Raw genomic sequence first — 72,089 nt, forward strand, 5'->3', positions numbered from 1 at the left:
AGAGCTTAGGGATGTTTTTCCTCAGCTTCCAGTGATCATCCAGCAGGGTGATTATTGCATAAGAGATGGAGATGAACAAATAATAGATAGAGGACAAGCAGAAACGACGATAAAGATGAATCCAAAACTCCAGAAGGAAGAAAATGAGATGTCTGGAAGAGAAGAGTGAGGTTAAAGAAGACGAGGATGATGAAGATGAGAGTGATTGAGAAGAGGTCATGGGTGGATATGACTCTGTGATCAGAAGGAAGTTGGCAAGAGAGGAAAGAAGAAGGATACTAGAGATTTGATCTCTGATGGAAGTTGAAGGAAGAAGGATACAAGAGATTCGAGTTCAGATGAAGACAGCGATAAAGAGGGGACTAAAGGTGCTGTGTATTCAAAAGGAGTTTGTCCTAAAAGGACTGGCACAGAAGAAATAGAAGGAGATATAGACCGATGCTTATCAGGCCTGGAGGAAGCGAGGACTTTGGGAGAGGTAAGAGAGCTAGAGGAACAGCTCGAGACGCTGAAGAGACAAGGAGAAAACCTGCTGAGAAAATAATCCCAAGAATTGGAGGAGAAGAAGAATACATTGAGGCCAAGCAGCTGAAGAAAAGTAAGAAGATGATGGAAGATGATATTTCGAGGACAGAACTTAGAATATAAGCTTTTGAAGAATACTGATATGTCAACAAGAAAGAACAGGACGAAGAAACTCTCAAGAAACTCAATCATACAACTGGTGGAGAAGAGAAGCTTTGGTTAGGAAGAATCAGAGTGAACCAAAGCAACAATCACTGTTACAGCTTCAACTGAACAATATCAAATGCAATTGTACCAGCCAAGGGGGGTACCAGGTGTTTCCTACCCACAGACAGTTTCTGGACAGACACAGAATTGGAGAAGAGGGAGTTGAGGGAGTCATTGAGGGAGTTCAGGAAGAGTAGATTACAGTAGTCACTCCAACAGTAGATAATACACAGAGGATAACGGGAACTTTCGCACTAGAAGTAGTTAACAGTGTTGATACATCAACTAAATCAACTACTTTAATGGTAACTTTGAAAGGGATTAATGATACGATGGCAATAGCAGATGTAGGAAGTATGACACCGACAACAACTTTTCTGAAATTAAAGGGGGTAGCAAGAAGGACAAAGGGGTGCTGTCAATGATAGTACGAATAGGGTTAAAATAGGATAACAGATAGTAGTAGAGAACAATATAGATTCATCATGGAGGTACAGGATGAGGTCTTTGATTTTAATGACAGACAAGGAGAGGTATCTGATCAGTACCGCTCGTTAGGGAAGAGAGAAACTAAATGGAGTGGTTTGATTCTTCTGTTGTGAAGATTAGAGATAGATGGGCAGGTTCCAGCAGCTCATTCTGTAATATCAGTGTGGAATCTTGAGTGTCCATGTCTGGTGAGAATTCCAGCACCAAACATTTTAGAGACGGTCGCTCGACCTCTATCAAGTATGTGTCAATCTTATGCTTTGTCATGACTGTGGTATCAGCAACAGTCAGTAACAGTATTGCACTGACACGTGACTTCCGTCTCGCTTCCGCATTGTCTCCGTGCTGCTGTGCTGTTTGTTGCTACTTGGCTACCTGCCAAACTATTCACGTTTTACTTTTAATAAACGTTTAATCAATCTCTGTGTTCAACAAATTTACCAACTTTTTAGTTTTGTCCTCACTCATCTTTTTTCGTTAAACTTTTTCACCCCGGACGTTTTATCCCGAGACAGAAGAGTCATTTTCCTGTGCGTTTTAGCTGCCAATTTTACTTTATTTTCCATTTTTCCATCGCAACTTTTTTCCCTTATTCAACTTTTTCACTCCGGACGCTTTATCTGGACATGGTTCGTCAACATCTTCAACAGCCGAAGCTAAGTAGTAACATTAACATGATGTCTTCTAATTGCAGTCGCTGTACTCATAATATACAGGAGAACGATCGCCTTACGGCGAGAATAGCTGTGCTACAAGCCCAGCTTCAGACGCAATCGTTAGGCAAGGGTAATTTCAGTGTAGGAAAGGAAGAAACAGCGTCTGTGCCACCAGTAAGTACAGACAGTAACGTTAGTATAAATCCCCCCGCACAGTCCCCGCAGCCGGACAACTTTCTCATGGCTTCTGGAGGGAAATACTGTTGGAATGCTCAACCGGTGTCGCTCATTCAGCCGACAGAAACCTTCAACCGGTTTTCCCCATTATGTAGCGAGTCGGAGTCTGAGTCTGAGTCTTCTCTTGTCTCTACTCCTCCCGTTACGGGGTCTGAGACGCCGAAGGCTCCCACCATTAGCTCTGACAAATTGAAAACCCTAGTCATTGGCGACTCCATTACCCGCAGTATTAGACTTAAAACGAATCACCCAGCGATCATACACTGTTTACCAGGGGGCAGGGCTACCGACGTTAAGGCTAATCTAAAGATGGTGCTGGCTAAAGCTAAAACTGGCGAGTGTAGAGAGTATAGAGATATTGTTATCCACGTCGGCACCAACGATGTTAGGATGAAACAGTCAGAGGTCACCAAGTGCAACATAGCTTCAGTGTGTAAATTAGCTAGAAAGATGTGTCGGCATCGAGTAATTGTCTCTGGCCCCCTCCCAGTTAGGGGAAGTGACGAGCTCTACAGCAGAGTCTCAGCACTCAATCGCTGGTTGAAAACTGTTTTCTGCCCCTCCCAAAAGATAACATTTGTGGATAATTGGCCCTCTTTCTGGGACTCACCCACAAACAGGACCAAGCCTGACCTGCTGAGGAGTGACGGACTCCATCCTAGCTGGAGGGGTGCTCTCCTCTTATATACCAACATAGATAGGGCTCTAACTCCTCTAGCCCCACAGTGAAATAGGGTGCAGGCCAGGCAGCAGGCTGTTAGCCAACCTGCCAGCTTAGTGGAGTCTGCCAATAGCATAGTCAGTGTAGTCAGCTCAGCCATACCCATTGAGACTGTGTCTGTGCCTCGACCTAGGTTGGGCAAAACTAAACATGGCGGTGTTCACCCTAGCAATCTTATTAGGATAAAGACCTCCTCCATTCCTGCCATTATTGAAAGAGATCGTGATACCTCACATCTCAAAATAGGGTTACTTAATGTTAGATCCCTCACTTCAAAGGCAGTCATAGTCAATGAACTAATCACTGATCATAATCTTGATGTGATTGGCCTGACTGAAACATGGCTTAAGCCTGATGAATTTGCTGTGTTAAATGAGGCCTCACCTCCTGGTTACACTAGTGACCATATTCCCCGTGCATCCCGCAAGGGCGGAGGTGTTGCTAACATTTACGATAGCAAATTTCAATTTACAAAAAAAAAAATGGCGTTTTCATCTTTTGAGCTTCTAGTCATGAAATCTATGCAGCCTACTCAATCACTTTTTATAGCTACTGTTTACAGGCCTCCTGGGCCATATACAGCGTTCCTCTCTGAGTTTCCTGAATTCCTATCAGACCTTGTAGTCATAGCAGATCATATTCTAATTTTTGGTGATTTTAATATTCACATGGAGAAGTCCACAGACCCACTCCAAAAGTCTTTCGGAGCCATCATCGACTCAGTGGGTTTTGTCCAACATGTCTCTGGACCTACTCACTGCCACAGTCATACTCTGGACCTAGTTTTGTCCCATGGAATAAATGTTGTAGATCTTAATGTTTTTCCACAAAATCCTGGACTATCGGACCACCATTTTATTACGTTTGCAATCGCAACAAATAATCTGCTCAGACCCCAACCAAGGAGCATCAAAAGTCGTGCTATAAATTCTCAGACAACACAAAAATTCCTTGATGCCCTTCCAGACTCCTTCTGCCTACCCAAGGACGTCAGAGGACAAAAATCAGTTAACCACTTAACTGAGGAACTCAATTTAACCTTGCGCAATACCCTAGATGCAGTTGCACCCCTAAAAACGAAAAACATTTGTCATAAGAAACTAGCTCCCTGGTATACAGAAAATACCCGAGCTTTGAAGCAAGCTTCCAGGAAATTGGAACGGAAATGGCGCCACACCAAACTGGAAGTCTTCCGACTAGCTTGGAAAGACAGTACCGTGCAGTACCGAAGAGCCCTCACTGCTGCTCGATCATCCTACTTTTCCAACTTAATCGAGGAAAATAAGAATAATCAAAAATTTCTTTTTGATACTGTTGCAAAGCTAACTAAAAAGCAGCATTCCCCAAGAGAGGATGGCTTTCACTTCAGCAGTAATAAATTCATGAACTTCTTTGAGGAAAAGATCATGACCATTAGAAAGCAAATTACGGACTCCTCTTTGAATCTGCGTATTCCTCCAGGGCTTAGCTGTCCTGGATCTGCACAGCTCTGCGAGGGCCTGGGATCGGGAGAGACACTTAAGTGTTTTAGTACTATATCTCTTGACACAATGATGAAAATAATCATGGCCTCTAAACCTTCAAGCTGCATACTGGATCCTATTCCTACTAAACTGCTGAAGGAGCTGCTTCCTGTGCTTGGCCCTCCTATGTTGAACATAATAAACAGCTCTCTATCCACCGGATGTGTACCAAACTCACTAAAAGTGGCAGTGATAAAGCCTCTCTTGAAAAAGCCAAACCTTGACCCGGAAAATATAAAAAACTATCGGCCTATATCGAATCTTCCATTCCTCTCAAAAATTTTAGAAAAAGCTGTTGCGCAGCAACTCACTGCCTTTCTGAAGACAAACAATGTATACGAAATGCTTCAGTCTGGTTTTAGACCCCATCATAGCACTGAGACTGCACTTGTGAAGGTGGTAAATGACCTTTTAATGGCGTCAGACCGAGGCTCTGCATCTGTCCTCGTGCTACTAGACCTTAGTGCTGCCTTTGACACCATCGATCACCACATTCTTTTGGAGAGACTGGAAACCCAAATTGGTCTACACGGACAAGTTCTGGCCTGGTTTAGATCTTACCTGTCGGAAAGATATCAGTTTGTCTCTGTGAATGGTCTGTCCTCCGACAAATCAACTGTACATTTCGGTGTTCCTCAAGGTTCCGTTTTAGGACCACTATTGTTTTCACTATATATTTTACCTCTTGGGGATGTTATTCGAAAACATAATGTTAACTTTCACTGCTATGCGGATGACACACAGCTGTACATTTCAATGAAACATGGTGAAGCCCCAAAATTGCCCTCGCTAGAAGCCTGTGTTTCAGACATAAGGAAGTGGATGGCTGAAAACGTTTTACTTTTAAACTCGGACAAAACAGAGATGCTTGTTCTAGGTCCCAAGAAACAAAGAGATCTTCTGTTAAATCTGACAATTCATCTTGATGGTTGTAAAGTCGTCTCAAATAAAACTGTGAAGGACCTCGGCGTTACTCTTGACCCTGATCTCTCTTTTGACGAACATATCAAGACTGTTTCAAGGACAGCTTTTTTCCATCTACGTAACATTGCAAAAATCAGAAATTTTCTGTCCAAAAATGATGCAGAAAAATTTATCCATGCATTTGTTACTTCTAGGTTAGACTACTGCAATGCTCTATTTTCCGGCTACCCGGATAAAGCACTAAATAAACTTCAGTTAGTGCTAAATACGGCTGCTAGAATCCTGACTAGAACCAAGAAATTTGATCATATTACTCCAGTGCTAGCTTCCCTACACTGGCTTCCTGTTAAGGCAAGGGCTGATTTCAAGGTTTTACTGTTAACCTATAAAGCGTTACATGGGCTTGCTCCTACCTATCTTTCCGAGTTGGTCCTGCCGTACATACCAATACGTACGCTACGGTCACAAGACGCAGGCCTCCTAATTGTCCCTAGAATTTCTAAGCAAACAGCGGGAGGCAGGGCTTTCTCCTATAGATCTCCATTTTTATGGAACAGTCTGCCTACCCATGTGAGAGACGCAGACTCGGTCTCAACCTTTAAGTCTTTACTGAAGACTTATCTCTTCAGTAGGTCATATGATTGAGTGTAGTCTGGCCCAGGAGTGTGAAGGTGAACGGAAAGGCTCTGGAGCAACGAACAGCCCTTGCTGTCTCTGCCAGGCCGGTTCCCCTCTCCACTGGGGTTCTCTGCCTCTAACCCTGTTGCAGGGGCTGAGTCACTGGCTTGCTGGTGCTCTTTCATGCCGTCCCTGGGAGGGGTGCGTCACTTGAGTGGGTTGAGTTACTGACGTGATCTTCCTGTCTGGGTTGGCGCCCCCCCCTTGGTTTGTGCTGTGGTGGAGACCTCTGTGGGCTATACTCGGCCTTGTCTCAGGATTGTAAGTTGGTGGTTGAGGATATCCCTCTAGTGGTGCGGGGGCTGTGCTTTGGCAGAGTGGGTGGGGTTATATCCTTCCTGTTTGGCCCTGTCCGGGGGTTTCTTCGGATGGGGCCACAGTGTCTCCGGACCGCTCCTGTCTCAGCCTCCAGTATTTATGCTGCAGTAGTTTATGTGTCGGGGGGCTGGGGTTAGTTGGTTATACCTGGAGTACTTCTCCTGTCTTATCCAGTGTCCTGTGTGAATTTAAGTATGCTCTCTCTAATTCTCTCGTTCTCTCTTTCTCTCTGAGAACCTGAGCCCTAGGACCATACGTCAGGACTACCGGGCATGATGACACCTTGCTGTCCCCAGTCCGCCTGGCCTTGCTGCTATTCCAGTTTCAACTGTTCTGCCTGCGGTTACGAAACCCCTACCTGTCCCAGACCTGCTGTTTTCAACTCTTAATGATCGGCTATGAAAAGCCAACTGAGAGACCTGAGCCCTAGGACCATACGTCGGGACTACCGGCCGTGGTGACTCCTTGCTGTCCCCAGTCCGCCTGGCCTTGCTGCTATTCCAGTTTCAACTGTTCTGCCTGCGGTTATGGAACCCCTACCTGTCCCAGACCTGCTGTTTTCAACTCTTAATGATCGGCTATGAAAAGCCAACTGAGATTTATTCCTGATTATTATTTGACCATGCTTGTCACTTATGAACATTTTTGAACATCTTGGCATGGTTCTGTTATAATCTTCACCCGGCACAGCCAGAAGAGGACTGGCCACCCCTCATAGCCTGGTTCCTCTCTAGGTTTCTTCCTAGGTTTTCGCCTTTCTAGGGAGTTTTTCCTAGCCACCGTGCTTCTACACCTGCATTACTAGCTGTTTGGGGTTTTAGGCTGGGTTTCTGTACAGCACTTCGAGATATTAGCTGATGTAAGAAGGGCTATATAAAATAAAATTGATTGATTGATTGAATTGTTAGATGGGAAGTAAAATCTGGTAACAGCGTAACTGAAGCATTTGAGGTGAAACCAGTAAGGGCTAAAAGTTGTTGTTGTTCTAATAAAACATATGATGGAAAGGGTATGTTTATGGGAATATCAGATTGTGATGATTATATGATGACTTTGGATAAGCATGAACATAAGGTTAGAGATGACAAATATAATGTAATTTTTATGTTCCAGTTAGTAAGAAGAGCAGGACTTTGATGGTGAAAGATTAGCTTTTGCCTGACAATGTGACTATGGGAAATTTTAGAGATATTTTGAGGGTTTGTGGTGATAAAGCATATATATTCTTACATTATGGATGGACAGGATGTTGTTACATGTCAACGTTGAAGCTTCCATATGAGGTTTTACTATTAAAAGAGGGGTAGCACCGGTCACAGAAATATGTAGCTAGGTTTGAAATTGGATGAAAAGAGACATGGAGACATGTCATAGTCTTCAAGCCTATCATTGAAGGATAAATCTAAGGGAGAAGGGGTGGACTTTTTCCATGGTATGGTGTAACATTTGGGAAGATCCTATTGATAATGTTAGGTATACTTTGAGTCCAGATAGTTCAGATATTATCACTAGGGTTATATATGCATTGAAGAATATAAGGGATGCGTTTGGGAGATCTGAAGGAGGAGAAGTCAGCGAAGTCTTGGTTGCAAGATCAGGTAGGCCAGTAGGGGCAGTGATGGGTTACATTTAATGGCAGCTTTGATAAACACTGTGTGTGATGTTTGTAATTTGTTACTGACCTTTGAGAAAGCTATGTTATTGAGATAGGTTGGAGAGTGATGCCTGGAGACAACACTCAGATGCCGTTGTTGACTGTTCCTGATCTGGATGAAGATGGACAAGAGGGACTGAATGGATAAATATCATTTTTGATGTTTTGATCATTTTTCATTTTATTTTTTTTCAATATTAGGGTGATTTTGTTATGATTTTATGAATCAAAGGGGGGAAATGGGTTAATGTGATTCATACATCATTTATATATCATTTCTTTATTCTTAGTTGATATTGATGTTCAATTTGAAAGTGTTGTTTTGCAAAAGATACTGTTTGGTTTTTCCTTTTCTTCCAGAAGCATTTGGGGGACATGTGGAGATTGAAATACTCAAACAAGGACAATATGAAGGGACAATATGACTGGAGGAGATGAAACAAGGAGGGTGTGGCCGATTCCATCATCAACAATCCATTGGAAGAGGAGACTACGGGGAGATGAAGTGTAGTGGACTACATTCCAGTGTCTGCAATGAAATATAGACATGTGTAATACATAATTTGTGTCATAGCCTTAGGGATTAATTTTTGTAGAAGGATATTTGATGTTATTGAATACATGTGAGGATCTTAGATGTTTTTGTTTATTTCGGTGATGTTTAGGGACAGGGAGTCTAGGCAGGGAGAGGTCCGCTGTAGGGTCCAATGGGTTGACCAGCCTTAGAGTGGATATTTTTTGGATAGGATTTTGTTTGCAGGGGCTTACATGTGTATTTAATTGCATCATAGTTTCAAATGCATTTACATTGTTTATGAGCTAATCGGGAGTACCGAGGTGGTTGCCTGGGGCAGAGGGACCGTGAGATAATTTTACTGTCTTGATTGATGGATGGATAACGAAGGTTGCCGGACAGTTTTTCGCTCTTACACTCCATAAAGATTTGTTCATATTTCATAGTAATGTATTCACACTTCATAAACAGTTCTTCATATTTCATAGAAAGGTATATACACTCTAGAGGAAAATGTTTTTTGGTTTAATGTTAAAGATACTCAATAACATAAATTGTCACTTGTCATAATCCTATTCTGTTTGTTTTCGAGACTTTTAGTTCGTCTTGAAGGAGGGATATGTCGTGTATTGAGATTATGACGTTGTTAATGTTTTTAAGTGGAACTGAAAGAATGTTGATTTTAGTATCAAGAGGGAATGTTTTAGTGTAACGCCACATACAACAGACAGGAAGTGTGTTGTAGACAGGGGAGACTGGTGATTGGCCAGAAGAGGGAGCCCATCTTTTTGCATTGTTTATAAGTAGGGGTTAAACGAAGAAGAGAGACAGAGCGGCCATTCTGAGGCGTCGCTCTCCGGATGTCATGACATCTGTCACTTATGCTGAAGCTTGTGATCTGAATAAACCTTATGATCAAAGTTCAGTATGAGCGGACTCCTTTGTTTATCAGCAATAATTGCCACCATTCACCCGATACGACAATGGCCTAGTCAAAGCCCAGACCTCAATCCAATTGAGAATCTGTGGTATGACTTAAAGATTGCTGTACACCAGCGGAACCCATCCAACTTGAAGGGGCTGGAGCAGTTTTGCCTTGAAGAATGGGCAAAAATCCCAGTGGCTAGATGTGCCAAGCTTATAGAGACATACCCCAAGAGACTTGCAGCTGTAATTGATGCAAAAGGTGGCTCTACAAAGTATTGACTTTGGAGGGGTGAATAGTTACGCATGCTCAAGTTTCCAGTTTTTTTTGTCTTATTTATTGTTTGTTTCACAATAGAGACTATTTTGCATCTTCAAGGTGGTAGGCATGTTCTGTAAATCAAATGATACAAACCCCCCCAAAATCCATTTTAATTCCAGGTTGTAAGGCAACAAAATATGAAAAATGCCAAGAGGGTGAATACTTTCGCAAGCCATTGTAGATAGTGTGGTCTACAGCTTATCATGAGGTACTCTACCTCAGGCGAGCAATACCTCGAGACTTCTTTAATATTAGACATCGCGCACCAGCAGTTATTGACAAAGTAAGCATTTCACTGTAATGTCTACACCTGTTGTATTCGGCACATGTGGCAAATAAGATTTGATTTGATTTGAAATATTTCTAAAACTAAAAGCTTTGTATTTGGGACAAATCATTCACTAAACCCTAAACCTCAACTAAATATTGTAATAAATAATGTGGAAATTGAGCAAGTTGAGGTGACTAAACTGCTTGGAGTAACCCTGGATTGTAAACTGTCATGGTCAAAACATATTGATACAACAGTAGCTCAGATGGGGAGAAGTCCATAATAAAGTGCTGCTCTACCTTCTTAAGAGCACTAAAAACAAGGCAGGTCCTACATGTCCTAGTTTTGTCGCACCTGGACTACTGTTCAGTCGTGTGGTCAGGTGCAGTTGGCTCAGAACAGGGAAGCACGGCTGGCCCTTGGATGTACACAGAGAGCTAACATTAATAATATGCATGTCTATCTCTCCTGGCTCAAACTGGAGGAGAGATTGACTTCATCAAATCAAATCAAATTAAATTGTATTTGTCACATGCACCGAATACAACAGGTGTAGACCTTACAGTGAAATGCTTATTTACAAGCCCTTAACCAACAATGCAGTTTTAAGAAGAATATGTGTTAAGAAAGTATTTACTAAAATAAACTGAAGTTTAAAAAAATAGATAAGTAAAAAATAAAAAATAATTAAAGAGCAACATTAAAATAACAGTAGTGAGGCTATATACAGGGGGTACCGGTACAGAGTCAATGTGCGGGGACACAGGTTAGTCGAGGTAATTGAAGTAATATGTACATGTAGGTAAAGGTAAAGTGACTACGCATAGATAATAAACAGAAAGTAGCAGCAGCGTAAAATAGGTGGTGACAATGCAAATAGTCCGGGTAGCCATTCGTTTAGCTGTTCAGGAGTCTTATGGCTTGGGGGTAGAAGCTGTTAAGAAGCCTTTTGGACCTAGACTTGGCGCTCCGGTACCGCTTGCCGTGCAGTAGCTGAGAGAACAGTCTATGACTAGGGTGGCTGGAGTCTTTGGCAATTTTTAGGGCCTTCCTCTGACACTGCCTGGTATAGAGGTCCTGGATGGCAGGAAGCTTGGCCCCAGTGATAATATAATATGCCATTTCGCAGACGCTTTTATCCAAAGCGACTTACAGTCATGCATGCATAATTTTTTTTGTGTATGGGTGGTCCCGGGGATCGAACCCACTACCTTGGCGTTACAAGCGCCGTGCTCTACCAGCTGAGCTACAGAGGACCCCAGCATTTGTGAGAGGTATTGACATGTTGAATGAACCGAGCTGTCTGTTTGAACTACTGCCGCACAGCTCAGACACCCATGCATACCCCACAAGACATGCCACAAGAGGTCCCTTCACATTCCCCAAATCCAGAACAGACTATAGGAGGCGCACAGTGCTACATAGAACCATGACTACATGGAACTCTATTCCACATCAAGTAACTTATGCAAGCAGTAAAATTAGATTTAAAAAACAGATAAAAATACACCTTATGGAACAGCAGGGACTGTGAAGCAACACAACCATAGGCACAGATACATGCATACACACACGTACACATGGATTTTGTATTGTAGATATGTGGTAGTGGTAGTGGTGGAGTAGGGTCCTGAGGGCACACAGTGTGTTGTGAAATCTGTGAATGTATTGTAATGTTTTTACATTGTATAACTGCCTTAATTTTGCAGGACCCCAGGAAAAGTAGCTGCTCGGCACTGATCGATCTACACACATCAGCGAGTGATACCACTGTGCTGTGACAATGCATCTTGATATGGCCTATAATGGAACATAGTGACTACTGTCAAACACATTTTCAATTCTACTGTAACTGTAGAACTGTAGCCTATTCTGTGCTTAACTTTCAGAAACATTAACACTGGAAAAAAAGTTTCGAAAAATGTCAAGGTAGGAGATCCTTCATCGCCTCCAGACCGACCTCCCGCTGGGTTTCTGGTAGACCCTCTGCCCGGCACTTTATGCACTGTGATGAGTTCTGTTCCCACTTTCTCCCACAGGCCTGGCACCCCAGGCTTTTTGCTTCTCATCAGGGTGTTGTAGGAGGAAGTAGTGTAGGACCTTGAGAGCTTCTGGATAGGGCTGAGTGACTGGACTGTTTGAATGGTCCTGTGAATGAGCGAGAGTGTGGGGTAAATCAGTAATCAAGCAATATCAGACTTTCTCTGTATCATTGATCATCAGCCCCCCTAAAAGGTGGTAGGTATACATTCAGAAAAGTAGGCCAATTGTCATAGCAATTCATGTAGTATCCTCACCATTATTACATTTAAGTAATTTAGCAATTGCTCTTATCCAGAGCGACATACAGTTAGTGAGTACATACATTTTCATACTGGCCCCCTGTGGGAAACGAACCCACAACCCTGGTGTTGCAAGCGCCATGCTCTACCAACTGAGCTACAGGGGATACCCCAAAAGACATGTACTTATGGGGGTTATTTGTGAGAATTAAATCTAATGAGGATCTATCTAGATTTTTCACATTTAACCGGGTGGGTTTTATGATTAGCTGGGTTAGATTAAGATCAAGACAAATGTTCTTAAAGTTATCTGAGATAGGTGTCAGCCAGTCCAGGTTAAAGTCACCTAAGACCAACAGTTCAGATGATAGAAAAGGTTTTAAATGCTCAGCTATGATACTAATCGCATCAACTAAAGCAGCAGGAGGCCTATACACTCCAGCAACAAATACATACACGTTTTGGCTCATGGTCACATCTAAAACAAGGATTTCAAATTTCTGGGGTATAGTAATATTAAGAGCACATGATGCCACAAAAGTGGATTTCACATACATCACCCCCCCCCCCCCACCCTCCACCTTTTCTCTGCCTATCACATCTAAAAATGTTGTAATTAGCAATGTCAATGTCCTTATCCATGATTGAATAATTTAACCAAGTCTCTGAGAAAACAAGAATGTCTGTGTTCGTGTAATGCATCCAGATATCGATAAAGTCCATCTTATAAACTTTATCATTAAGTAAGTCAGGAGATTTCATAGGAATAGAAATTAAGTTACCTTCTAAAGAGCTTTTTGGCTCCCCCCTCAGGATAATCAGTCCCTCAGATGGTGTCTAAAAACTCAAACAACTACTTTAACACACTTCTATCAATAAGGCAACCTTAAAAATAAAAACCAAGTATAGTAAAAATCTAAATGCATTTCAAGCTAAAAAGCTACGGCAAAAAAATCTTCCAGCAGTCGACAGGTTCTGTTAGCAAGCTCAAAGAGAGTTCTCTCGTCTCCAAAACCATGCCTCCTTTATACCCTCACTTTTTCTTTCTGCTAACTCATTGAGGCTACCATCTACCCCAATGACGCATCCAGTGGTTAACACCTAATGAGGCCATCGTTCAAAAATGCTTTTTCAGCCCCCATAACTCCCACCTTTTTCTCACCTAAGCAGGATGTCCGCGTCAACCCCTTGACTGCTCTAACCTAGGGATTTCCAAATCCAACTAACTCCCTTAACATACTTAATTACCTTCAACTTTTAAAACAGTAATTTTTCTACATTAACCTTCCTTACTCCGCTCAATTCTAATCTTACTCCAACCAAACTTATTACCCCCCATTACATCTTAAATATCTACCAACTTAAACATTTAATCATTATAACATTTCATTATCAACCTCCTATAGGCCCTAAGGCCTTGTTCCTCTAAGCTTAACAAACATAGTCTATATGCATCGTACCTTAAAGCAAACCACATAATAACATTGTTAACCATTTTACTGCATTACTCTAATCATTTACATTTACATTTTAGTCATTTAGCAGACGCTCTTATCCAGAGCGACTTACAGGAGCAATTAGGGTTAAGTGCCTTGCTCAAGGGCACATTTACGTCATTTAGCAGACGCTCTAGTCCAGAGCGACTCACAAATTGATGCATTCACCCTATAGCCAGTGGGATAACCACTTTACAATTAATTTTTTTTTTTTTTTTTTTTTTGGGGGGGGGGGGGGGGGGGGGGTAGAAGGATTACTTTATCCTATCCCAGGTATTCCTTAAAGAGGTGGGGTTTCAAATGTCTCCGGAAGGTGGTGAGCGACTCCGCTGTGTGTGAGGGGGGGGGGGTAGGGGGGGTAGAAGGATTACTTTATCCTATCCCAGGTATTCCTTAAGGAGGTGGGGTTTCGAATGTCTCCGGAAGGTGGTGAGTGACTCCGCTGTGGGGTGGGGGGGGGGTGGGGGGGGGGTAGAAGGATTACTTTATCCTATCCCAGGTATTCCTTAAAGAGGTGGGGTTTCAAATGTCTCCGGAAGGTGGTGAGCGACTCCGCTGTGTGTGTGGGGGGTGGGGGTAGAAGGATTGCTTTATCCTATCCCAGGTATTCCTTAAAGAGGTGGGGTTTCAAATGTCTCCGGAAGGTGGTGAGTGACTCCGCTGTGGGGTGGGGGGGGGGGGGGGGGGTAGAAGGATTACTTTATCCTATCCCAGGTATTCCTTAAAGAGGTGGGGTTTCAAATGTCTCCGGAAGGTGGTGAGCGACTCTGCTGTGTGTGTGGGGGGTGGGGGTAGAAGGATTGCTTTATCCTATCCCAGGTATTCCTTAAAGAGGTGGGGTTTCAAATGTCTCCGGAAGGTGGTGAGTGACTCCGCTGTCCTGGCGTCGTGAGGGAGCTTGTTCCACCATTGGGGTGCCAGAGCAGCGAACAGTTTTGACTGGGCTGAGCGGGAACTATGCTTCCGCAGAGGAAGGGGAGCCAGCAGGCCAGAGGTGGTTTAACGCAATGCCCTCGTTTGGGTGTAGGGACTGATCAGAGCCCGAAGGTACAGAGGTGCCGTTCCCCTCGCTGCTCCAAAGGCAAGCACCATGGTCTTGTAACGGATGCGAGCTTCAACTGGAAGCCAGTGGAGTGTGTGGAGGAGGGGGGTGACGTGAGAGAACTTGGGAAGGTTGAACACCAGACGGGCTGCGGCATTCACCCTTTAATATCTTCCAGTGTATATTTCCCACTGTTTCCAACCTTTAACATATTTAACCTTTAATAATTATTTTAATAAATTCCCAATTCATTTTTCTTCTTCTTCTTTTCTTTAATCAATTCCCTCTCAACGTTCATTCTTCTTTGTTCTCCGTTTCTGTGTGAAAGTGAAACTACTTCACGAGTGTGTGGGTGGGCATAAGCAAGTGTGTCTCTAAAATGTCACAGAGAACTGGGCCTTAACCTACTACTCTTGTCAGTGTGACTTGTTAAGCAAATGTGTTTACTCCTGGACTTATTTAGGATTGCTGTCTCTAAAATGTCACAGAGAACTGGGCCTTAACCTACTACTCTTGTCAGTGTGACTTGTTAAGCAAATGTGTTTACTCCTGGACTTATTTAGGATTGCTATAACAAAGGGGCTGAATACTTATTAACTCAAGACATTTCAGCTTTTCATTTTTAATACATTTGTAAACATTTTGAAAAACATTATTATGCCTTTTCTACATCTGCCTTTCAGTAAGCAGGAAAGGTTTGTGGATTATACCCACACCAATAAAAAGTCTGATTTTAACTTACTGTATTGGCTGATGTAACTGGATGAAGTTCATGATTATCTGGTCAGATGCCATACTGTGTCCTTCTCCTGCAGGCACCTATCAGTAACAATTTACAGTAACTGCAGTTCATTATTAGCCTACTCAGTCAATAAGCACCAGTCAAAGAGAAGATCTAGCTAAGTTAGCTACAGAAAGTAATGTAGAAATCTCACTTTTCTGAAGCAGGTACCTCTGGCCAGGCCACTTCAACTTGTAGCAGGTTAAGCTAGCATGAGGGACTAACTTACTTCCACTAGCCAGACTGCTAGCTAGACAGTTAACCAGCTTGCTAGCTAGTCAGCAGTAACCTTAGCCGGCTAATGCTAGCTAGCCACGTAGTGCAATCAAACTTTGTTCAGTTGTTGTTGAGTTCGTTCTATTGGCATGCTAACTTCATGATAAGTTAAGCATCTTAGCTAACATTACTATTTTGATCTTCCTGTCACATAAATGTCAAATAATTTCTCTGTGCTGCCGACATTGCAGCTCAACCCGGACTCAAAACACACCAGCTATACACCGTGAATATTATATTAAGGGGCATGTACTTAAAGGTATGAACAAATTTGACACATTTTGTCATTATCTGTTTTCTGTGACTCGATGCCCAATTTGGAAACAATAAACGAGAAAACAAGTTGATATCCAATTTTCATTTTGGTGTTCAACTAGAAAAAATATACAACTATTAATTTCCTTGTTTGACCTTGATGAGATTAATAAAATAGGAATTACCCTTAAACACACGGACCGAATTGCCATATTAGGCATAACTCAATTTCTACCTTTTAAAATATTAATAGTTTTCAGTAATTGTTTTCAGTATCCTAATTTTGTTTTGTTTCAGTGCATGCATTTAACAAGCTTTGGACGAAGGACTTCCACAGGGAACATCTCCAAAGTTCACTCAAAAAGGCAATAGTTCGGAACTGGGTTTGATTTAGTTTTTGTTGTTTTAATTATTAAAATGTTGTTAATTATCTTTTCAACTTCCATTGGTTAATCTATTGCTCAGTTATCACTTGGCTCATGTAAATAATATGATGTAGTTGTCCCTTTAAACATCCTAAGGTCAACGTCCTCATAGTGTTCCCATTTCTCTCATGTAAATGTTGTAGCTACATAAAAATATTAAACAATTTATTTGGGAAATATCCTGTATTTTTTCTCCATTACCATGCTGATGATTTCAAGTTGTATTGGATTACTTTGTTTTATCTGTTAAAGACATTGAATACATGTTGTTTAGAATATTTACTACATTTAGTATATTTAATTTTTTTCTCTGTGTAGTAAGTTAATTTAAAGTTTTGTGACTTGGTTTATGTTCAAACATTTCAATGTTTAACACACAGTAACCAAAAACCTGGTCTAATGTGCATATTCATACTGAGTTTGCAGCAAACAGAATGTTCCGCAAATTTACCGCAACAGTTTGCGACAAAACTAATTTGCATGTGAAAATATGAGCTTGCCACACATTTGTGGCAAATTGGCCAAAGTTTTGCGACAACTGTTTGCCAGAAGACTGTTTTTACGGTAAGGGTAATGAACCTCCACTTAGACATGAAAGGAGGAGAACAATATAAATGGGGTGGAGATGATCTTTCAACCTTTATTTGCACAAATTTCAACAAAGCCTTACATGAAAACACCCGTCATTTTATCTGTTGTATACTTCAAGAACATGGGGTATCCTCCCCTAGTTAGCATGGTTGGGGTCGATTCAGAATTTAGTTGCAAATTGCTCTTGAATTTCAATTAAACTCTTGAATTTGAATTGCACACGCCTTACAGGAAGCAGAATTTGAATTGAATTTGAATCGAAGGTCTAATTTAATTAAAATGTGTAATTTAGTCTACACTTCACTATACAAATGTTTATTTTCACATTGCGTATAGATGGTTACCAATACTCTGAAAATATTCAGACCCCTTGACTTTTTCCACTTTGTTACGTTACGAATAGTTTTTTTCCCTCATCAATCTACACACAATACCCCATAATGACAACGCAAAAACAGAAATGTTTGCAAATGTATTACAAATAAAAAACTGAAATATCAGATGTACATAAGTATTCAGACCCTTTACTCAGTACTTTGTTGAAGGACCTTTGGCAGCGATTACAGCATCGAGTCTTCTTGGGTATGACGCTACAAGCTTGGCACACCTGTTTTTGGGGAGTTTCTCCCATTATTCTCTGCAGATCCTCTCAAGCTCTGTCAGGTTGGATGGGGAGTGTTGCTGTACAGCTATTTTCAGGTCTCTCCAGAGATGTTCGATCGGGTTCAAGTCCGGGCTCTGGCTGTGCCACTCAAGGACATTCAGAGACTTGTCCCGAAGCCATCCCTGCGTTGTCTTGGCTGTGTGCTTTGGGTCGTTGTCCTGTTGGAAGGTGAACCTTCGCCCCAGTCTGAGGTCCTTAGCGCTCTGGAGCAGGTTTTCATCAAGGATCTCTCTGTACTTTGCTCCGTTCATCTTTTCCTCGATCCGGACTAGTCTCCTAGTCCCTGCCACTCAAACCCCCCACAGCATGATGCTGCCACCACCATGCTTCACTGTAGGAACGGTGGGCTGTCATGTGCCTTTTACTGAGGAGTGGCTTCCATCTGGCCACTCTACCATATAGACCTGATTGGTGGAGTGCTGCAGAAATGGGAGACCCTTCCAGAAGGACAACCATCTCCACAGAGGAACTGTGCAGCTCTGTCAGAGTGACCATCGTGTTCTTGGTCACCTCCCTGACCAAGGCCCTTCTCTCCCGATTGCTCAGTTTGGCCGGGCAGCCAGCTCTAGGAAGAGTCTTTGTGGTTCCAAACTTTTTCCATTTAAGAATGATGGAGGCCACTGTGTTCTTGGGGACCTTCAATGCTGCAGAAATGTTTTGGTACCTTCCCCAGATCTGTGCTTCGACACAATCCTGTCTCCGAGCTCTACGGATAATTCCTTTGACCTCATGGCTTGGTTTTTGTTCTGACATGCACTGTCAACTGTGAGACCTTATATAGACCTTATATGTGCCTTTCCAAATCATGTCCAATCAATTGAATTTGCCACAGGTAGACTCCAATCAAGTTGTAGAAACATCTCAAGGATGATCAATGGAAACAGGATGCACCTGAGCTCAATTTTTCGAGTCTCATAGCAAAGGGTCTGAATACTTATGTAAATAAGGTATTTTTGTATTATCATTTTTTATACATTTCCAAAAATTATTACAAACCTGTTTTCGCTTCGTCATTATCGGGTATTGTGTGTAGATTGATTATTATTTATATATTTTTAAATCCATTTTAGAATAAGGTTGTAACGTAACAACATTTGGAAAATGTCAAGGGGTCTGCATACTTTCCAAATGTTCTGTATATCATATGAAACATCACCCTGATCTTCAAAGTGAATGCTAAGGTTTTGAGGTTCTTCAGATTATATTTGTTGGCTGTCATTGTCCTTTATGAGAATTCCTCTGGAAGTGCTGATGAGGGTATTGTTTTAACCTACTTGAGAGATTACAAATTAAATAGCTGATGACCTTTCCAATCTAAACTGTTAACCAACAGTCAATTGTTAACTCAAGGTTGTGGCTTTTGAGGGAATGGTTATTTGAAATAGTGAGGGAGTCCATGACCAATGTAAAGTTGATCAAAGGAAAGAAAATGCTGGTGTTTGTTTTGCATACAATTAAATAGATTAGGTATGATTAATTTAACAACACAGAGCATGTATCCATGTGTATAACATTTTAATGGAGTGTGTAGTATGTGTTCATGGGGCATAGAAAGAGAAACCTCACATTTATATAAGGCAGTTTATTTCAATATAAAACACAAGAGAGTCAGGAAATACCATAGCAGTTATACAGTTATTTAAAGCAAAATCATGTATAAAATAGACAAAAGCACTTGCAGCAAAATAACATGCATACTAAGATTGGGGAGAAAAAAGGGGTACTTTTCTTTACAGAAAATATGATTATACAGTACATTCGGAAAGTATTCAGACCCAAACCAGATGGGATGGCGTATCACTGCAGAATGCTGTGGTAGCCATGCTGGTTAAGTGTGCTTGAATTCTAAATAAATCACAGACAGTGTCACCAGCAAAACACCATCACACCTCCTGCTCAATGCTTCACGGTGGAAACTACAGACAGGTGTGTGCCTTTCCAAATCATGTCCAATCAATTGAATTTGCCACAGGTAGACTCCAATCAAGTTTTAGAAACATCTCAAGGATGATCAATGGAAACAGGATGCACCTGAGCTCAATATCGAGTCTCATGGCAAAGGGTCTGAATCCTTACGTATATAATGTATTTCTGTTTTTATTTTTAATACATTTGTACACAAAAAAATAATATTATGGGATGTTGTGTGTAGATTGATGAGTAAACAAATAATGTAATCCATTTTAGAATAAGGCTGTAAAGTAACAAAATGTGGGAAAAGTGAAGGGGTCTGAATACTTTCAGAATGGACTGTATATACAATACAGTACCAGTCAAAAGTTTGGACACCTACTCATTCAAGGGTTTTTCTTAATGTTTTACTATTTTCTACATTGTAGAATAGTAGTGAAGACATCAAAACTATGAAATAACACACATGGAATCATCTAGTAACCAAAAAAAAGTGTTAAAACAAATCCAAATATATTTTATATTTGAGTTTCTTCAAAGTAGCCACCCTTTGCCTTGATGACAGCATTTTTTCACACTCTTGGCATTCTCTCAACCAGCTTCACCTGGAATGCATTTCAATTAACAGGTGTGCCTTCTTAAAAGTTAAGTTGTGGAATTACTTTCCTTCTTAACGGGTTTGAGCCAATCAGTTGCGTTGTGACAAGGTAGGGGTGGCATACAGAAAATAGCCCTATTTGTTAAAAGACCAAGTCCATATTATGGCAAGAACAGCTCAAATAAGCAAAGAGAAACGACAGTCAATCATTACTTTAAAACATGAAGGTCAGTCAATCCGGAAAATTTCAAGATCTTTGAACGTTTCTTCAAGTGCAGTTGCAAAAATCATCAAGCGCTTTGATGAAACTGGCTCTGATGAGGACCGGCACAGGGCAGGAAGACCCAGAGTTACCTCTGCTGCAGAGGATAAGTTCATTAGTTACCAGCCTCAGAAATTGCAGCCCAAATAAATGCTTCAGAGTTCAAGTAACAGACACATCTCAACATCAACTATTCAGAGGAGACAGTGTGAATCAGGCCTTCATGGTCAAATTGCTGCAAAGAAACCACTACTAAAGGACACCAATAATAAGAAGAGACTTGCTTGGGCTAAGAAACACAAGCAACGGACATTAGACCGGTGGAAATCTGTCCTTTGGAGATTTTTGGTTCCAACCGTCGTGTCTTTGTGAGACGCAGAGTAGGTGAACGGATGATCTCCGCATGTGTAGTTCCCACCGTGAAGCATTGAGGATGAGGCGTGATGGTGTTTTGCTGGTGACACTGTCTGTGATTTATTTAGAATTCAAGGCACACTTAACCAGCATGGCTACCACAGCATTCTGCAGCGATACGCTTAGTGGGACTATCATTTGTTTTTCAACAGGACAATGACCCAATACCTCCAGGCTGTGTAAGGGCTATTTTACCCAGAAGGAGAGTGATGGAGTGCTGCATCAGATGACCTAGCCTCCACAATCACCCGACCTCTAACCAATTGAGACGGTTTGGGATGAGTCAGACGTCAGAGTGAAGGAAAAGCAGCCAACAAGTCCTCACATATGTGGGAACTCCTTCAAGACTGTTGGAAAAGCATTCCAGGTGAAGCTGGTTGAGAGAATGCCAAAAGCGTGCAAAGCTGTCATCAAGGCAAAGGGTGGCTACTTTGAAGAATCACAAATATAAAAATATTTGTGATTCTTTTTTGGTTACTACATGATTCCATATGTGTTATTTCATAGTTTGGATGTCTTCACTATTATTCCACAAGGTAGAAAATAGTAAAAATAAAGAAAAACCCTTTAATGAATAGGTGTGTCCAAACTTTTGACTGGTACTGTATTTACATACATACATACATACATACAGACATACAGACATACAGACGTCATCATGTCTCAATAGCAAATAGGGTACTAATCTATTTGCAAAGCTTTGAGGAAAGGAACAAAAAAAAGTATTGTTGTACAAAATAAGGAGAAATTTCAACATTGACAATATTTTTGCATTAACCAAGTGTAATTAAGCTAAATAACACTCTGTTTCACTACTCCTCAAGCAACATATATAAAATCGATAGTCTAGCATAGAACTTTGAGCATGGTAGTCTTGTAGAGTAGGTATGAACCAAAGTAATGAAAGCAGTGCAATGGGTTCTGGAAGAGACTATTTGTCGTCACCCTCAAGTGTCTTTTTAACGCGTGGCACGAGGAACATCCTGCCATCGGAGGTCTGCTGGAGGGAGTAGTCACTGGGACAGTAGGGCTTCCCCTCCTCGTCTCTCAGCAGACTGAACACCTCCAGGTACAGACTCCCCAGCTGCTCCTTTAGCTCCTTCAGACTGCCGTCCATCTGGGCCCTCTCCCTGAGCAAGCGCTCCTTCTTGTCGCGCAGGGCGTCAAGCTCCCCCTCCAGGCCCGAGATGCTCTCCATCTTGCGCTTGCGGCAGTTCTGGGCTGCCACCTTGTTCTTTCCCCGTCGGCGGATGTCTCGGACCAGGACTAGCTGGGCCTCGTTAAGCTGGTGCTTGGACATAAGGTCATTGAAGTCGTCCACAGGCAGGTTGATAATGAGCTCCACAGCAAAGGGGATCCCCAGGGCCTTGGCCCGGTGTTCGTCTCTGGACAGACGGGACTGGCGGCCTGCAGAGCGCCTCCTCGGCTTATCTTTGGTGAAGGGGCGCAGTTTGTGGCCGTTGCCCTCTACGAGCTCACTTTTTGTGCAGGGTAGGCTGTTTGCCGGAAGATGCGATGATGGATCGTCGTTGTAAGTGGAGGACTGTTGTTCTTCTCCATGGAGAGACAGTGAGAACATATCTCTGTACTCAGACTGGTTGCTGCCTGGGTTGCTGTCCATCTCCTCCAGGTCTGAGTCGCTGTATCCCATAGCACCATCGTCCTGATGGGATTTCCTAGGCGAGCTGACATTGGGGCTTGTATCCATTGACAGACCGGAGTCAGAGTCAGGGAACTCTGTAGCAGTCTTGTGTCCATCGGTCAGGGAAAATTGGGGGACATGTATTTCTGACGGTTCCAGGGGTTTGTGTCTCACTTCCTCCAGTGGGTAGGCCTCATTGGAAGTACAGGGTAACATGGGGGAGCTTGGTTTTGTGTTTGAGGGGTCAGTGTAGAACAGCTCACAGAGGCTGTCTGTGGTGTAGGTTGCGTTGAGCTCCGGGGCTTTCAGAGTCATTTGGTTGAGGTTGTCAGGGGGAACCATCCCATTGAAGCTGTTGATGAGTGGGACGGGTGGTGTAGTATCTACGTTTGTGACCAAGCCTGGGAGCTCAGGCAAGTAGAAGCTGTAGTTAGGGTCCTGCACCACTAGGGGCATGCTTGTGCTGGTACAGCCATTCTGATCCAGGATCTCTGATGCTTGCATATTTAGGCACTGCTGTTGAAAATAGAGGAAATCAAAGAATTAGAAAACAGTCAGTGACCTATGTACATTGTAGCATATTTTAGTATATTGAAAGGTGATACTGTTAATTTCATGTTTTCATTATCATAGTAAAAACAAGACACTTGTATCTCTAGTGGGCAACCCTTATAAACAATGGGTAAAATGATTATCTAAAATTGGATAGCATTGCCATTCTAGTTCAAGACTATGTACAGTCATGGCTGAAAATTGCTTTCTATTGATGTGGAAAATGTAGTCCTTATACTAATCAAAAAATCAAAATTATTTCAGAATTTTTTTAGAATTAAGATACTTTATTACAAATAGACAAAAGCCGAGATGATTTGCAAAGCATCTCACGTCTACCTCTCAGCTCTCCGTTTATATCGTCATATTCACATACATCTTAGCATAAAGCCCCTCCCTCTTGGGTTCCCCCACCACCATCCTCAGTTTCCCCCTCTCTACCGCTCCGCCCACTTCCTTTGTCTATGATAGCGGCTAAATTTGACTTTTATTCAGTTTAGAATCAATAGTAGTACAATCAATCAAGCCCTTGTCATGCAAAAATAATCATGTTCAGTTTAAACTCTGTTCAACCCCGGCTCACCCTGGCTTGACCTGAAGATTGATTGTTGGACATGACAGGTCCACACTCAATCTCTCAAACATAACCAAACTCAACTCCTCTCTCCCCTCCAGTCATGCTGTATTTACTCATGATTAGTCTGAACGCTGTTCAACTCTGACTCTGCTCTCAGGACTTTGTTTGAGGAGAGAGGCAAAAGGCAACAGTCTGGTTTCAGTCTCTGATAAGGTAGGACAGCCATGGATTAGGTAAGAGCGAGGAATTCGACCCGAGGTCTGATCCCCACTTAATACACACAAACCCAGCGAAAGGAACCAATCAAGTTCCTGCCCAGCAACAGAGAGCACCCATGCCCAATTCCGATTCCATGTTTGTCATGTGTGATTAACTTTGTTTATCCAATTGTTTACTGAAAAATCTTCATCATTATTTGGATCAATACTATCATGATGAATTAATTACATTTTATGTGTGTCAAATCACCAGTTGGCAACCCTTAATTTACACAAACAAACATTACAATAATTCACAGTGATAATTCTGTGATAATTCTTCCGGTGTTCTGAGCAGTGCACATCACATAGATGAAAAATAAATCAATACATCTACACACAATACCCCATAATGACAAAGCAAAAACAGGTTTTTAGATTACAAATAAAAAACTGAAATATACATTTACATACACTACCAGTAAAAAGTTTGGACACACCTACTCATTCAAGGGTTCTTCTTTATTTTTCCTATTTTTTACATTGCAAAATAATAGCAAAGACATCAAAACTATGAAACAACACATATGGAATCATGTAGTAAACAAAAAAGTTTTCAACAAATCTAAATATATTTTATATTTGAGATTCTTCAAATAGCCACTCTTTGCCTTGATGACAGCTTTGCACACCCTTGGCATTCTCTCAACCAGCTTCATGAGGTAGTCACCTGGAATGCATTTCAATTAACAGCTGTGCCTTCTTAAAAGTTAATTTGTGGAATTTATTTCCTTCTTAATGCGTTTGAGCCAATCAGTTGTGTAGTGACAAGGTAGGGGGGTACACAGAAGATAGCCCTATTTGGTAAAATACCATATTATAGCAAGAACAGCTCACATAAGCAAAGAGAAACAACAGTCCATCATCACTTTAAGACATTAAGGTCAGTCAATATAGAACATTAAGAACTTTGAACGTTTTTTCAAGCGCAGTCGCAAAAACCATCAAGCGCTATGATGAAACTGGTTCGCCACAACGTAGAAAATAGTAAAAATAAAGAAAAACCCTTGAATGAGTAGGTGTGTCCAAACTTTTGACTGGTACTGTAAATATTCAGACCCTTTACTCAGTACTTTGTTGAAGCACCTTTGGTAGCGATTACAGCCTCGATTCTTCTTGGGTATGACGCTACAAGCTTGGCAGACCTGTATTTGGGGAGTTTCTCCGCAGATCCTCTCAAGCACTGTCAGGTTGGATGGGGAGTGTCACTGCACAGCTATTTTCAGATCTATCACAGAGATGTTTGATCGGGTTCAATTCCGGGCTCTGGCTGGGCCACTCAAGGACATTCAGGGACTAGTCCCGAAGCCACCCCTGCATTGTCTTGGCTGTATGCTTAGGGTCGTTGTCCTGTTGGAAGGTTAACCTTCGCTCCAGTCTGAGGTCCTGAGCGCTCTGGAGCAGGTTTTCATCAAGGAGCTCTCTGTACTTTGCTCTGTTCAACTTTCCCTCGATCCTGACAAGTCTCCCAGTCTCTGCCGCTGAAAAATATCACCACAGCAAGATGCTGCCACCACCATGCTTCACCGTAGGGATGGTGCATGGTTTCCTCCAGACGTGACGCTTGGCATTCAGGCCAAATAGTTCAATCTTGGTTTCATCAGACCAGAGATACTTGTTTCTCATGATCTGAGAGTCTTTAGGTACCTTTTGGCAAACTCAAAGTGGGCGGTCTTGTGTCTTTTACTGAGGAGTGGCCACTCTACCATAAAGGCCTGATTGGTGGAGTGCTGCAGAGATGGTTGTCCTTCTGGAAGGTTCTCCCATCTCCACAGAGGAACTCTGGAGCTCTGTCAGAGTGACCATCGGGTACTTGGTCACCTCCCTGACCAAGGACCTTCTCCCCCGATTACTCAGTTTGGCCGGGCGGCCAACTCTACGAAGAGTCTTGGTGGTTCCAAACTTCATCCATTTAAGAATGATGGAGGCCACTGTGTTCTTGGGGACCTTCAATGCTGTAGAAATGTTTTGGTACCCTTCACCAGATCTGTGCCTCGACACAATCCTGTCTCGGAGCTCTACGGACAATTCCTTCGACCTCATGGCTTGGTTTTTGCTCTGACATGCACTGTCAACTGTGGAGCCTTATATAGACAGGTGTGTGCCTTTCCAATCAATTGAATTTACCACAGGTGGACTCCAATCAAGTTGCAGAAACATCTCAAGGATGATCAAAGGAAACAGGATGTACCTGAGAAAAATGTTGAGTCTCATAGCAAAGGGTCTGAATACTTACGTAAATAAGGTTTTAATTTTCTAGCATGAAATTCTAAAAACCTGTTTTTCGCTTTGTCATTATGTGGTATTTTGTGTAGATGAGATTTAATCCATTTTAATAATAACCAAATGTGGAAAAAGTCTAGGAGTCTAAATACTTTCTGAATGCACTGTATATGTAAATGTATTATTTTTCCGTACTCTCCTGATATATTATGGCTCCCTGACAATCAGCCAGTTTGAAACATCTACTCACATGAACTTACTTATATATCCTTGTTTAACCCTTGTGTTAGTGAACCTATGAATCCTGGGAGACCAGGGAATATGTATGGAAACCCTGTGTGTTCTGGAACGTGCAGACACCCTCCATCCTCCATCCAGGATGTCATGGAAACTCCGGCCATGTTTCCTCACCACATTCCCACACCGAGCGTGTCCTTTCTGACCCGGCTCGCATTGAGATTCTTCAAATAGCCACCCATTGCCTTGATGACAGCTTTGCACACTCCTTGATGATATTTTTGGCCTTCCTGTGACATCGGGTGCTGAGGTGTCTTGGAGGGTGGGTAGTTTGCCCCCGATAATGCGTTCGGCAGACCGCACCATCCTCTGGAGAGCCCTGCAGTTGCGGGCAGTGCAGTTGCCAGGCGGTGATACAGCCCAACAGGATGCTCTCAATTGTGCATCTGTAAAAGTTTGAGGGTTTTAGGTGCCAATACATTTTTTCAGCCTCCTGAGGTTGAAGAGGCTCTGTTGAGCCTTCATCACCACACTGTCTGCGTGGGTGGACCATTTCAGTTAGTCAGTGATGTGTACGACAAGGAACTTGAAGCTTTCCACCTTCACTGCGGTCCCGTCGATGTGGATAGAGGGGTGCACCCTCTGCTGTTTCCTTTAGTCCAAAACAAGATTCAACAACAGACATAAACTGAACAAGTTCCACAGACATGTGACTAACAGAAATTTAATAATGTGTCCCTGAACAAAGGGGGGTAGGGGGGGTCAAAAAGTAACAGTCAGTATGCAGTGCATCTCCTACTCATGGACTGCACCAGATTTGCCAGTTCTTGCTGTGAGATGTTACCCCACTCTTCCACCAAGGCACCTGCAAGTTCCCAGACATTTCTGGGGGGGAATGGCCCTAGCCCTCACCCTCCGATCCAACAGGTCCTAGACGTCCTCAATGGGATTGAGATCCTGGCTCTTCGCTGGCCATGGCAGAACACTGACATTCCTGTCTTGCAGGAAATCACGCACAGAACGAGCATTATGGCTGGTGGCACTGTCATAATGGAGGGTCATGTCAGGATGAGCCTGCAGGAAGGATACCACATGAGGGAGGAGGATGTCTTCCTTGTAACGCCAGATTGCCTGCAATGACAACAAGCTCAGTCCGATGATGCTGTGACACACCACCCCAGACCATGAAAAAAAAATGTATGCACTCACTGTAAGTCGCTCTGGATAAGAGCGTCTGCTAAATTACTAAAATTTTTTAAATGTAATGACGGACCCTCCACCTCCAAATCGATCCCGCTCCAGAGTACAGGCCTCGGTGTAACACTCATTTCTTCGATGATAAATGTGACTCTGACCATCACCCCTTGTGAGACAAAACCGCGACTCGTCAGTGAAGAGCACTTTTTGCCAGTCCTGTCTGGTCCAGCGACGGTGGGTTTGTACCCATAGGCGACATTGTTGCCGGTGATGTCTGGTGAGGACCTGCCTTATAACAGGCCTACAAGCCCTCAGTCCAGCCTTTCTCAGCCTATTGTGGACAGTCTGAGCACTGATGGAGGGATTGTACGTTCCTGGTGTAACTCGGGCAGTTGTTGTTGCCATCCTGTACCTGTCCCGCAGGTGTGATGTTCGGATGTACCAATCCTGTGCAGGGTTGTTACACATGGTCTGCCACTGCGAGGACGATTAGCTGTCTGTCCTGTCTCCCTGTAGCACTGTCTTACAGTACGGACATTGCAATTTATTGCCCTGGCCTCATCAGCAGTCCTCATGCCTCCTTGCAGCATGCCTAAGGCACGTTCACACAGATGAGCAGGGACCCTGGTCATCTTTCTTTTTTAGTTTTTCAGAGTCAGTAGAAAGGCCTCTTTAGTGTCCTAAGTTTTCATAACTGTGACCTTAATTTCCTACCATCTGTAAGCTGTTAGTGTCTTAACGACCGTTCCACAGGTGCAAGTTCATTAATTGTCTTCCACCAGAACGTTTTGATCCTCCAAAAAGGTAATTAACCTACTGTTGAGGATGGATGAATATAATTTATAGATTTTACCTAGTAAACTTACAGTGCCTTGCAAAAGTATTCATCCCCCTTGCCGTTTTTCCTATTTTGTTGCATTACAACCTGTAATTTAATTTTAAAAAATTGGATTGAATGTAATGGACATACACAAAATAGTCCAAATTGGTGAAGTGAAATGAAAAATTTACTTCACATAATTCTAAAAAATTAATAACGGAAAAGTGGTGCGTACATACAGTGGGGAGAACAAGTATTTGATACACTGCCGATTTTGAAGGTTTTCCTACTTACAAAGCATGTAGAGGTCTGTAATCTTTATCATAGGTACACTTCAACTGTGAGAGACGGGATCTAAAACAAAAATCCAGAAAATCACATTGTATGATTTTAAAGTAATAATTTGCATTTTATTGCAAGACACAAGTATTTGATCACCTACCAACCAGTAAGAATTCCAGCTCTCACAGACCTGTTAGTTTTTCTATAAGAAGCCCTCCTGTTCTCCACTCATTACCTGTATTAACTGCACCTGTTTGAACTCGTTACCTGTATAAAAGACACCTGTCCACACACTCAATCAAACAGACTCCAACCTCTCCACAATGGTCAAGACCAGAGAGCTGTGTAAGGACATCAGGGATAAAATTGTAGACCTGTACAAGGCTGGGATGGGCTACAGGACAATAGGCAAGCAGCTTGGTGAGAAGTCAACAACTGTTGGCGCAATTATTAGAAAATGGAAGAAGTGTAAGATGACGCTCAATCACCCTCGGTCTGGGGCTCCATGCAAGATCTCAACTCGTGGGGCGTCAATGATCATGAGGAAGGTGAGGGATCAGCCCAGAACAACACGGCAGGACCTGGTCAATGACCTGAAGAGAGCTGGGACCACAGTCTCAAAGAAAACCATTAGTAACACACTACGCCATCATTAATTAAAATCCTGCAGCGCACGCAAGGTCCCCCTGCTCAAGCCAGCGCATGTCCAGGCCCGTCTGAAGTTTGCCAATGACCATCTGGATGATCCAGAGGAGGAATGGGAGAAGGTCATGTGGTCTGATGAGACAAAAATAGAGCTTTTTGGTCTAAACTCCACTCGCCGTGTTTGGAGGAAGAAGAAGGATGAGTACAACCCCAAGAACACCATCCCAACCGTGAAGCATGGAGGTGGAAATATCATGCTTTGGGGATGCTTTTCTGTAAAGAGTACAGAACGACTGCACCGTATTGAGGGGAGGATGGATGGGGCCATGTATCGCGAGATCTTGGCCAACAACCTCCTTCCCTCAGTAAGAGCATTGAAGATGGGTCGTGGCTGGGTCTTCCAGCATGACAACGACCCGAAACACACAGCCAGGGCAACTAAGGAGTGGCTCCATAAGAAGCATCTCAAGGTCCTGGAGTGGCCTAGCCAGTCTCTAGACCTGAACCCAATAGAAAATCTTTGGAGGGAGCTGAAAGTCCGTATTGCCCAGCGACAGCCCCGAAACCTGAAGGATCTGGAGAAGGTCTGTATGGAGGAGTGGGCCAAAATCCCTGCTGCAGTGTGTGCAATCCTGGTCAAGACCTACAGGAAACGTATGATCTCTGTAATTGCAAACAAAGGTTTCTGTACCAAATATTAAGTTCTGCTTTTCTGATGTATCAAATACTTATGTCATGCAATAAAATGCAAATTAATTACTTAAAAATCATACAATGTGATTTTCTGGATTTTTGTTTTAGATTCCGTCTCTCACAGTTGAAGTGTACCTATGATAAAAATTACAGACCTCTACATGCTTTGTAAGTAGGAAAACCTGCAAAATTGGCAGTGTATCAAATACTTGTTCTCCCCACTGTATGTATTCATCCCCTTTGCTATGAAGCCCCTAAATAAGATCTGGTGCAACCAATTACCTTCAGAAGTCACATAATTATTTAAATAAAGTCCACCTGTGTGCAATCTAAGTGTCACATGATCTGTCATATGATCTCAGTATATATACACACCTGTTCTGAAAGGCTCCAGAGTCTGCAACACCACTAAGTAAGGGACACCACCAAGCAAGCGGCACCATGAAGACCAAGGAGTTCTCCAAACAGGTCAGGGACATAGTGGTCAGGGTTGTGTTATAAAAAAATATCAGAAACTTTGAACATCCCACGGAGCACCATTAAATCCATTGTTTAAAAAATGGAAAGAATATGGCACCACAACAAACCTGCCAAGAGAGGGCCGCCCACCAAAATTCACGGACCAGGCAAGGAGGGCATTAATCAGAGAGGCAACAAAGAGACCAAAGATAACCCTGAAGGACTTGCAACGCTCCACAGCGGAGATTGGAGTATCTGTCCATAAGACCACTTTAAGCCGTACACTCCACAGAGCTGGGCTTTACGGAAGAGTGGCCAGAAAAAAGCCATTGCTTAAAGAAAAAAATAAGCAAACATGTTTGGTGTTTGCCAAAAGGCATTTGGAAGACTCCCCAAACATATGGAAGAAGGTATTCTGGTCAGATGAGACTAAAATGGAGCTTTTTGGGAATCAAGGAAATCGCTATGTCTGGCGCAAACCCAACACCTCTCATCACACGAGAACACCATCCCCACAGTGAAGCATGGTGGTGGCAGCATCATGCTGTGGGGATGTTTTTCCATCAGCAGGGACTGGGAAACTGGTCAGAATTGAAGGAATGATGGATGGTGCTAAATGCAGAGAAATTCTTGAGGGAATCCTGTTCCAGTCTTCCATAGATTTGAGACTGGGACGGAGGTTCACCTTCCAGCAGGACAATGACCCTAAGCATACTGCTAAAGCAACACTCGAGTGGTTTAAGGGGAAACATTTAAATGTCTTGGAATGGCCTAGTCAAAGCCCAGACCTCAATCCAATTGAGAATCTGTGGTATGACTTAAAGATTGCTGTACACCAGTGGAACCCATCCAACTTGAAGGAGCTAGAGCAGTTTTGCCTTGAAGAATGGGCAAAAATCCCAGTGGCCAGATGTGCCAAGCTTATAGAGACATACCCCAAGAGAGACTTGCAGCTGTAATTGCTGCAAAAGGTAGCTCAACAAAGTATTGACTTTGGGGGGGTGAATAGTTATGAACGCTCAAGTTCTGTTTTTTTGTCTTATTTCTTGTTTGTTTCACCCCAAAAATTATTTTGCATCTTCAAAGTGGTAGGCATGTTGTGTATATCAAATGATACAAACTCCCCCCCAAAAAACATTTTTAATTCCAGGTTGTAAGGCTACAAAATAGGAAAAATGCCAAGTGGGGTGAATACTTTCGCAAGCCACTGTATGCCTCTCCAGTTCAGTGCACTCTCGGGTAATTTTTTAAAGATTTGGTAATGGGATTCACTATGGCCTTATACCAAGTGGATGGCAGTATACTGTACTCTAAATAAATTAAGAGCAAACCATGTAGAACTTCAGTTAATGTAGGGGATTTTAAGACTTCACTAGGAACTTCATGAAATCCAAATGCTTTCTCATTTATTGCTGCGTCAATCGCCTTCTTAATTCTGCCACGGACAGCTCCTCATTTAGGTACGGGTTACATACATAATAGGGTTCTGAGTATGACATTGTGTTTTCCAGTTTAGTTTACAGGGAACAATATACGCCACATTTTCGTTACCTGAGAACAAACTTGCAAATCCCTTCTCCCACTCATACAGTACCTGCGTAATATCGGAGTTCAGCCCCCGTGTTCGTCTCTGACTTTCATTGGAATTTTCTTATGTTGTTTTGGTCCTAACTTATTTGGTTCCAGAACTGTTGAGGATTTCTTGTCTGTATCTCCTAAAGGTGTAATATCTGTTTGAATAGGCAGAGTCTTTATCAAACACATGATGCTTTTTCTTAAATTCCTTTCTAAAATGTTATCTTGTATTCCTATCTTTACTGTAGAATTAAGTGCTCAGCCTTGCGCAATACAGATCATAGGTCCCTTACCACATCATTCCAATAAGGCTTGTTCGGGATGTAAGCTTTCCTGGACTTGGGGGTGTATTCTTTATTCACATTTCAGAATATATGATATCACAACATTTTTCATACCACACGTCTAAATCACATTGTCTCGACATCTTTGCAGAGTTTTGATGAGTTCTAACAAAGCTATACCACATAAAATTTGGCAAATGTATTTTCTTGCATGTGGGGTATGTATATTTGGTGTGATGCACAATAATACTTGTTTGAGAAAGTTAATAAAGGTTAAGGTCATAAATAAAAGATAATTATCAGGAAGTCTACTTTTTTCCTCCAATTACCAGAGGATGGAGACAAAAACACCTGGCTGCTGCCAAACTCTTCCTCTTCAAATTTGTTCAAACAAAGGCGTGCTTGTGGTGTGTCCTCGCCCGCCCTGCTGCAGCAGCCGCTCAAACATTCTTTAGGTGTCCATTACCTGACTGAACAGGGCTTGTTGTGGCCTTATGAATTTCTCCATTGTGTAGTACCTACAGTTGAAGTCGGAAGTTTACATACACTTAGGTTGGAGTCATTCAAACTCGTTTTTCAACCACTCCACAAATGTCTCGTTAACATACTATAGTTTTGGCAAGTCGCTTAGGACATCTACTTTGTGCATGACACAGGTAATGTTTCCAACAATTGTTTACAGACAGATTATTTAACTTATAATTCACTGTATCACAATTCCAGTGGGTCAGAAGTTTACATACACTAAGTTGACTGTGCCTTTAAACAACTTGAAAATTCCAGAAAATGATGTCATGGCTTTAGAAGCTTCTGATAGGCTAATTGACATCATTTGAGTCAATTGGAGGTGTACCTGTGGATGTATGTCAAGGCCTACCTTCAAAGTCAGTGCCTCTTTGCTTGACATCATTGGAAAATCAAAAGAAATAAGCCAAAACCTCAGAAAAAAATATTGTAGACCTCCACAAGTCTGGATCATCCTTGAGAGCAATTTCCAAACGCCTGAATGTACCACCTTCATCTATACAAACAATAGTACGCAAGTATAAACACGATGGGACCACGTAGCCATCATACCGCTCAGGAAGGAGACGCGTTCTTTCTCCTAGAAATGAACGTACTTTGGTGCGAAAATTGCAAATCAATCCCAGAACAAGGACCTTGTGAAGATGCTGGAGGAAACAGGTACAAAAGTATCTACAGTGGGGAAAAAAAGTATTTAGTCAGCCACCAATTGTGCATGTTCTCCCACTTAAAAAGATGAGGCCTGATTTTTAATGAATTTATTTGCAAATTATGGTGGAAAATAAGTATTTGGTCAATAACAAATGTTTCTCAATACTTTGTTATATACCCTTTGTTGGCAATGACACAGGTCAAACGTTTTCTGTAAGTCTTCACAAGGTTTTCACACACTGTTGCTGGTATTTTGGCCCATTCCTCCATGCAGATCTCCTCTAGAGCAGTGAGGTTTTGGGGCTGTCGCTGGGCAACACAGACTTTCAACTCCCTCCAAAGATTTTCTATGGGGTTGAGATCTGGAGACTGGCTAGGCCACTCCAGGACCTTGAAATGCTTCTTACGAAGCCACTCCTTCGTTGCCCGGGCGGTGTGTTTGGGATCATTGTCATGCTGAAAGACCCAGCCACGTTTCATCTTCAATGCCCTTGCTGATGGAAGGAGGTTTTCACTCAAATTCTCACGATACATGGCCCCATTCATTCTTGCCTTTACACGGATCAGTCGTCCTGGTCCCTTTGCAGAAAAACAGCCCCAAAGTATGATGTTTCCACCCCCATGCTTCACAGTAGGTATGGTGTTCTTTGGATGCAACTCAGCATTCTTTGTCCTCCAAACACGACGAGTTGAGTTTTTACCAAAAAGTTCTATTTTGGTTTCATCTGACCATATGACATTCTCCCAATCCTCTTCTGGATCATCCAAATGCACTCTAGCAAACTTCAGACGGCCTGGACATGTACTGGCTTAAGCAGGGGGACACGTCTGGCACTGCAGGATTTGAGTCCCTGGCGGCGTAGTGTGTTACTGATGGTAGGCTTTGTTACTTTGGTCCCAGCTCTCTGCAGGTCATTCACTAGGTCCCCCCGTGTGGTTCTGGGATTTTTGCTCACCGCTCTTGTGATCATTTTGACCCCACGGGGTGAGATCTTGCGTGGAGCCCCAGATCGAGGGAGATTATCAGTGGTCTTGTATGTCTTCCATTTCCTAATAATTGCTCCCACAGTTGATTTCTTCAAACCAAGCTGCTTACCTATTGCAGATTCAGTCTTCCCAGCCTGGTGCAGGTCTACAATTTTGTTTCTGGTGTCCTTTGACAGCTCTTTGGTCTTGGCCATAGTGGAGTTTGGAGTGTGACTGTTTGAGGTTGTGGACAGGTGTCTTTTATACTGATAACAAGTTCAAACAGGTGGCATTAATACAGGTAACGAGTGGACAGAGGAGCCTCTTAAAGAAGAAGTTACAGGTCTGTGAGAGCCAGAAATCTTGCTTGTTTGTAGGTGACCAAATACTTATTTTCCACCATAATTTGCAAATAAATGCATAAAAAATCCTACAATGTGATTTTCTGGAGAAAAAAAATCTCAATTTGTCTGTCATAGTTGACGTGTACCTATGATGAAAATTACAGGCCTCTCTCATCTTTTTAAGTGGGAGAACTTGCACAATTGGTGGCTGAATAAATACTCCCCCCCCCCCCCCCCCCCCCCCCCCCTGTATATAGCCACAGTAAAGCAAGTCCTATACAGTGAGGGAAAAAAGTATTTGATCCCCTGCTGATTTTGTATGTTTGCCCACTGACAAAGACATGATCAGTCTATAATTTTCATGGTAGGTTTATTTGAACAGTGAGACAGAATAACAACAAAAAAATCCAGAAAAACGCATGTCAAAAATGTTATGAATTGATTTGCATTTTAATGAGGGAAATAAGTATTTGACCCCTCTGCAAAACATGACTTGGTGGCAAAACCCTTGTTGACAATCACAGAGGTCAGACGTTTCTTGTAGTTGGCCACCAGGTTTGCACACATCTCAGGAGGGATTTCGTCCCACTCCTCTTTGCAGATCTTCTCCAAGTCATTAAGGTTTTGAGCCTGACATTTGGCAACTCGAACCTTCAGCTCCCTCCACAGATTTTCTATGGGATTAAGGTCTGGAGACTGGCTAGGCCACTCCAGGACCTTAATGTGCTTCTTCTTGAGCCACTCCTTTGTTGCCTTGGCCATGAGTTTTGGGTTATTGTCATGCAGGAATACCCATCCACGACCCATTTTCAATGTCCTGGCTGAGGGAAGGAGGTTCTCACCCAAGATTTGATGGTACATGGCCCCGTCCATCGTCCCTTTGATGCGGTGAAGTTGTCCTGTCCCCTTAGCAGAAAAACACCCCCAAAGCATAATGTTTCCACCTCCATGTTTGACGGTGGGGATGGTGTTCTTGGGGTCATAGGCAGCATTCCTCCTCCTCCAAACACGGCGAGTTGAGTTGATGCCAAAGAACTTGATTTTGGTCTCATCTGACCACAACACTTTCACCCAGTTCTCCTCTGAATCATTCAGATGTTCATTGGCAAACTTCAGACTGGCCTGTATATGTGCTTTCTTGAGCAGGGGGACCTTGCGGGCGCTGCAGGATTTCAGTCCTTCACGGCGTAGTGTGTTACCAATTGTTTCCTTGGTGACTATGGTCCCAGCTGCCTTGAGATCATTGACAAGATCCTCCCGTGTAGTTCTGGGCTGATTCCTCACCGTTCTCATGATCATTGCAACTCCACGAGGTGAGATCTTGCATGGAGCCCCAGGCCGAGGGAGATTGACAGTTATTTTGTGTTTCTTCCATTTGCGAATAATCGCACCAACTGTTGTCACCTTCTCACCAAGCTGCTTGGCGATGGTCTTGTAGCCCATTCCAGCCTTGTAAAGGTCTACAATCTTGTCTCTGACATTCTTGGAGCGCTCTTTGGTCTTGGCCATGGTGGAGAGTTTGGATTCTGATTGATTGCTTCTGTGGACAGGTGTCTTTTATACAGGTAACAAACTGAGATTAGGAGCACTCCCTTTAAGAGTATGCTCCTAATCTCAGCTCATTACCTGTATAAAAGACACCTGGGAGCCAGAAATCTTTCTGATTGAGAGGGGGTCAAATACTTATTTCCCTCATTAAAATGCAAATCAATTTATAACATTTTTGACATGCGTTTTTCTGGATTTTTTGTTGTTGTTATTCTGTCTCTCACTGTTCAAATAAACCTAGCATTAAAATTATAGACTGATCATGTTTTTGTCAGTGGGCAAACGTACAAAATCAGCAGGGGATCAAATACTTTTCTCCCTCACTGTATCAACATAACCTGAAAGGCCGCTCAGCAAGGATGAAGCCACTGCTCCAAAACCGCCATAAAAAAGCCAGACTACAGTTTGCAACTGCACATGGGGACAAAGATCGTATTTTTTGGAGAAATGTTGTCTGGTCTGATGAAACAAAAATAGAACTGTTTGATCATAATGACCATCGTTATGTTTGGAGGAAAAAGGGGTACGCTTGCAAGCCGAAGAACACCATCCCAACTGTGAAGCACAGGGGTGGTAGCATCATGCTGTATGGGTGCTTTGCTACAGGAGGGACTGGTGCACTTCACAAAATAGATGGCATTATGAGGAAGGAAAATGATGTGGATATATTGAAGCAACAACTTAAGACATCAATCAGGAAGTTAAAGCTTGGTCGCAAATGGGTCTTCCAAATGGACAATGACCCCAGGCATACTTCCAAAGTTGTGGTAAAATGGCTTAAGGACAACAAAGTTAAGGTATTGGAGTGGCCATCACAAAGCCCTGACCTCAATCCTATAGAAGATTTGTGGGCAGAACTGAAAAAGCGTGTGCGAGCAAGGAGGCCTACAAACCTGACTCAGTTACACCAGCTCTGTCAGGAGGAATGGGCCAACATTCACCCTTTATTGTGGGAAGCTTGTGGTAGACTACCCAAAACGTTTGACCCAAGTTAAACAATTTAAAGGCAATGCTACCAAATACTAATTGAGTGTATGTAAACTTCTGACCCACTGGGAATGTGATGAAAGAAATAAAAAACTGAAATAAAAAATTCTCTCTATTATTCTGACATTTCACATTCTTAAAATAAAGTGGTGATCCTAACTGACCTAAAACAGGGAATTTTTACTAGGATTAAATGTCAGGAATTGTGAAAAACTGAGTTTAAATGTATTTGGCTAAAGCGTATGTAAACTTCAGTCTTCAACTGTACCTGGAGCTCAGGCAGGCAGAGCAGCTCCATCCAGGCCTGCTCCACATCCACAGGGGCTGGAGCCAGAGACGCAGGCACAGCAGTGGGAGCCAGCAGAGCAGTGGGAGCCAGCAGAGCAGAGAGCATGGGATTCTGGGCCACAGGTGACTGCTGGGAGGTCAGCATATCTGGCCTACTGTTGCCAATGGAAGGGGAGAGCATGATATAACCAGGAGGAGGATGGGGGGGCTAGAAAACACAGAAAAATACTGGAGATTAGAGGGGATGCATTCATAAGAGGAGAGACAGATTATAATTATGTTACTGCTTTGTAGGTATTGGTAGTGTATTCTCTTACCTCGATGGCTTCTACTAAAGGGAATGTCTCTGCGAGAAGCTGTATGCACTCATCAAATGAAAGTGCATTCCCATCCACTCTGGAAAATATGGTGTTCTACAAAAACACACACAGATATAAATTACTGGCTGTTTGAGCGATAAAGCTGGTAAAAAAAAGCTACTTTATTTGATACAGTACTAAACATAAGGTTAACTCAGCAAAAAAAGAAACATCCATTTTTCAGGACCCTGTCTTTCAAAGATAATTCGTAAAAATCCAAATAACTTCACAGATCTTCATTGTAAAGGGTTTAAACACGGTTTCCCATGCTTGTTCAATGAACCATAAACAATTAATGAACATGCACCTGTGGAACGGTCGATAAGACAGCTTACAGACAGTAGGCAGTCACAGTTATGAAAACTTAGGACACTAAAGAGGCCTTTCTACTGACTCTGAAAAACACCAAAAGAAAGATGCCCAGGGTCCCTGCTCATCTGCGTGAACGTGCCTTAGGCATGCTGCAAGGAGGCATGAGGACTACAGATGTGGCCAGGGCAATCAATTGCAATTTCCGTACTGTGAGACACCTAAGACAGCGCTACAGGGAGACAGGACGGACAGCTGATAATCCTCGCAGTGGCAGACCACATGTAACAACACCTGCACAGGATCGGTACATCCGAACATCACACCTGCGGGACAGGTACAGGATGGCAACAACACCTGCCCGAGTTACACCAGGAACGCACAATCCCTCCATCAGTGCTCAGACTGTCCACAATAGGCTGAACTGAGGGCTTGTAGGCCTGTACACACCAGACATCACCGGCAACAACGTCACCTATGGGCATAAACCCACCGTCGCTGGACCAGACAGGACTGGCAAAAAGTGCTCTTCACTGACGAGTCGCGTTTTTTTCTCACCAGAGGTGAAGGATCGGGGGTCGCGTTTATCGTCGAAGGAATGAGCTTTACACCGAGGCCTGTACTCTGGAGTGGGATCGATTTGGAGGTGGAGGGCCGTCATGGTCTGGGGCGGTGTGTCACAGCATCATCAGACTGAGCTTGTTGTCATTGCAGGCAATCTCAACGTGTGCGTTACAGGGAAGACATCCTCCTCCCTTATGTGGTACCGCATGACAATGCCACCAGCCATACTGCTCGTTCTGTGTGTGATTTCCTGCAAGACAGGAATGTCAGTGTTCTGCCATGGCCAGCGAAGAGCCCGGATATCAATCCCATTGAGCACGTCTGGGACCTGTTGGATCGGAGGGTGAGGGCTAGGGCCATTCCCCCCAGAAATGTCTGGGAACTTGCAGGAGCCTTGGTGGAAGAGTGGGGTAACATCTCACAGCAAGAACTGGCTAATCTGTTGCAGTCCATGAGGAGGAGATGCACTGCAGTACTTAATGCAGCTGGTGGCCACACCAGATACTGACTGTTACTTTAGATTTTGACCCCCACTTTGTTCAGGGACACATTATTCCATTTCTGTTAGTCACATGTCTGTGGAACTTGTTCAGTTTATGTCTCAGTTGTTGAATCTTGTTAAGCTCATACAAATATTTACACATGTTAAGTTTGCTGAAAATAAACGCAGTTGACAGTGAGAGGACTTATTTTTATTCACTTTACTACACCACCCTCAAAATGAATCTTTAAAAAAACAAGACACAAAACATCTGCACATACAGTACCAGTCAAAAGTTTGGACACACCTACTCATTCAAGGGTTTTTCTTTATTTGTACTATTTTCTACATTGTAGAATAATAGTGAAGACATCCAAACTACGAAATAACATATGGAATTATGTAGTAACCAAAAAAGTGTTAAAGAAATCAAAATATTCTCTCAACCAGCTTCATTTGGAATACTTTTCCAACAGTCTTGAAGGAGTTCCCACATATGTGAGCACTTGTTGGCTGCTTTTCCTTCACTCTGACGTCCGACTCATCCCAAACCATCTCAATTGGTTAGAGGTCGGGTGATTGTGGAGGCCAGGTCATCTGATGCAGCACTCCATCACTCTCCTTCTGGGTAAAATAGCCCTTACACAGCCTGGAGGTATTGGGTCATTGTCCTGTTGAAAAACAAATGATAGTCCCACTAAGCTCAAACCAGATGGGATGGCGTATCGCTGCAGAATGCTGTGGTAGCCATGCTGGTTAAGTGTGCCTTGAATTCTAAATAAATCACTGACAGTGTCAACAGCAAAGCAACCCCACACCATCACACCTCCTCCTCCATGCTTTACGGTGGGAACCACACATGCAGAGATAATCCGTTCACCTACTCTGTCTCACAAAGACACAAATTTGGACTCATCAGACCAGACAGATTTCCACCGGTCTAATGTCCATTGCTTGTGTTTCTTGGCCCAATCAAGTATTTTCTTCTTATTGGTGTCCTTTAGTAGTGGTTTCTTTGCAGCAATTCGACCATGAAAGCCTGATTCACGCAGTCTCCTCTGAACAGTTGATGTTGAGATGTCTGTTACTTTACTTTACTCTGTGAAGCATTTATTTGGGCTGCAATCTGAGGTGCAGTTAACTCTGAATTTATCCTCTGCAGCAGAAGTAACTCCGGGTCTTCCTTTCCTGTGGCGGTCCTCATGAGAGCCAGTTTCATCATAGCACTTGGTTTTTGCGACCGCACTTGAAGAAACCTTTAATGTTCTTGACATTTCCGGATTTACTGACTTTCATGTCTTAAAAGTAATGGACTGTCATTGCTCTTTGCTTATTTGAGCTGTTCTTGCCATAATATGGACATGGTCTTTTACCAAATAGGGCTATCTTCTGTATACCACACCTACCTTGTCAAAGCACAACTGATTCTCTCAAACGCATTAAGAAGGAAAGAAATTCCACAAATTAACTTTTAAGAAGGCACACCTGTTAATTGGAATCCATTCCAGGTGACTACCTCATGAAGCTGGTTGAGAGTGCCAAGAGTGTGCAAAGCTGTCATCAAGGCAAAGGGTGGCTATTTGAAGAATCTCAAATATAAAATATATTTTCATTTGTTTAACACTTTTTTGGTTACTACATGATTCCATATGTGTTATTTCATAGTTTCGATGTCTTCATTATTATTCTACAATGTAGAAAATAGTAAAGAAATAATAATAATTGGAATGAGTAGGTGTATCAAAACTTTTGACTGGTACTGTATACATGCATTTCCCTAGCATAAATGCTCATCTCGTTACTCTTTTCTATTCCAGAGGGGGGCCACTCACTGGTGTGACTTTTTCAAAAGTATGAAAAATGTATGCACTCACTAACTGTAAGTCGCTCTGGATAAGAGCATCTGCTAAATGACTAAAATGTAAATGTAAAAATGTGACTGACAGACAGACACATACCTGGTTTCCCTCTGGTGTGGTATCTGTGTCGGGCAGCTCTGTTTCACTGGGTAGCAGGCGGGGCATGAACTCTCCAGTCTCCTCATCCAGCTCCAGCTGTTCCAGCAAGGCCTTATCCTGCTCCCTCCCTCCTGCTCCCTCCTGCAGCCTCTTTTCCTCCTCCAGCTCCTTCTGCCTGCGCAGCTCATTCTCCTTCTGCCGCAGGCTCAGGTCAAACACCTCCCGCCCGGCACCCAGGTCAATGTCCTGCCTCCACAGGATGTCAATCAAGTCCATATCCTGGCAGGAGAACAACGACCATAGTGAGATAAAGAGATAGCAGGGTTCTTTAAATAACCACTTTTACTGCAGGGATCCTGAAGTATTTGACAAAGTGTTAGTATAAGATGGATTCTGTATCCTCAACCATCACGAACAAACAAAAGGCAGACAAGAGTGGGAACAAAAAGGGTGTGTCGACAATACCCAAAAAGCTTCTCTGTGCCACGTATTGTATCTCGTTCCCCTCCCTGTGGACAGCTGTCCCTTACCCCCACCTTCAGCCATAACACAACTCAATCAGATGAGACGTGTGAGGAGGATGTATGAATAATACATGCCGTTTTCCTCTTTCTTAAAGCAGGATGGCTCCACACCCACATGTACACTACAGCAACCTCCAAAACCAGCATCTAGCTAAACCACCAAATACCATCAGGAATGACTGAGCAAGATCCACAAAAGAGCGCAGAGTAAAATAAAGATTATTACATGCATGAAGTTATAGATACATATTGCACAGCTTACAAAGCCAGCATTTTTTAATGTCCTTGATCAGCCTTTGTTTCTATATGCGAGAGCAGCACACAGTGTGGCTGAAAGATGCTGCTCAACTCAAGAATAAGCTATTGACCGAGACTCTCTGATGGTCATTATTATTCAGCAGGCTTGGATTTCAGTCCAATCGCAAACATGCTGGCACTGGGCCAAATCTAATCTGACCAATAGGTAACAAGACAAATTAGTTCTGTTTGATAAAGCTGAACCCATATAAGAACCTCACAGTTATTATATCATTGGTTGTTTCATAAGATTTCTATTATATTCTATTGTCTACAGTTTTTACACTGAATATTAAACTTTGATGATTATGACAAAGAACATCACACTTAATATCTAGCTGGTAGACTGCCAAACGTGTTTGGACTTTGAGGCAGTTTCATTCAAAGGACTGCCACTGGACTGTTGTAGTAACTGCTCTAGGCTGTTCACTTCTACAGTCATCATGCAAAATGCATTTGTTGAATACACCTGCTAGCAAGGCACACATCTGAAGAGTTGATGTCTCAACTAATTTATTTTCAAGATGACGGTAGGAGCCACAGACATTGTGGGGATGTTTCCTGGACCCAGATTAAGCCTAGCCCAGGACAAAAATATGAATTTCTCCATTGACAATTATGTCCGGCTTAAAAGGCTTAATCTCTGTTCTGGGACACGGGCCATTTTTCTTTCGTTCATTGGTGTCCAAGCAGCACAACTATCTCTGGGTTTCATGGGTTCTTTTCACAAACACATTCAGCTTATCATGTGGCCATGAAGCTTCAAGAGTGTGTGGTGTTGACTCCGTAACAAGCTAAACATCCATTACGAAAGAGTTTCAAAGGAATGCGAAGTGAGGATCAAAAGGACAGACGGTGACCTTGACTCAACCAACATCAACCCTTTGGCGCAATAGATAACTTAACATGCAAACTATTCTGGCAAAGCACACATTTTCCTCCCGTACCAGTTATGTTTTAACCACCATTAAAATATCAAAATCGGCCATTTACTTCATATTTATGGCTGGACGGCTGTTGTGATAGCATTATTGCCATAGTATTGGGGCAGATTTTCAATGATTATTCCCTGCTTTATGACTAGGCGGTCACACTATAGTCTTTCCACTACTGTGTAGCGCTGCCTGGAAGTGCTTATATAAAATCAGGGCAGCTTTAGAGGTTTTTCACATACAGTATCTCAGGGACTACCCTTCAAAATAAAATAACAGACAATTCAGAAAAAAATGCCTGCCTGCCTGCCTGCCTGCCTGCCTAGGAATCACCTCTCCTTTAAAGGACCAAACAGCATTTGAAACAATAACAAAGCGTTCTCCATGCCACTATTTCGGTAAAAAGCTGACGGATGGGGCTGGAGAAATGTAATCACTGAGCTTTGGATACAAGGACTGACAATCTATATATGATATAAACATTTTAGTTGTAACTATGTTGAGGCAATACAGTGTTTCTGTAGATATAATTTCTTTAAAAATCATTGGAGTAAAACAAGCTTATATTTCTGGATCTGGTGGGGTACGACAGTTAAACTAAGCTCAAGAAGCATTTATTTAAAAAAAGTTATTATTAATGTTTAAGTCCTAAAATGGATGTAGCAACTGCTGATTGCCCCTTTAAAGTTATGAGTGAATGGGGTACAGAAATATCAGACATTTGAGGCATTGCTACTTCTGACGTCTTTCAGGCTTGTAACAATTCGATTCCTCACTATTTTTCAATATGCATATTTAAAATATGATGATACAATGACAACTGCATGTGCATGACAATGTGAAGGAAGACATTAGCAATGATTGACACTGGGAGTTATCGTACATTTTATTCTAGCTATTTGAAAAAAACAACCAGATGATATCAACAATGTATTTAAAAAGAGATATATATACACTACCGGTCAAAAGTTTTAGAACACCTACTCATTCCAGGGTATTTCTTAATTTTTTACTATTTTCTACATTGTAGAATAATAGTGAAGACATCAAAACTATGAAATAACACATATGGAATCATGTAGTAACCAAAAAAGTGTTAAACAAATCAAAATATATTTTGTATTTGAGATTCTTCAAATAGCCACCCTTTGCCTTGATGACAGCTTTGCACACTCTTGGCATTATCTCAACCAGCTTCATGAGGCATTTTCTCAACCAGCTTCACCTGGAATGCATTTCCAACAGTCTTGAAGGAGTTCCCACATATGCTGAGCACTTGTTGGCTGCTTTTCCTTTACTCTGCGGTCCAACTCATCCCAAACCATCTCAATTTGGTTGAGGTCGGGGGATTATTGAGGCCAGGTCATCTGATGCAGCACTCCATCACTCTCCTTCTTGGTCAAATAGACCTTACACAGCCTGGAGGTGTGTTGGGTCATTGTCCTGTTGAAAAACAAATGATAGTCCCACTAAGCCCAAACAAGATTGGATGGCGTATCACTGCAGAATGCTGTGGTAGCCATGCTGCTAAAGAGTGCCTTGAATATTAAATAAATCACAGACAGTGTCACCAGCAAAGCACCCCCACATCATAACACCTCCTTCTCCATGTTTACGGTGAAAATACACATGCAGAGATCATCCGTTCACCCACACCGCGTCTCACAAAGACACGGCGGTTGGAACCAAAAATCTCCAATTTGGACTCCAGACCAAAGGACAAACTTCCACCGGTCTACTGTTCATTGCTCGTGTTTCTTGGCCCAAGTAAGTCTCTTCTTATTATTGGTGTTCTTTAGTAGTGGCTTCTTTGCAGCAATTCGACCATGAAGGCCTGATTCACACACTCTCCTCTGAACAGTTTATGTTGAGATGTGTCTGTTACTTGAACTCTGTGAAGCAATTATTTGGGCTGCAATTTCTGAGGCTGGTAACTCTAAACTTATCCTTTGCAGCAGAGGTAACTCTGGGTCTTCCATTCCTGTGGCGGTCCTCATGAGAGCCAGTTTCATCATAGCGCTTGATGGTTTTTGCGAATGCACTTGAAGAAACTTAAAAAAGTTATTGAAATGTTCCAGATTGACTGACCTTCATGTCTTAAAGTAATGATGGACTGTCGTTTCTCTTTGCTTATTTTAGATTTTCTTGCCATAATATGGACTTGGTATTTTATCAAAGAGTGTGCAAAGCTATCATCAAGGCAAAGGGTGGCTATTTGAAGAATCTCAAATATATAATATATTTAGATTTGTTTAACACTTTTTTGGTTATTACATGATTCCATGTGTTATTTCATAGTTTTGAGGTCTTCACTATTATTCTACAATGTAGAAAATAGTAAAAGTAAAGAAAAACCCTTGAATGAGTAGGTGTTCTAAAACTTTTGACTGCGAGAGAGAGAATATACACTGCTCAAAAAAATAAAGGGAACACTTAAACAACACAATGTAACTCCAAGTCAATCACACTTCTGTGAAATCAAATGTCCACTTAGGAAGCAACACTGATTGACAATACATTTCACATGCTGTTGTGCAAATGGAATAGACAACAGGTGGAAATTATAGGCAATTAGCAAGACACCGGTTTTGCAGGTGGTGACCACAGACCACTTCTCAGTTCCAATGCTTCCTGGCTGATGTTTTGGTCACTTTTGAATGCTGGCGGTGCTTTCACTCTAGTGGTAGCATGAGACGGAGTCTACAACCCACACAAGTGGCTCAGGTAGTGCAGCTCATCCAGGATGGCACATCAATGCGAGCTGTGGCAAGTAGGTTTGCTGTGTCTGTCAGCGTAGTGTCCAGAGCATGGAGGCGCTACCAGGAGACAGGCCAGTACATCAGGAGACGTGGAGGAGGCCGTAGGAGGGCAACAACCCAGCAGCAGGACTGCTACCTCCGCCTTTGTGCAAGGAGGAGCAGGAGGAGCACTGCCAGAGCCCTGCAAAATGACCTCCAGCAGGCCACAAAAGTGCATGTGTCTGTTCAAACGGTCAGAAACAGACTCCATGAGGGTGGTATGAGGGCCCGACGTCCACAGGTGGGGGTTGTGCTTACAGCCCAACACCGTGCAGGACGTTTGGCATTTGCCAGAGAACACCAAGATTGGCAAATTCGCCACTGGCGCCCTGTGCTCTTCACAGATGAAAGCAGGTTCACACTGAGCACGTGACAGACGTGACAGAGTCTGGAGACGCCGTGGAGAACGTTCTGCTGCCTGCAATATCCTCCAGCATGACCGGTTTGGCGGTGGGTCAGTCATGGTGTGGGGTGGCATTTCTTTGGGGGGCCGCACAGCCCTCCATGTGCTCGCCAGAGGTAGCCTGACTGCAATTAGGTACCGAGATGAGATCCTCAGACCCCTTGTGAGACCATATGCTGGTGCGGTTGGCCCTGGGTTCCTCCTAATGCAAGACAATGCTAGACCTCATGTGGCTGGAGTGTGTCAGCAGTTCCTGCAAGAGGGAGGCATTGATGCTATGGACTGGCCCGCCCGTTCCCCAGACCTGAATCCAATTGAGCACACCTGGGACATCATGTCTCGCTCCATCCACCAACGCCACGTTGCACCACAGACTGTCCAGGAGTTGGCGGATGCTTTAGTCCAGGTCTGGGAGGAGATCCCCCTCAGGAGACCATCCGCCACCTCATCAGGAGCATGCCCAGGCGTTGTAGGGAGGTCATACAGGCACGTGGAGGCCACACACACATACTGAGCCTCATTTTGACTTGTTTTAAGGACATTACATCAAAGTTGGATCAGCCTGTAGTGTGGTTTTCCACTTTAATTTTGAGGGTGACTCCAAATCCAGACCTCCATGGGTTGATACATTTGATTTCCATTGATAATTTTTGTGTGATTTTGTTGTCAGCACATTCAACTATGTAAAGAAAAAAGTATTTAATAAGAATATTCCATTCATTCAGATCTAGGATGTGTTATATTAGTGTTCCCTTAATTTTTTTGAGCAGTATATATATATATATATATATATATATATATATATATATATATATATATATATATATATATATATATATATATATATACACACACAGTGCCTTTTGCCGCGATTACAGCTGTGTTTTTGGGTAAGTCTCTAGAGCTTTGCATACCTGGATTGTACAATATTCTTCAAGAGCTTGCTAGACAGATTTTTACAAGTCTTGCCATAGATCTTCAAGCCACTTTAAGTCAAAACTGTAACTCGGCCACTCAGGAACATTCAATGTTGTGTTGGTAAGCAACACCAGTGTATATTTGGCCTTGTGTTTTAGGTTATTTTTCTGCTGAAAGTTGAATTTGTCTCCCAGCGTCTGTTTGAAGGCAGACTGAACCAGTTTATCCTCTAGGATTTTGCCTGTGCATACTCATAATATGATGCAGCAACCACCATGCTTGAAAATATGGAGAGTGGTACTCAGTGATGTGTTGTGTTAGATTTTCCCCAAACATAACGCTTTGTATTCGGGACAAAAAGTGAATTTCTTTGCCACATTATTTGCCGTATTACTTTAGGGCCTTATTGCAAACAGGTTGCATGTTTTGGAATATTTGTATTCTGTACAGGCTTCCTTCTTTTCAGTCTGTCATTTAGGTTAGTATTGTGGAGTAACTACAATGATGTTGATCCATCCTCAGTTTTCTCCTATCACAGCCATTAAACTCTAACTGTTTTAAAATCACCATTGGCCTCATGGTAAAATCCCTGAGCGGTTTCCTTCCTCTCCGGCAACCGAGTTAGGAAGGACGCCTGCATCTTTGTAGTGACTGAGTGTATTGATACACCATCCAAAGCGTAATTGATAACTTCAACATGCTCAAAGGGATATGCTTTATTTTATTTTTACCAGTAGGTGCCCTTCTATGCAAGGCATTGGAAAACCTCCCTGGTCTTTGTGGTTGAATCTGTGCTTGAAATTCACTTCTCGACTGAGGGACTTTACAGACAATTGTACGTGTGGTACAGAGATGGGGTAGTCATTCAAAAAGCAGGTTAACCACTATTATTGCACACAGAGTGGGTCCATGCAACTTATTATGTCACTTATTAAGCACATTTTTACTCCTGTACTTTTTTTAGGGGTTGCCATAACAAAAGGGGTTGAATACTTGACTCAAGACATTTCAGCTTTTCATTTTTGTATTAATTTGCTAAAGAATCCAAACACAAAATTCCACTTTGACATTATGGGGTATTGTGTGTAGATCAGTGACACAAAATCTCAATTTAATCAATTTGAAATTAAAGATGTAACACAACAAAATGTGGAAAAAGTCAAGAGGTGTGAATACTTTCTGAAGGCACTGTAGTATTGTGCCAACATTTCATTAAAACTGTGGCTCCAGTATAATATGTACTGTGGTGCAGTGACGGTCTGGCCCTCAGAAAACTCCTTAGAACCACCCCACCTTTCACCACCTGGGAAAAGATTACAGCAAAGAGGCTGATGTAACTGCACGTACACATTCCTGTTTAGCGTGCGGATGGTGCAGATAACATGGCAGCATGACCATCCCACCACACAATGGAATGCATTTTCATGTGTCTAGCTAAATGCCTTGAAATACAATGTGTGGTGTCAGTTGACTAGGTCAATAGTATGAAAGGAAAACTAACGTGAGAGTTGCGTGACTCACCTGGCCCTGGGAGCTTGACTAAGGTAAAGGCTTATTTGTCAATCTTATCTCAGACGACTACACAATATAGCTTTCACTTCAGGCCCACGCAAACCCATTTATCAACTAACAAAAGAAAGGAAGAGGTGAACACACCTACATGCATTAGTTAGATTAGCAGGCCTATCAATCAGTCAGCATTGGAACCTGATCAAGCAGCCTGACTAGAGGCCAATCTCAGGATGATCTTTATTTAAATGTTTTAAATTGTACCTTTATTTTAACAGGTTAGTCTCATTGAAAATCTCTGACCTGGCCAAAATAGCGGCACACAAAATATCATGCAAAAACACATTTACAACATAAAACACAAAGTACTACATTTTAAAAACATAAATGTACACATTGAGCAGGCAAGATCTTGCAAGCTCATTGCAGACACTCAGATCCACTTCTCTCTCTAAACTAGAGGCCATTTATTTCACATTTTAGTCATCTGGCAGATGCTCTTATCAAATCAAAATGTATTTGTCACATGCTTCGTAAACAACAGAAGTGGACTAACAGTGAAACACTTACTTACGGGTCCTTCCCAACAATGCAGAGAAAGAAAATTGAGAAAAAATTGAAAAGTAAAACGTAACAATTAAAGTAACAATAGATGCACAATGAGTAACAATAACTTGGCTATATAAAAAGGGGTACCAGTACCGAGTCGTTGTGCAGGGGTACGGGGTAATTGAGTTAGATATGTACATATACCGTAACTAGAAATAAAAGTGACAGATAGTAAACAGTAGCAACAGCGTATGTGACGAGTCAAAAAAGTTAGTGCAAAATATGTCAATGCAGATAGTTAAATAGTTCACCAAATAGCTACCTGGACTAAATATTTACTGTAGAAATCTTATGGCTTCTGGGTAGAAGCTGTTCAGGGTCCTGTTGGTTCCATTCTTGGTGTATCGGTACCGCTTGCCGTGCGGTAGCAGAGAAAAACAGTCTATGACATAGGTGGCTGGATTCTTTTAACATTTTTAGGGCCTTCCTCTGACACTGCCTGGTATAGAGGCAGGGAGCTTGGCCCCAGTGATGTACTGGGCCATACGCACTACCCTCTGTAGCGTCTTGCGGTCAGATGCCAAGCAGTTGCCATACCAAGCAGTGATATATCCAGTAAAGATGCTCACAATGGTGCAGCTGTAGCACTGTCCCACTCAGTGGTGAATAACATCCACTCTTCATTTATGTAATGGGCTGTAAGGCACAAATATCCTATTTTTCTAAAATCATCAGTCCACATGTCAAGTGTAATTGCGCCATTGTATTTACCCAAGTTCTCCCTCAACTCCGGGACTACCGAGCAGCAATTTTTGTTGTTGTTGCCTGATGCAGGACTCTAGTGCCAGAAAAGAGAGACTCAGACTGAAACATTCACACCGTCATTAATTTATGAAAAGATAGTCAATTTATGCCACAACTTAGACTACCGATAGATCAGCGTTCTAACTCCCCCTTGTGATAGTGTGACACAATGACAGAATTACGCAATTTACCACAATCTACCAAAAACGGTCGCGGCATAAGCTTGAAACTTTTAATTAAGGAACCACTGTAGCTATAATATCTGACTGTAGTTTTGACACAGCCAGATCAACAGTCGGGGAAATAGCATACATGATAGTATCATCCGCATATACGGTGGGGAGAACAAGTATTTGATACACTGCCGATTTTGCAGGTTTTCCTACTTACAAAGCATGTAGAGGTCTGTAATCTTTATCATAGGTACACTTCAACTGTGAGAGACTGAATCTAAAACAAAAATCCAGAAAATCTACCTACCAACCAGTAAGAATTCCGGCTCTCACAGACCTGTTAGTTGTTCTTTAAGAAGCCCTCCTGTTCTCCACTCATTACCTGTATTAACTGCACAAGTTTGAACTTGTTACCTGTATAAAAGACACCTGTCCACACACTCAATCAAACAGACTCCAACCTCTCCACAATGGCCAAGACCAGAGAGCTGTGTAAGGACATCAGGGATAAAATTGTAGACCTGCACAAGGCTGGGATGGGCTACAGGACAATAGGCAAGCATCTTGGTGAGAAGGCAACAACAGTTGGCGCAATTATTAGAAAATGGAAGAAGTTCAAGATGATGGTCAATCACCCTCGGTCTGGGGCTCCATGCTAGATCTCACCTCGTGGGGCATCAATGATCATGAGGAAGGTGAGGGATCAGCCCAGAACTACACGGCAGGACCTGGTCAATGACCTGAAGAGAGCTGGGACCACAGTCTCAAAGAAAAACAATAGTAACACACTACGCCGTCATGGATTAAAATCCTGCAGCGCACGCAAGGTCCCCCTGCTCAAGCCAGCGCATGTCCAAGCCCGTCTGAAGTTTGCCAATGACCATCTGAATGATCCAGAGGAGGAATGGGAGAAGGTCATGTGGTCTGATGAGACAAAAATAGAGCTTTTTGGTCTAAACTCCACTCGCCGTGTTTGGAGGAAGAAGAAGGATGAGTACAACCCCAAGAACACCATCCCAACCGTGAAGCATGGAGGTGGAAACATTCTTTGGGGATGCTTTTCTGCAAAGGGGACAGGATGACTGCACCGTATTGAGGGGAGGATGGATGGGGCCATGTATCGCGAGATCTTGGCCAACAACCTCCTTCCCTCAGTAAGAGCATTGAAGATGGGTCGTGGCTGGGTCTTCCAGCATGACAACGACCCGAAACACACAGCCAGGGCAACTAAGGAGTGGCTCCGTAAGAAGCATCTCATGGTCCTGGAGTGGCCTAGCCAGTCTCCAGACCTGAACCCAATAGAAAATCTTTGGAGGGAGCTGAAAGTCTGTATTGCCCAGCGACAGCCCCGAAACCTGAAGGATCTGGAGAAGGTCTGTATGGAGGAGTGGGCCAAAATCCCTGCTGTAGTGTGTGCAATCCTGGTCAAGACCTACAGGAAACGTATGATCTCTGTAATTGCAAACAAAGGTTTCTGTACCAAATATTAAGTTCTGCTTTTCTGATGTATCAAATACTTATGTCATGCAATAAAATGCAAATGCAAATCTGGAGGAATTCCAGAACAGTCACGCACTACAGCGTGACTACCCAGTTAAGCAACCAAGCTCGCAACTGGAGCTCGGTACACAAAGGAGTGAAAATGACAGAAGGTTTCACACTTTGCCTCTTGCAGATCTTGTCCCTCAGTCTTCCCCATCTTGGCCATTCGGCACAGGGTAATATGGCACCTCCTCGCCAACAAAGCCAAAGCTTCGCTTCTCCTCTTGGCCTTTTCGGCCCACAATTCCCCACAGGATGAAGCCAACCCTCCTACAAACTTTGCACGGAACGCCTTGACAAACTCGTCAAAAACATCCGCACCTTTGACCCCATTCCAGGTAAGCCAAATGACGCTGATAAGTTCCTAGCAGACATAGAGGACGCCTTGAATGGCTACCCGAACGCTATGGGTGCTGACAGGCTTTACTTGTTGAAGCGAACGTCGAATAGACACGTGACATGGTTCATTCGTCTCTAACAGCAACACGTGCAAAATGACTACGCTAAACTTGCCACAGCTTTGAAAATAGAATTCAGCGGTTCTGCGACTCGCAAACACGACAGCTCGCTGGCTAACACTGTCAAGCAAGCTCGGAAAGAACACCCACAAGCTTACTATCATAGGCTTCGTTCAGCTTACTTTGGCATACTCACTGAATCCGGAATGGAAGAGCAATTACCATTCAAACAAATGTTTCTGTCGAACATGCCCTACAGCCCACGTTGGTTTGCCAATCTCAGAACTCAGAGCGCTTGCGAGCACAGCTTTTGAGGCATCAAAAGTGCACAGCACTAAGAGCCCTGACATCTCGATTTTGGAGTTTGAACAGGAGCACTCACTCCAGTTAGAGGGTGCATTATCAGGTATTGAAGCGTCAAGAGAAGATGCACAACAACGGTTTCTACCACGAAACCACGATACCAATACCCACCACGGTTGAAATAACTGTAAAGTACGTCGCCAGCGAAACTACTACCGCTACAATCGACTGGATCGCTACGTTCCTGCACCCAATCCAACCAAAGTGTCAGAGCACAAGGGTAACAAGGGTGAAAAAGGGTTCAATGACGACAGAAGCATACGCCAATACTCGCTAAAAGCTCTGCTAAGAGAAATAAAGAACCAGAAAGAATTTGATAAACAGGAAAAAGACAAGTCACTATGACTAGACGTGGAATTGCCGGACAACAGGTCCGCCAGAATTAACTCCCTTAGCAAGGACTTTAACAATCAAATTACTTCCGCTCTCACTCGAGAACCTATCCAGGGCCCGCTCAATCAAGACAAGCCCACAAGCTTTGTCTATAGTCTCTGATACAAATGCTGCGAAGAAAAAGGTCAAGCACATCGCAAGAGCCAATTCCACTCGAAACCCGATAAGTCAATCTGTTTTCACCATGAACAGGAATGACATCACGTCGTTACGAACGACCACTGCACTTTGTGGGGAATATGACCACAAAACGCAACTCAAACAGCCCATACCTGGAAACAGTCCTGGAGGACTGCTTAACCTGTCATGCGCTAATTGATTCGGGCTCAACAATATCGCTCATCTCTCAAACGTTGTTCAATGTTCTCAAAAGGGCTTTGAACCCAGCTAAATGTTTGTTGAAAACGGAACGATGAGATACTTCACTTCAAGGTTTTACACAGACTACCTCGCCTCTCACAATGCGACTCATGCTGAAACTACACGTCCAAGACGTCTCCACTGACCATACTGTTGTCTCCTACCGCTGACTGCAACACAGTCATCCACAAAGAGCATCTATCAAAAGAACCCCTTTCGAAAAAGGTGTCTCAAAACTTCTCTGTGAAGCATCTGACCCAAGGAGATATTACAATATCTTGTCACATTCAATCAGCAAACCTGATTGACCAGTACTTTCATGATTTCAAGCCAGCAGTCTCTGTGAATGAGCCACTTCACTCCTCCTTGGGAGTCATGTGATACTGTAGCTGAGATTAACTTCTCTTGTCCTACGGACACTTCCGCAAGCATTGCGGCCGTCTCAGGAATAAATGCATCGACGTGCAGAGTGTATTCTGCTTCCGATGTTACATTTTCCGCTTTGAGGGGGACTGAAACTAACGGCGTCAGTCCAGCAACTGACCCGATGATTCCCACTGGTGAAATACTTGGCAGGGTCGTGTTTCGTAGGACACATGGCTCTCGACCTTCGCCTCTCCCGAGTCCGTACAGGAGTAGCAGCGATGAGACAAGACTAACTACCAATGGATATCACGAAATTGGGGAGAAAAAGGGGTAAAAAAATTCATACAAAATAAATGAAGACGGTCATATTTACTGCTGTGGCTCTTCATTGATGTGTATACAATGACACATTCCATCATAACAAGAGAGCCGTTCATCCACCTACAAGGTCCAACTACATCATACAATAAGCCTACAGATCAGCTTGATAAAGTGCAGTAGGCCTATAATCAGAGATGCGCAATATTTCTGTTACATGTATTTCAATTACTTTGGAGTATTTTTTTGTATTTTCGCTGGCCTGAACTACAATCCAATGTATTTTGTAACAAGTCCAAAATACTTTTCCTTACCATGTTTTTTTTTTTATAGCGGTTCACAATTTTGTGGCCCTCTGTCACCCCAAATTTGCTGCATTGGTATAAGAAGTCTTGATAGCACTTTGCTATATTAAGATTGTCTGCTAAATTACCTAAATGTAAATGTTAACATGAACACTTGCAAAGCACACTGGCCACTAGTCTTATGAGCTCCACCCCTGAAACAAGGCCAAATTTGATTAAAATACAAACTGTTTGGGGGCAGACTTTATTATAACACCCACTGTGCTTTGCAGGTTCTTTTTCACATTTAATTTTGGTCATTTTAGCAGACACTTATGTAGAACGACTTAAAGTCAGTGCATTCAACCACATATCACAGTTATATCAAGTAAAATGTGTCTGTTACCTTTACTGAGAATGTTTAGTTAAGACAAATGTATTATTTTATCTGAATACAATGCTTTGAAAAAATATTTTGGTTTGATACATCGTTTTGATACATATTTGCCCAAGAACTTCAAAACATAAGTTTTACAAACAAACATTCCTCTATGAGACCGCCTACAATTGTGTACCTAGTGGACTGAGCAAAGGTGGCAACTGATGATATGCCATCAATACAGAGATCACACGCTATAGGGTACCCCCACGCTGTGTGTGGGGGGGGTACCCTACACAAAACAAACTGTTCTCGACACAAAACAAACTGCATCGCATTATGTATCAAATGTTTTTTTTCGGACCCATTCAAAGACGTCCTGCTTTCAAATTCTACCTAAAACATATGGATTTGAATCTTTATGAAACAGGTTGAAACTTTGTTACAGCTGCGGTAAAGAACTAAAGTATGCGGCGGTCCAATGACTTCCCAGATTTTTCTACAGATGTATGAGAAACGGTTCACAACAAGCAAATGTTCGAAAACGTGAGATTCTATGACTATTGATATCATTTCAATCCACGTTTATTTATTATGCTACATGTATTAGGCTTTATTTAGGCTACATATCAAAGTAGCCTAATCCAGGTTGCCTTGTCTACTTTATGATGCAGTTTCTTAGCCCTACTCCTCTGTCTACTATATTATGTTGCCTATACTGCAACATTATAAGTAGCCTACCGTAAGAAAACAACAATGGTTTATGACACAATTTCTATAGTCACAAACAAATTAGTTAGGCCGCCTATAAAGGTAAGTATGTTATTCGGCCCCTTCTCTTACCTGTTGACTTCGATGAGCACTTGACAAATCTACCTCCATCATTGCGCAGTTGATATTCCCTTGTGAATTTGCGGTTAAACGCCCAGAGCCGCAATTATCTTTAAAGTCCCTTACACTAACACAAATCAAATTACATCTTACCGAACAGCGTCCTGAATATAAAGCTAGTTCACTTGTATAGAAATAAAAGATGAGGTCTAGAAATAATGAAAGCGTAAAGAAACCCCAGCCGCTGAACGGCCCTTCCACTAGCCGCGCCAGCCTGACCGTGGGATCGGCCCCTGGCGCTGTCTGGACTCCTTCTTCTTCTTCTTCTTCTTCGATGAGGTTTAACGGCGGTTGGCATCAAATATGTTGCATTACCGCCACCTAGTCGACTGGAGTACAACTCCCTTATATTTTGCTTGAAAAATAAAGAAATACTCTACCATCTAACACTACTCACAAATTCAAAAAAATTATAAAATAAAATTAACACCACCCTACTCTATTTATTCATACCTCATGCCCTCAATCTGAAAGGATGGGACATCACCACTTAACACACCCTGTAACTCTTCTGATGTCAAGTCTCGCACACCCAAATGCCTCTCTGCAGCTGCCACCACAACCTCAATTTTATTCGACTTACGTTCCATCCATGCAGTACAATTAATAACCATTGCTATAAATGCTAAAAATCAAATCTTACTGAAACATATATCACTTGTTGGCCTAGCCCTCTGTACTGGTACAGATCTACTACTCTCACCACTCCTCCCCCTTGACCCATCTTCCTCTACATTCTTCACTGCCTCAGCATATGACAACTTCTGCACTACTCTTACCCTGGAAACCTAACCTGCCTCTCTCGCATGGGACATTTCTGGTCCCCAGTCCCATGGGCACCCATACAATTAGCACATACCATTACTTTCCCCAATGCTACACATTCCTTTGTCTCATGCCCTTCTGCACACTTCTCACACCTTGGAACCTCCCTCCTACACACTGCTGCCACATTCCCATAAGTTTGACACCTGTAATACCGTAATGTATTCGGCACATAAGCTCGTACAGGATAACTACCTTCACTTTGTCGGGCAAAGACTCAACTTCAAAACTCAAAAGAACAGACAATGACTCTTCTGTTTCCCCACTCTCGCCACCCTGTTTGCGTCACACCAAACGACGAGCATCATAAACACAGGGAATATTCCCCTTCAGTTTGTCAACTTTTACATTTACTGCTACCCCAGTAATCACTCCTTTCAATGGCGCCCTTTTCGTGAGAGCGAAGCAATTCACATTTCTTGCCCCCATTTGTTTAACTCAGAGCGCCTTCTCCCTCTGACCAGCAGAAACACAAACAATTATCACTAGACCACTTATGGTTACCCTCATTGATTCCACTGTACCCAACTCTGTTTCACACAACCTTAAACAACAAATGGATCAGCCAAAAGGCAAGGGTCCACTTTTTCCAAAAACGTAACTCCTACTGTCACAGACTCATCTTTATCCTGACCCTCGGTGTAAGCTTCGGGCACCGAGTACTTCACCACACCTATCATCTCAGATACTTCACCCTCATTCACTTCCATTTATCCTCCTGTCTTCAGCTCACACTGCTTACATGTTCTACCATTCTTCTCCCTTTTTTCTGCCATTTTTAACCGACTCAAGCTCACAATCTTCCTCCCTCTCTCTCTTAGACCTCCTCTGCCTCTCTTTTTCCCTCCATTCCTCCTCCGTAATCCAAGAACAGTGAGGGAAAAAAGTATTTGATCCCCTGCTGATTTTGTACGTTTGCCCACTGACAAAGAAATTATCAGTCTATAATTTTAATGGTAGGTTTATTTGAACAGTGAGAGACAAAATAACAACAACAAAATCCAGAAAAACGCATGTCAAAAATGTTATAAATTGATTTGCATTTAAATGAGGGAAATAAGTATTTGACCCCCTCTCAATCAGAAAGATTTCTGGCTCCCAGGTGTCTTTTATACAGGTAACGAGCTGAGATTAGGAGCACACTCTTAAAGGGAGTGCTCCTAATCTCAGCTTGTTACCTGTATAAAAGACACCTGTCCACAGAAGCAATCAATCAAATAGATTCCAAACTCTCCACCATGGCCAAGACCAAAGAGCTCTCCAAGGATGTCAGGGACAAGATTGTAGACCTACACAAGGCTGGAATGGGCTACAAGACCATCGCCAAGCAGCTTGGTGAGGAGGTGACAACAGTTGGTGCGATTATTCGCAAATGGAAGACACACAAAAGAACTGTCAATCTCCCTCGGCCTGGGGCTCCATGCAAGATCTCACCTCGTGGAGTTGCAATGATCATGAGAACGGTGAGGAATCAGCCCAGAACTACACGGGAGGATCTTGTCAATGATCTCAAGGCAGCTGGGACCATAGTCACCAAGAAAACAATTGGTTACACACTACGCCGTGAAGGACTGAAATCCTGCAGCGCCCGCAAGGTCCCCTGCTCAAGAAAGCACATATACAGGCCCGTCTGATGTTTGCCAATGAACATCTGAATGATTCAGAGGAGAACTGGGTGAAAGTGTTGTGGTCAGATGAGACCAAAATCGAGCTCTTTGGCATCAACTCAACTCGCCGTGTTTGGAGAAGGAGGAATGCTGCCTATGACCCCAAGAACACCATCCCCACCGTCAAACATGGAGGTGGAAACATTATGCTTTGGGGGTGTTTTTCACCGCATCAAAGGGACGATGGACGGGGCCATGTACCATCAAATCTTGGGTGAGAACCTCCTTCCCTCAGCCAGGGCATTGAAAATGGATCGTGGATGGGTATTCCAGCATGACAATGACCCAAAACACACTGCCAAGTCAACAAAGGAGTGGCTCAAGAAGAGGCACATTAAGGTCCTGGAGTGGCCTAGCCAGTCACCAGACCTTAATCCCATAGAAAATCTGTGGAGGGAGCTGAAGGTTCGAGTTGCCAAACATCAGCCTCGAAACCTTAATGACTTGGAGAAGATCTGCAAAGAGGAGTGGGACAAAATCCCTCCTGAGATGTGTGCAAACCTGGTGGCCAACTACAAGAAACGTCTGACCTCTGTGATTACCAACAAGGGTTTTGCCACCAAGTACTAAGTCATGTTTTGCAGAGGGGTCAAATACTTATTTCCCTCATTAAAATGCAAATCAATTTATAACATTTTCAACATGCGTTTTTCTGGATTTTTCTGTTGTTATTCTGTCTCTCACTGTTCAAATAAACCTACCATTAAAATTATAGACTGATCATGTCTTTGTCAGTGGGGAAACGTACAAAATCAGCAGGGGATCAAATACTTTTTTCCCTCACTGTATACGTCTCCTTATGATAATACTGCACTTCTCCTGACATACATCTTGTTCTTGCTTTCTCAAGGGACGCCATTTACGAGGCTCTCCAACCAAATATTTTCTAAAGTTACTTCCACCATACTCCTGGTTCACACCAGGGGACTCTGGCATCGCTGCCTATCTCTCAATTTTCTTATCTTGTTCTTGGCTAACCCGTCCGAAATGTTCAGCACTCTCTTGCGTCGCCTCTTCCTCCAACTGTCTGGCAACGTGCAATCTGAGTGATCACATCCACGCTGTCTGGACACTGAGATCTCGCCATCAAAATACACCCAGAATGTTTCCTTTTCATTCAGTGACATCTAGTGGGTATAGTCTATTAGGTGTATCCCATAGGCTTGTTGGCAATACAACCAAATAGGCCTAATTAAAGATATGATTTTATAAATACACGATTTTGTCAATCAGGCCAGCAAAATAGTTGGCAGCAAACAGCCACCACTCCATGAACTGTACAAACACAACCTTACAAGGAAAGCACTCCAGATCTCCAACGACAATTCAACCCCCCAAGCATCCTTCCAAATGCTGCCATCTGGTCAGAGACTAAAGGTGCCACTCGCTCAGAAGAATGGCCTTAAAAGTATTTTATCCCAAATAAGACTGATGATCTGACATGTAAATGCTCAATGTGTGTAATGTGTATGTTTTATGTCTGTTTTTATCCTTTTAATGTAAGCCAGAGCGCCAAAGGCAATTCCATTCGGTGTAATTTAAAAAAAGTTGTATGTAAGTAGCCTAAATTGGCCTAGCCTAATGGAATAGGGGTATTCCACTCTCAATTATCCAGGGTCATGTAGGCCTAGGTCTATTTTGTCAGCCTATGATAAAGGCCTATGGGGAATGGATAAGGACTGTAAATATCTTTCATAAGCAATGGATAATATAGGCCAGGGTTCCCCAACTGGCGGCCCACAGGCTTAATTTGGCTCGCGGGTTATTTTATTTTGCCCCCCATGTTCTGAGCAAAAAAAACAAATATTATTTATATATTTTTTAATTGTTGGACACAAGACCGTAAAAACACCATCAAATCAGCTCCAAGTCATTTTAATTTAGGAAATCTCTTCCAAAGTTTTCCCAAGCATGATAAAGAGATATACAGTGCCTTCAAAAAGTATTCACACCCCTTGACATTTTCCACATCTTGTGTTACAGCCTGAATTTAAAATTAATTGAATTTAGATTTTTTTGTCACTTGCCTACACACAATAACCCATAATGTCAAAGTGGAAATATGTTTTTAGAAATTTTTACAAATTAATAAAAAATGAAAAGCTGAAATGTCTTGAGTCAATAAGTATTCAATCCCTTTGTTATGGCATGCCTAAATAAGTTCAGGAGTAAAAATGTGCTTAACAAGTCATATAAGTTGCATGGACTCACTCTGTGTGCAATAATAGTGTTTAACATGATTTTGAAATGACTACCTCATCTCTTTACCCTAAACATACAATTATTGATTGTATGCCAGCTGAGAGCTTTGTCAATGTAAGCGGTGGCTATTCTGTTCTCATGCTTCTCGAGAAGCCTTTTAGCTTCTGTGTAACCACTGTTGCTTTCAATGTGTTGGCAACTGCGTACCAGTTCTCTTGGCTGTTCCATGGTAACCTCTCCACGATGTCTAGCCTGTCTTTGCTATTTTCAGTTCTGTCTTCAATGCCATGTTCAAATGCCTGTATGAAGAACTTCTAATCCAATGGATCACCCTTGAAAACAGATATGCTAAGAGTTGTTAGTAATGATAAACTCTGTTGCTTTACCAGAATTTCTGTGATGTTATTCTGGTATACCATAATGTTGACAAGACTGCCTTTGTCAGCAGCTCCACCCTGGATTAGTAGGGTTAGTAGGGAGGTTGGGATCAATAGGAGGATTGGTGGGAGGTGTGCATGGCCTACCATCTCTAGGCCTGACATCATGTAGTCTAACATCATGCTCTATTCCAACATTTGTTGAACTATATCGAACAGAGTGATCTGTGGTTGTTGCACTTTGTCTTAATTAACAGGTGACCTTGTCCTTGACCCTGATTAGACACAGTGGAAGGAGGGGTTTCCAGACCTGACATGATAGTTCCTGTACTAGTGCCACAGGGTGGCCCTGTGATGGTCTGAGTGGTGGTAACCATTACTTTACACAGTAGAGCCTCAAAAGGTATCCTCAGACATTCCCATGACTTTTAAATAATCATTCATTCTATCACTTGGTTGGCTTCTTATTCCTTGTGAGGTCTCAAATTCAGTGAACACTTGCAGCTTAGCACTGTTCGATGCTAACTGATCTTCACGCTCCAGTTCCTCCTTTTAAGATCTAAGCAGAGCCTCTTCCTTTTCCAATGCTTGTTTATTTTTCCATGTGTTGATTTCACCAGCAATGCTGCCTTCTTGGCCTCCAGTTTGAGCCTAGTAGATGATGCAGATGATTTTCCATGGTTTTGATGACATTTGAGATAGAGGCTGTGTGCGATCACCCATACTAGCGTCCTAAATAGTAGGCGGTTTGAGTATGCAAAAAAATACAGTTTCATAGTATTGTAATGACCTGACTAGATCATAAAAGAACAACTGTCCAGACAGAGGATTGAGTTTACGAATGGACGGTTTATTAAACCAACTTTACACAGGCTACTGTTTGGCCGTAGCCCACGCCAAATAAATGAAAGATAACCCACAAGCCAATCGTGACCTTCTCTTGTGAAGCCCAGACGTAAAGAGAGAGAACAAAGGCTAAACCTGGTCTTAACTTCCAATGCTCCATCCCCCTGCCCAACCCCCCTCCACGCCACTCCGCCAACCGCCAGGATGCCCGGCATCAGAACATTCCAGGCATTCCCGTGATTGGCAGATAGCAGGTTGATTGACATGTCGGACCCCGCGAACACTGGGTACTGGTAGGTACAACACAACCATCTACTAGCCTAACACATAACACACAGCTGTCTGTGCGGGTCGCTACACAGCCCCCCCACCACAAAGTCCCTCGTCCCCGAGGGAACAAACAAAGTCTCTGAAGCGACCCGGAGGTCTCCTTTGCCTGCGTGGCTGTGATGGCCGCAGAGTACCCCTCTGAGAACCAGGGGATGAAGGCAAGGACATGGGGGACAAGGAAGCGGGAACGGGTAATACAGTCCGTGGCTCTGGGGAACCACGCGGTGACACAGGGGGAGTGGGCTGTCTGGAGCCTTGTCTGCGGCACCTGGGGGTGGGTGCCTGGAGAATGTCATTGCCAGAGAGGGGAATTGTGGGGGTTCCTGGGGTTTGGGGAGAAGAGGCCCCTCTATATGGGGCTAACCTGTCCCGGTGCAGTGTCACCTTTCTCCCCCTGGGAGGAAGCTGCACCCGGTAAACAACCTCCCCTACCCTCTCCAGGACACTGCAGGGTCCCACCCAGTGACTGTCCAACTTGGGGCATCTGCCCTTTTTCCTTAGCGGGCTGTAGACCCAGACCAGCTCCCCAGCCACAAAGTGCCTTCCTCGGGTGTGCACGTCATAGTTCCTCTTCTGCCTCACACCTGCATTCAGCAGCTGCTCTCTGGCGAAGGTGTGGGCTGTCTCCAGGCGGTCCTGGAGTCTCCGGGCATAGTCCGGCCCCGGGGAAACATGAGGGCTATCCAGGGGCCGACCAAACGCCATCTCCGCAGGGGTACGGATCTCTCTCCCCAGCATGAGGAGGGCAGGCGTGCAGGAGGTGGAGTCTTGGACAGCGGAACGGCATGCCATGAGGACCATAGGCAGGTGCTTGTCCCAGTCCCGCTGGTGTTTGGAAGAGACGATGGCCAGCTGCTGTCCAAGCGTTTTGTTGAAGCGCTCCACAAGGCCATCACTTTGAGGATGGAGAGGAGTAGTGCGGGTCTTGTGCATACCCAGCCTCTCACACATGGTGGCGAACACACGGGACTCAAAGTTTCTGCCTTGGTCGCTGTGGATGGACTCTGCAGCTCCAAACCTGCTGAACATCCCCGCTGTCAGGGCGTCGACGATGGTCTCTGCCTCCTGGTCAGGCAGAGCATAGGCCTCGGGCCATTTTGTGAAATAGTCCATGGCCGTGAGCACCCAGCGGTTTCCACTGTCTGTGGTGGGGAACGGCCCAACTACATCCACTCCCACCCTCTCCATGGGAGCCCCCACTGGGAACTGTTGGAGCTGAGCATGAGAGCGGCCTGGGGGGCCCTTTCTCGCTGTGCAGTTGTCACAGCGGCGGCAAAAGTCTTCCACATCCCTCTTGTGCTGCCCCCAGTAAAAGCCCTGACGGAGGCGGCGCAGTGTTTTTGTGACCCCAAAGTGTCCAGTCCCCACCCCCCCATGAGTACTCTGGAGCACAGCCTCCCGCAATGCTTTTGGGACCACCACCTGCCACCTTTCCTCCCCCGTAGCTGACTCCTTCCATGCCCGCTGTAACACGCCATCAGCCAGCCGCAGTCGCTCAAACTTTGACCACAACCCTTTGGTCGCGAGTGAGAGCGCTGTCACCTCTTCCCATGGTGGCCTCACCTGCGCCTCTACCCACTGTAGCACTGGCTGTAGGTCTGTGTCCCGTCCCTGCTGCTGCCCCCATTCAGCCACGTCGACAGTCTGCAGCTCACAGCAGACAGGCCCGCTCGCCCGACACACTGTGGCACAGACCCCCTCCTCTGCACACAGCTCTCTCTCCCGTCCCTCTCTCCGTTCACAGTGGCGGCAGTCGTCTGCAGTACAGGGCCGACGGGACATGGCGTCGGCGTTGGAGTGGCGTGCCCCTGCCCTGTGCACCACCGTGAAGTCATACGGCTGAAGCTCCTCCAACCAGCGTGCCACCTGCCCCTCTGGCTCTCTGAAAGACATGAGCCACTGGAGAGCAGAGTGGTCAGTCCTTACAGTAAAGGGCAGACCACCCAGGTAGTACTTGAAGTGTTTGACGGACGCCACAACAGCCAAGAGCTCCCGCCGGGTGACACAGTAGCGGCGCTCATGTTTGTCAAATGTTTTGCTGAAGTACGCCACCGCTCTCTCCCCCTCTGGCCCCACCTGGGCCAGCACCCCACCCATGCCCACATTGCTCGCGTCTGTGTCCAGGATAAAGGGCAATGTGAGGTCAGGGGGGGCGAGCACGGGGGCCTCGATCAGTGCACGTTTGAGGGTGTTGAACGCCTCCTCACACTCCACTGTCCAAGTGAAAGCCTTGTCCTTCGGCAGCAGGCGGTTCAGTGGAGCAGCAACGCTTGAGAAGCCCCGTACAAACCTCCTGTAGTACGAGGCCAGGCCCAGGAAGCTCTTCAGCTGATGCTGGTCGGTGGGGGTGGGCCAGTCTCTGACAGCCGCTACCTTGTCCTCCATGGTGCTGATCCCCTCCTTCCCCACTCGGTGGCCCAAGAAGGACACCTCTCTCCTCATGAAGTGGCACTTCTCGGGGTGGAGCTTCAGACCTGCGGCAGCCACCCTCTCCAGCACACACCGTAGCGCCCCCAGGGCTGACTGGAAGGAGCTGCCATGGGCCAGGATGTCATCGAGGTATACCAGACACTGCTGTCGGGGGATGCCATCCAGCACCCTGTCCATCAAACGCTCAAAAGTAGCTGGAGCGTTGCACAGGCCAAAACACAGGACCTTGAACTGCCAGTGTCCTCTGTTAGTGGAGAACGCAGTTTTGGCTCTGGCCTCTGGGGAGAGGGGCACCTGCCAGTAGCCACTGCGGAGGTCTAGTGAGGAGAACCAGGAGGACCCCCTAACCAGGTCCAGCGACTCATCGATACGTGGTATGGGGTATGAGTCCTTCCTGGTTACCTCATTCAGCCGCCTGTAGTCCGCACAGAACCTCAGCTTGCCCCCCTTCTTCGGAACCATGACGACTGGCGCCGCCCAGGGGCTGTCTGAGGGCTCAATGAAGTCTGCCCGCTGCATCTCCAACACAGCCTTGTCTGCCGCCTCCTGGCGTGCCAGCGGGATACGGCGGGGACGCATCTTGATAGGTCGAGCATCACCTGTGTCGATCTCATGCTGCACCAGATGAGTCTGACCCACCTCTTCCTCACTCAGCGCAAAGCTGTCTCTGAATTCAAACAGCAACTGCCACAACCGTTCCTGCTGCTCGGGGTCAAGACCAACACAGTTCCTCCCCCATATCTACCTCACTGCAGACAGTGTCCTCTCCCCTCCCATCTGGGGTAGCTGGGCTGGGGGGGCGCGGCCCGGGCTCACAGAGGGCTGTGTCGTGGAGGTAGCTGGGGGAATGTAACACAACGCCGTAGGTGACAGGGGAGCTGGGGAAAAGTCACACCCAGATGTGGGGGAGGGGGGGCAGCCATGAGTCTCTGCTGCTTTAACTGTTGGAGTAAAGGGTTTGTTGGGTTGAGTGAATGTGACATTAGGGGCCATGGTGACCTCCGGCCCTCCCTGGAAGCTCAGTGTGCCCCTATTTAGGTCTAACTGGCAGCCTGTGCTCCTAAGAAAGTCCAACCCCAGGATACAAGGGTCCTGCACAGCCGCCACCCACACAGGATGACGCACAGTCCTGCCCCCTACTGTCAGAGTCATTATTCCCTTCCCTTTCATGGGTGCCAGCTCACCTGTGACTGTGCGGAGCTGCACAGTTGTAGGCTCACACTGAGTCCAACCTGGCACAATATCTGGCCTCACCAGGGTTACTGTGGACCCAGTGTCCACCAGGGCGGAGCAGGGCACCCCCTCCACAGTGACAGGGACATGACAAAAGTCCCCAACACAGGTCCGGCCCACCACAACAACAGGCTCCATCCGCTTGCCCTCGTCTGCTTCTGGGGGAAGTGGAGCCTTGCTTCCCCGTCTGTGCCGGTGGGCTCCTCCTGAAGAAGATGGTGGTTGGGATAGAAAGCCAGGGGTCCGCACTACCCGGTCTATGCGGACCCCGAGCCGTTTCCCTGAGCTCTGGGGGACATGGGGCAATCTCGGCGCAGATGGCCTGGCTGGCCACAACCCCAGCAGACCCTGGGACCAGGGCGTGTGTTTCGTGCCGCCTGTAGCGACACAGCACGAATGAGTTCTGTCATTTCAGCCACCCATGCAGGCTTTTCCGGCTCCGGGCTGCTCTGCCCCCCAGCTCGCACAGAGGGTCTGTCTCCCTGCACCCCCACCAAAGCCCCAGCTGAAGCCCCAGCCCACACCAGCTCCCTCTCCAAAGCCATCTCCAAGGCTACCTGCAATGACTCAGGATGAGCCAGCTGGGTCTGTATGCGCAGCTCCGTAGGAGAGAGCGCCTGTATGAACTGGTCCCGTGCTAGCTCGCTCTGCACGGAGGGGGGCATGTGAGCATATGCCCGCCGAGAGAGGCTCTCAATGTCATTAGCTAGCACCCGTAGAGGCTCTCCAGGCTGCCTGCGTCTATTACTCAGTTCGGAGCGCAGTAGCCCGGGCTGTACACACTGTCCATAGCGCCTCCTCAGTGCTCCCACTAAAGCACCATAATCACGTCTGTCCTCGGGGCTAATCAATATCAAACAGGCCAGAGCTTCATCCGTGAGGCATAAAGCCAACTGCAGTGCCCTATCTTCATCCGACCACCCCCTAAAATGAGCTAACAGTTCAAACTGAGCATGAAAAGCTTCCCAATCCGCCTTACCGGAATACTTCGGGGTCTTAACAGATACGGACGCAGCCGGGAACTGGGCGCCGCCATGTTTGTTTACATCCTGAGCCCCAGATTCTTCGTCCCGCCGCGTCGACGTCACCCCTTCGGTCCGCCCACCAGAATCCGCGCGAAACACAGTCGACGAAGCACTCATGCCCGCTTCAGCCGCCATCACTCTAACGTCCTCCCTCAAGCGGCCTCTGGGCTCCGATGCCCTGGCGATCTCCTCAGCCAGAACCCCCGACGTCCATGCACACGCACCTCCTTGGCCATAATCGTCCCCTACCTCCACCTTCACTTTCGGATTCCCTCGAAGCATCTTCAACCCCCGTTCTCACCTACGGTAGCTAGCCACAGAAGTCAGCTAGCTAGCTGGCTAACTTTTATCAACGTTTTTACTTCTGACACCAATGTAATGACCTGACTAGATCATAAAAGAACAACTGTCCAGACAGAGGATTGAGTTTACGAATGGACGGTTTATTAAACCAACTTTACACAAGCTACTGTTTGGCCGTAGCCCACGCCAAATAAATGAAAGATAACCCACAAGCCAATCGTGACCTTCTCTTGTGAAGCCCAGACGTAAAGAGAGAGAACAAAGGCTAAACCTGGTCTTAACTTCCAATGCTCCATCCCCCTGCCCAACCCCCCTCCACGCCACTCCGCCAACCGCCAGGATGCCCGGCATCAGAACATTCCAGGCATTCCCGTGATTGGCAGATAGCAGGTTGATTGACATGTCGGACCCCGCGAACACTGGGTACTGGTAGGTACAACACAACCATCTACTAGCCTAACACATAACACACAGCTGTCTGTGCGGGTCGCTACAGTATGCAACATTTCGTTAAATCGAGTATACTTTAAATGGCCGGATGTCAAACTAATTTCAGCTTTGACAACAGCTGATCAATTAGATATGGGGATGAGCAACCAAAATCAACAAATAGTGGGAAACAACGCAATCGCGTATGACGCATTCTCAGTATGCAAAAATATAACGTTTTATAATTTATTTAAAAAAAAATTATCGAGTATGGTTTAAATACCAGGATGTTATACTCATTTCGGGTCTTCATCTAGTAGAATTCGATGCACACTTTTCCACAATGGATTGGAAGAGGTGGGCTGTGAGAGAAGCTTCTTCGATGTTATTCAAATGTAGGCTAAGTGATTTTTTATTTTTTATTACTCAAAGGGGATTTCTGTTTTCTCATTGAGCCGAAATGAGTATAACATCCTGGTATTTAAACCATACTGAATAAAAAAAAAATCTACATACTAAAAAACATTATATTTTTGCATACTGAGAATGCGTCATGCGCGATTGCGTTGTTTCCCGCTATTCGTTGATTTTGGTAGTGCATCCCCATATCTAATTGATCAGCTGTTGTCAAAGCCGAAATTAGTTTGACATCGGGGCAATACTACAGTATTCTTGTTCTCTTCGCCTTCTAAATATTACACCATCTTTTGATTTCTGAATGTGTTGGCACCAGGCACTCGGGATGAGGCTGCGTTACTGATGTCATGTTAATCAGGCCTTTTATTAGAACATACTGTATGGATTGTTTTAGTTCTGTAGGCTAGCTATTTAATTTATGGATCAAGCATTAGCAGTCATTCCGATCTCATTCCCAATGGTCAGTGTTTTGTTTATTATGTTGCTGTCCAGTGGTTCTGAATTTGCGATGCACCCAACTGTCCAAGTGTTTCTGTGCAATAGTCTTTTGATTTGAACATTTGAAAAGTTTTGGTGTGTGTACTAGGCTACTTGATTTAATCTATATATTTTACAGCACTTTGGTTTCACTAATAAACATGTTGAAACAGTTTCTGTCTTCAGTCCTTTTTAAATAGGATAGATGGGCTATATTGGCTACGGTATAGGTCAAATTTGATAGTCTGCCTTTAACCAGCCTGAGGCTTATAACTCCATTCCTATTCTATTCAGAGTTTAGAGAAATTAAATCGAATTGGAAATTAGCTATTTTCAGGCTGGTTAATGCAATGCATGTCTGTTGAATTTGTAAAAATCCACCCGTACTCGGCCCCGCCCCACCTACTTATTGTGTTGTGGCCATGGCATACTGCGTACTTTCTACTTCACGGTATGTGCTAAATAGTAGCAATGTTTTTTGCATGGGCTGTGTCTCAATCCACCGGCATCCGCCTATGTGAGCCTTTCATATCTGCAGTGGAAGGTGGCCAAGCTACAGCGCTGTTTGTCAGACCATGAGACATCCCGAAAATCGGCCTTCTCACGGAAACGTCTGTAGAGTCCGAACGGTTTGGCCTAATATGACCACTCTATGGAAAGACGAGACTCCCACGAACACGAGGTTCTCCGTTTTGCTCTATGACCCCCACAAGTGTCACAGGACTTGTCTGAAGGTAACGTGGTACCGGTTTAAAAAAATTAATGGAAGTATGGAGGAAGTTTTGTGCCAACAATAAAAAACAATGTGTCCAAAAAACAAAAATATTTCCTTATATCTCCTAGATATAGGACAGACACTTCAAAACCTTGTTTATTTTTGGACTGTCTGTTTTGCCATTTATGAATGTGTTATTCAATGTGTTTATATGGGCTATAAAGCCCAAATTCAATATTTTATCAAATGTTTTTATATATTTTCTATATACCTACAGGGATCCTAAAATTCAAAATCAAATAGCTAAATGATCCATGGTATGACCATCTTAAAACAGCAAAGGCTTAGACTTTTAGAAGTTTTAAAGCTTAATCAATCTCCAGACTCCAGATTATCCTTAATACAGTCAGATAAAGCAGACTGTATCAATGAATCATAAAATCCAATCCAGTTCTATTCCAATCAACAACACATCAGTTTCCAACCAGTAGTCTGCATTAACACATTTCAGAACAGCACAGCTTGATGAATGCAGCCCAACACATGATGTCATCCATACACAGAGAAGAGCCAATCGGAAGAGCGACCATAATTCTCTCCACAGTGAGCAGCACAAATCAAACAATCACCGACATTTCAATCCCTTTCAGTTACTTCAAACAAAGTCTCTCATACCAGTAATGGAATATCGATTAAAAGGCGAGAAGTGCTGCTTGCTTTACCCTCTTCATTTGAAATGTTCCTCCTTTTAACTCCAGTACATCTGCGCCCCAATAAGCGGTAGTTTTTGACAAATGTAAGGACTATCCGTTCCAGTTTAACAAAATCAGAAGTTGCCCTCTAGCCCATTGTATAAGACAAGTTTAAACGCACTCCCGGTTCAGAATGCAACAACTAAAAGAATCTGAAGCTCCGCTTCAAAACAATAATCAAATAATAATCAACATATATTATAATGAGAATGAAATTGACAGTGGGCACACCGTAAGAGAACAATAACGGTAAGAGAACAAGGTGCTTATGTTCACTGTAAAACTTTTCCCTGTAAATTTACAGCATTATACTGGCACCACAGTGGCCATTTTAAACTGTAATTTTGCTTTACAGCAGAGATGGGATGGCGTATCACTGCAGAATGCTGTGGTAGCCATGCTGGTTAAGTGTGCCTTGAATTCTTAAATAAATCACTGACAGTGTCACCATCAAAGCACCCCCACACCATCACACCATCACACCTCCTCCTTCATGCTTCACGGTGGGAACCACACATGCAGAGATCATCTCTGCGTCTCAGACCAAAGGACAGATTTCCACTGGTCTAATGTCCATTGCTCGTGTTTCTTGGGCCAAGCAAGTCTCTTCTTCTTATTGGTGTCCTTTAGTAGTGGTTTCTTTGCAGCAATTAGTCCATGAAAGCCTGATTCACACAGTCTCCTCTGAACAGTTGATGTTGAGATGTGTCTGTTACTTGAACTCTGTGAAGCATTTCTTTGGGCTGCAATTTCTGAGGCTGGTAACTTTAATTAACGTATCTTCTGCAGCTCTGGGTCTTCCTTTCCTGTGGCGGTCCTCATGAGAGCCAGTTTCATCATAGCGATTAATGGTTTTTGCGACTGCACTTGAAGAAACTTTCAAAGTTCTTTAACTTTTCCGGATTGACTGACCTTCACGTCTTAAAGTAATAATGGACAGTCGTTTCTCTTTGCTTATTTGATCTGTTCTTGCCATAATATGGACTTGGTCTTTTACCAAATAGGGCTATCTTCTATATACCCCTCCTACCTTGTCACAGCACAACTGATTGGCTCAAACACAGTAAGAAGGAAAGAAATTCCACAAATTAACTTTTAAGAAGGCACACCTGTTAATTGAAATGATTTCCAGGTGACTATCTCATGAAGCTGGTTGAGAGAATGCCAAGAGTGTGCAAAGCTGTCATCAAGGCAAAGGGTGGCTACTTTGAAGAATATCAAATATCAAATATATTTTGATTTGTTTAACACTTTTTTGGTTACTACATGATTCCATATGTGTTACTCCTGAGTGGCGCAGTGGTCTAAGGCACTGCATCGCAGTGCTAACTGTGCCACTAGAAATCCTGGTTCGAATCCAGGCTCTGTCGCAGCCGACCGGGAGACTCATGGGCGGCGCACAATTGGTCCAGGGTAGGGAGGGAATGGCCGGCAGGGATGTAGCTCAGTTGATAGAGCATGGCGTTCGCAACGCCAGGGTTGTGGGTTCAATTCCCATGGGGGGCCAGTATAAAAAAAATATGTATTCACTAACTGTAAGTCGCTCTGGATAAGAGCGTCTGCTAAATGACTAAAATGTTATAGTTTTGATGTCTTCACTATAATTCTACAATGTAAAAAATTGTACAAAGGAATGAGTAGGTGTGTCCAAACTGTTGACTGGTAGTGTATATCACGGTGACATCTAGATGGCTACCAATATTAGTTAATTATTGTGTAGGCTGCTATCCTACTTGAAATACTGTATAATCCTGGGAGGGGAACATTTGCCACGTTACTTGTTTCCACCGCCGACACTGTGTTAGGCTACAGCTGACCAGTGGCACTGCACTTTAGATCGGCAGGCACCTCGATTCAATAGGCCCTTTTCACGATGACGTCATCTAACTTCCGCCTTTCCGCGTAGCAGGTTAACTTCACTTCCGTTCGCCCGTAACCTGAGACTTCTCAACGAAAATACAACTGTTGACCACTAACTAGCAAGCTAGCTACTTGAAGAAATTCCAAAAGGTACGTTTAAGTTAAATTAGTAAAGTTAAGAGTAATAATGTTTACGTATATGCAATGGTTTGTAACTTGCTAACGTTATTGTTAATTCATAATTGTTCACTGCCTTAGTTACTTAAAAGTGGGCTAACGTTAGCTAACAACAACTTAGTACCAGATACCGATAACGTTAAAAGGTAGCGTTACATTGCTGCCTGGCTGTAATGTAACAAGTTTACTTAGCTAGCTATCTAACCCTTTGTTAGGCAGTTAGTTTATTCATGAATGTATAGTAACTCACCTATTCAAATACTGTTGTGCATGATAGCTAGATAAATATTGATTCCTGGTCAAAGCTGAATGTTAATTTAGCTGTTTATTTTCTCCCGGTGTCTGTATCGCAACAGTATCCCATCCAACACCGAAGCATG

General features: G+C 43.7%; 1 protein-coding gene across 1 annotated transcript; it reads right to left on the reverse strand.

Moving 5' to 3' along the window:
- Positions 1 to 21,513: 21,513 nt before the first annotated feature.
- Positions 21,514 to 55,882, reverse strand: LOC311112330 (nuclear factor erythroid 2-related factor 2-like). Its single transcript, XM_084155392.1, has 5 exons — positions 55,597 to 55,882; positions 41,384 to 41,662; positions 38,030 to 38,125; positions 37,693 to 37,920; positions 21,514 to 23,118 (listed from the first exon to the last, which is right to left on the reverse strand). Exons 1-5 carry the CDS (start codon positions 55,636 to 55,638, stop codon positions 21,892 to 21,894), a joined length of 1,872 nt encoding a protein of 623 aa, XP_084011518.1. The 5' UTR covers positions 55,639 to 55,882; the 3' UTR covers positions 21,514 to 21,891.
- Between the last annotated feature and the right edge of the window lie 16,207 nt (positions 55,883 to 72,089).

This window comes from Coregonus lavaretus, assembly GCF_964263955.1.
Source record: "Coregonus lavaretus genome assembly, chromosome: 38".
NCBI lineage: Eukaryota > Metazoa > Chordata > Actinopteri > Salmoniformes > Salmonidae > Coregonus > Coregonus lavaretus.

What these genes read in the sequence shown, in the direction of transcription:
- LOC311112330 (XM_084155392.1), bottom strand. Translation starts at nt 55,638, where the DNA reads ATGATGGAGGTAGATTTGTCAAGTGCTCATCGAAGTCAACAG. An exon ending in GTGCTCATCGAAGTCAACAG is followed by an intron (nt 41,663 to 55,596) that starts GTAAGAGAAGGG and finishes TTCTCCTGCCAG; the next exon opens with GATATGGACTTGATTGACAT. An exon ending in CCACACCAGAGGGAAACCAG is followed by an intron (nt 38,126 to 41,383) that starts GTATGTGTCTGT and finishes GTGTTTTTGTAG; the next exon opens with AACACCATATTTTCCAGAGT.